General features: G+C 43.0%; 2 protein-coding genes and 1 non-coding gene across 4 annotated transcripts; all 3 read left to right on the top strand.

Moving 5' to 3' along the window:
• The first annotated feature begins 18862 nt into the window (after nt 1-18862).
• On the top strand, nt 18863-19009 carry LOC143438688 (small nucleolar RNA SNORA48). The gene has a single exon (XR_013107390.1). It is a non-coding gene; the product is annotated as a small nucleolar RNA SNORA48 (small nucleolar RNA).
• Nucleotides 19010-20605: 1596 nt separating this feature from the next.
• Nucleotides 20606-22721, top strand: Rrs1 (regulator of ribosome synthesis 1). The gene has a single exon (XM_076924410.1). The coding sequence runs from the start codon at nt 20710-20712 to the stop codon at nt 21805-21807; it is 1098 nt and encodes a 365-aa protein (XP_076780525.1). The 5' UTR covers nt 20606-20709; the 3' UTR covers nt 21808-22721.
• Nucleotides 22722-23187: 466 nt separating this feature from the next.
• On the top strand, nt 23188-52462 carry Adhfe1 (alcohol dehydrogenase iron containing 1). 2 transcript variants are annotated; one of them, XM_076924407.1, is made up of 14 exons: nt 23188-23341; nt 25115-25152; nt 27358-27404; nt 28502-28555; nt 28912-29066; nt 29204-29400; nt 31079-31156; nt 32474-32579; nt 33620-33772; nt 35610-35708; nt 38914-38992; nt 41999-42095; nt 44695-44852; nt 51946-52462. In XM_076924407.1, the coding sequence occupies exons 1-14, from the start codon at nt 23283-23285 to the stop codon at nt 52027-52029; spliced, it is 1404 nt and encodes a 467-aa protein (XP_076780522.1). In that variant the 5' UTR covers nt 23188-23282; the 3' UTR covers nt 52030-52462. The 2 variants fall into 2 exon arrangements, with proteins under 2 accessions (XP_076780522.1, XP_076780523.1); XM_076924408.1 differs by lacking the exon at nt 25115-25152 and having other exon boundaries at nt 23232-23341.
• Nucleotides 52463-72089: the final 19627 nt, after the last annotated feature.

The following is a 72089-nucleotide window of genomic DNA, read 5'->3' as shown; positions in this document are numbered from 1 at the left end:
ACATTTTTTTTATTTTAATGTTTGTTATTTTTGTTCCTCACCTTTGCTCCTGAAGAGACGGGATCTTTATCATTGCTCTAAGGCACAACTCCCGGAAGAGGAAGCAGTACACTGGTCTCTAGCCCCGCCTCCTGTAAAGTATAGCCTCTGACTTCTCTAGGCCTCAGTCTATGACGGTTGCTGCAATTTACTTCTTCAAGTCAATGTTTTGTTCTTTCCTTCCACTGATAGTTCCCATAGTTTCTCTGCTTTTTAATTAATTTACTTTCTTCCTGTTAAGCACAGTACAACCTGCTATTTATTTATATGTCTTTTATCCCATTTGTTTTCAATCATTTTCTCAGTCTTATTGGAAAAGGATACACAATAGCGTTAAATACTAATCACTATAAAGCAATTACAGTTAAAGTTAAAGGCATTTTTTTTAGTTTCCATTTACTTCACAGAAAGAGAATGAAGACAATAGAAATAACACAATTGGTCAGCCTGTTAGCACACACCTTTAATCCCAGGACTTGGGAGGCAGAGGCAAGCAGATGTTTCAGACCAGCCAGAGCTACACAGAGAAACCAGGACTCAGAAAACAAAGACAGACAGACAGACAGACAGACAGACAGACTGAGATAAACAGAGAGATTCTTCTAAAAAAAAAAAAAAGAAAGAAAAAAGAAAAGGAAAGAAAACCAATTTAAAACCATACAATAGGATATAAGCCTAATGCAAAATGTAGAGTGAAGTGGAGTTTACAAAACCTTTGACTTGATGGTCACATATTTACAGGGTGTCTTGAGACCTAGGACAAATGTATGGGTTAAAAGATTGCTAGAAATCTTCTATACGGGCTCTGTCATAACATTAGTAATAAATTTCTATGTAGTGATCCGTGTTTCAGCAGTTTTCATGCCATGTGGTTGGAAGCTGAGAACTCGGCAGTTACAGACGTGGTAGTTATTGATTGACACCACGTGATTATGGCTTAGCACAAAGTGAGTCAGCATTTTAAGGCTGGCGTTTTCATAGAACAAAGTGTGTTGATTAGTTAGACAATATAAAATTTCAATCTCTGTTTATGTTCAGCGTGCTGCTAGATTTAAAAACGATTGAGGTAAATAATGAGAAAACAAGTAGTCCAAATTTGTTCATCTTCTCTGTGTGGTAGAGCAGTCAGTACAAAACAATATAATGACATCAAACACACCTGCCAACATAGAGTACAATTTTAACATGGAGGAAATGACTGATTTTACAGAAAAAAACTAAGATATAAAGAACCATTTTAGCTATACAGTTTGGAATAATTTCAATAGCATGTAGTGTTGTGGCTACAACTGTTTTTGCAAAAAGTTCTTTATATTTATAAAATATAAGTTGTAAGATGAAAATAGAAATAGAAATCTACTTAGTCTTCCAAGCAGAGAGTTTCAAACAAACCAAACACATTTGTCAAGTACATAAGTGTGTAACTTTTCCCACTTGTTTTCAAATACAACTATTTAACATCAGAAAAAAGAAAGTTCCCAAGCTAAGTTCTTATTTAAAAAAAAAAAGTATTTCTATGTCTGACAGATGGAACATATCCATGGATATGAGGATAAGTGGTCACTGTTGCAATATGCGTATTTATATGACCTTTTTTTATCATGTAAGGAATAGTTATTCAACTTAAAGGGCCAGTCATATTAAACAGTTATAGTGAAGTCAGTACAAAATCTTTATAAGGTAATACTGTGAAATTCAGTCATGTTGTACAAAATCATAAAGCATATCCAGTGATATACAGACATATCCATTTTCATAAAGATGGAAGTAATGCTCCATTTTTAAAACTTTTATTGATTCTTTATGGATTTCACATCATGCACCCCAGTTCCATGTGGGTAATTAGCTGGAATGCTGAGGGGTCCTCCAGGGGGAAGTTAGGCACGGCTGCTGTGGCTCCACGGTTCCTCACAGCACAGCCCCAATGACATGAGAAAGTCCACGGGTTTTTACTGGCTTTAATGTCATGGCGGATGGTAGATAAATCTGGATGCACCCCCGTAAAACCCAGGGGAGACCTGAGTTAAATAGGGAGGGAAAGAGGGGGGAGGGGCTGGGGAAGAATGCTTAATTGGCTCCACCCTCTGGCTTTCAGGTATCTCATTAGTATGTAAATCTCTCTAGGGCCTGAGGCCTGTTCCTCAAGACTGATGGCCATAGACCTCTCTGTGGGAGGGGCTGTGGAGAGGGCTGAAGCTGAATGAAAAGAACCAGCGCCTGGGAGCAGAGTCGAACTTCTGCCGTCCAAAAATGGTCCGGGGTTCCAAGCTCATGCTTGACCAAGCACCCAGCTGCTTCTCACAGCCCACTGCCCCACCACCCCACAGTTCCACTCATCTCCCCACCCTCCAAAGCTGCCCTCCACCACTGCAACCTCCCCCTAAAAAAAAAAAAAAAAAAAAAAAAAAAAGTTCACAGTGGAAGCTGTGGTATGTCACAGTGTGTCACACAGTAAATTCTTTTGTCCAAACATGTTTAGTTGCAAATGTTCACTGAAGTAAGTCACTGGCCTCTGGATTCTGCTCCACTATCAATACTGGATCCTCACCAAGTTTGCTCTTGGACATCCCGTTGCTGCCCACAATTAAAGAGGTCCTGAAACTTTAGTTCTACAGGACCTGTCTCTTCATGTGCTCCTGCAGTTAGTAGATGGGTAGATGCTGAATGAGCCAACTCAAAGGATCTGGGCCTGGGTGGGAGCTCCCAGCTCACCTGCAGCCTCCTCACCAGGACCAAGTCTCTGCCTTTGGCCAGGCAAGGGACTGAGCAGCTCTCCCTCAGTCATGGCACGAGGACAGCGCTCCAGTGGTATGTCTATCAAGGGGCAGGGCAGGGAGACAGGGAGTGGGAGATGAGGGGGTTGATGCTCTACTTTTGATTTTTATAATACACAGCACTTTACTACAGAAAACATGTATATAATGTAACAAATGTACATGTTAATTTAAAATATATAATCTGAGTAGCTCAGAGACTCCTAATTCAATCTATTCGATTAACACAAAATGTTAAAGGATGTCAGCTTCCTCAGTGAAGAGTGAAGTGTGTTGTATCATTCCAGCAGTGGTCTTACTGAAATCCACTGTAAAGTCAGCTCAAATATTAGAACATTTTTAGATAACATCAAACCAATGGCAGAATAAAATTTAGAATTTTAATATTCTATTAATAAATCCTTGTTTCTACCAAAGCCAAATGTGGTTAGAAAAAGCAAAACACTGGGAAAAGCACATTTCATTTGTGGTTAGTGTGAAAGTTCAGCAGAAGAGTTTGTTGTGATCCCCTGCGGGTTGTTAATGTTGGGAGAGCCTGGGAAGATAGATATTGGCTCATGTTACAGTTTCACTTGTCCAGTAAAGAGTTAAGAGATGGGCGATTGCCATGGCTGCTCATCAAAATGAATAGATTGAAACCAAACTGTGCAGTAAAAAAGGCTGATGGTGCCTCTTACTCCAATTATGAAGATAAAATAATTTAAGCACTAATCCTTCAACGTGATGGGACCCAGGAACACTATCTCTTTGTGGTTTTTCCACTGACTTTTACCTTTAAAACCAGAGAACATGTCAGGCACTGACATGTCAGCTATTCACAACACTACAGACTCAGCAATAACCACATGGACATATTCTGGGAAATGACACTGAGCAGAAACAAGAAGGGCTCATTCCTGGTCAGAGAATGTCTCAACATAAAGTGGGAATTAATGGGTACATAATGGAAAGGTGGACAGTGTGCTGAAGCTGATGAGTCAGCACAGATTAAGAGGCAGATAAACCCTGTGCAGTGAGGAGCAAGTAATAGGACCATACAAACTTCTTGGCATCAGGGTGACCAAAACCCATAGTCAATCACAGATTTTTAAGCTTAGCTGGAAATAAATCAGAAAAGAGAGGAATTAGAGCTAAGGAAACAGTAACAAATCAATTACCTATTTAATTTTAATTATTTTATTTCTCAGTATATAAATTAAATATGACTTATCAGTTGACATTATTTGAGTCTGACTTAAAATTATTGGCCACCATTTCCTATAGCCAGACAGGTACCCCAGTGGAGTGATAGAGACATCAACCCACCTACAAAACTTTCAACCTAAAATTTATCCTGTCTACAAGAAATGCAGGTATGAGGGATGAAGCAGAGACTGAGAGAATGGCCAACCAATAGTCATCCCAACTTGAGACCCACCACATGGGTAAGCACCAATCCCTAACACTATTAATGATACTCTACTATGCTTGCAGACAGGAGCAAGTTGTCCTCTGGGAGGCTCCACCCAGCAGCTGACTCAGACAGATGCACACATCCAAATGGTGGATAGAGCTTGGGGACTCATGGAAGAATAGGAAGAAGGACTGCAGGTCCCAAAGAGGATAGGAACTGCACAGGAAATTCAACAAAGTCAACTAACCTGGACCTTTGGGGCTCTCGGAATCTGAATCACCAACCAAAGAACATACACAGGCTGGACCTAGGCCTCCCTGCTCATATGTAGCTTGGTCTTCATGTTGGTCCCAAACAACTGGAATGGGGGCTATCCTAAAAGCTGTTGCCTGTACCTGGGGTGTGTTATAGTAGTTGGGCTGCCTTCTCTGGACTCAGTGAGAGAGGAAACACCTAGCCTCACAGAGACTTGAAGTGCCAAGGTGGTGGGGATACCCAGGGGGCTCCCACTTGCTCAGAGGAGAAGGGGATGGGGGATGGGGGAAGGATTGTGGGACAGATGACCGGGAGAGGGGCGGTGAGTGGTATGTAAAATGAATAAGTAAAAAAATAAAATCTAAAAAAAAATGATTGGCCATGTTGGAAATGAGAGTGTGTGTCGGTGGACACACAGAAGAGGTCTGTAGATGTAGAGAAAATGTAAGGCCCCCGCGAAGGGAGGACTTCACCCAAGCCTCGGGAATTCACGGCTATCCATTAACTCACAAGACACCGAACTTGATGCAATCAGCAAGAGGTATATTTCAATCAACATATTGAGGTCAAGACCTGTAGCCCACACAGGGGCAATGGGGTCTGACCCTGGGGCTTTGGAGACAGAGAGAATTTAAAGCCAAAAACCACAACCCAGGGGGAGTGACGGAGGGCTATTGGAAAGCACCTGTGGAAAGTCCCAGCCCATTATTCAGTTTGTGACAGGGTACAAGGAACAGTCATGAGGAACATTTTGTATGGGCTATTCTCTAAGAGCCTATTCATAACCAACCATCTATCTTGTGGTCAGCCAAGTTCCTGAAACACAGAGCTCACAACCAAGTTGACCTGCACTCTTAGTTCTGCCCAGCCTGCTAGGAGATTTTGAAAATTTTTAACCCTTTCAAAAGCACAGCTGGCAAGACAGCATATACCTGAAATACTACTCCTCAGAAGACAGCCAGGTGACCCTGTCCTAAACAAAGATAAGGGAATGAAACTGGAAAAGAAACGAAAGAAAAAGAGTGAAAGGCCAGGCGGTGGTGGCGCATGCCTTTAATCCCAGCACTTGGGAGGCAGAGGCAGGTGGATTTCTGAGTTCAAGGCCAGCCTGATCTACAGAGTGAGTTCCAGGACAGCCAGGGCTACACAGAGAAACCCTGTCTCGAAAAAGAAAAAAGAAAAAAAAAAAGAGTGAAAGGGAAGAGTTAACAAACAAAAATAAAGGAGAAGAGAGGAAAAGAGATGAAGACTGTGAAGACCATTAGAAGATGGACAGAAAGCTGGGATAGTGCCTGGGATAAGCAGGGCATGACTGAGCTTTATCTAGCTGGGAGTCTGGGTGCTGAGGGCATTTCAGGAAGAATAGATCATTTTACCAGAGCAGGACATGAGATTCAAGGGAATAAGGCCAGTATGAGAACAAGCTTATGAGAGGGTTTTCCAAGGCAACTGAAACTGTTGCAGGATATTTAATCACACTGTGAACTCCCAGATTGTGTTATTTACAGGGGAAAAAATCTTTTTAGTTGTGTGGCTCAGCCTTAGTACACACCTTTCATCCAAGAGTTTCTGCTTTAATATTGTAAACAGAATTAAATAAAGTCAACAATAGGTCAAGAGTAGAGGCAGGGCAGGCAACCAGTTAACAGGAAGTGAGCATAGGATCGTTAAGAAATAGCCACAGAGAATCAGTGGGAGTGAGGAGAATGGCTAGAGAGACACACAGGAAGTGGAAGGGAGGGACATTAGGTTTGAAGGAGGTTTTGAGACAGTGTGGGAAAAGGAGAGATGGCTTCTGGGACATCAGCTGAGGAAGAAGGTCAGCTGGGTGCGTTCTCTGCCTTTCTGAGCTAGCAGGCTTTCACCCCAACATCCAGCTCTGAGTCTTTATTGATAAAATTGAACAATTGAGATTTTATTAGAGAGGAAGATGGAGGGGGGGAGGGAGAGGGGGAGGGGGAGGGAAAGGGATAGGAAGAGGGAGAGGGAGAGAGGGAGGGGGAGGGGAGGGGAAGGGGAGGGGGAGAGGGAGAAGGAGAAGAAAGCAAGAGGGAGAGAAGGAGAAGAAGACAAAAGAGAACAGAGAGGACATGACAAGAGAGGACCGGAAGGGAAGACACGCTGTAGAGCTGAAGATGAGAGGGGATTGGGTCTGGGAGCAGAGGGAGAGGTGAACATCCTATCACCCCTCCTGTCAGCCTACCTGGTTCCCTGGAAGGAGTGGTCTGTAGGTTAGCAGGAAGCACCTGCTGGAGTTGGGGGCTGGGACAGAGCAACTGTGAGATGGTAGGTTAGGAGAAAGTCTGTGGGATCCACAGGAGATGTGAGCAGCAGGGGAAAATGAAGGCTGCAGCAAATACTCTTTTTGCAGAGCTGGGGATAAGGCTAGATTTGGAAGAGAGGAGGAAGTGGGGAAGGTCTTCAGTTGGTGTCTTTAGTTAGGATTTCTATTGCTATGAAGAAACATCATGACAAAGTAACTTGAGGAAGAAAGGGTTTGTTTGGGTTACAATTCTGTATTGTTGGTCACCACTGAAGGAACTCTGGATAGGAAATCAAACAGGGCAGGAACCTGGACTCAAAAGCAGATGTAAAGACCATGGTGGGATACTGCTTACAGGTTTGCTCTCTCTCAATGGCTTGTTCAGTCTTTCTTATAAAGCTACCTGCTGAGGGCCCCTCCCAGTGGGTTGGGCCCTCCTATATCAATCACATAATCCACTAATAACTCACTAAGAAATTGTCCAACAGGCCTGCCTATAGCCCAGTCTTATTGAGGCCTTTTCTCAATTGAGGCTCCCTCCTTTCCAATGACCCTAGATTGTGTCAAGTTGACCTAAAACTAGCCTGCACGGTTGGCTTACCTGTTTCCCTGGTCTGTTCAACTGCTGTGTTCTCAGGGAATGCTTTGGAGACCAGAATATTCAGATGAGTTGAGCAAAGGAGACTTGCAGGAGATCTTCCTGTTCCATTGGGCATGGGGTCAGAGAAGCAAAGAAGACCTCAGTGGGTATTCCACTATCGAGCTGGAGATGAGACTCGGGGGCTGGATCTACAGAAACAGATGTGAAGATCTGCAGTCAGTGTACCTGATTCCTGGGCAGGAGTCTTCTTATGACTTTTTCAGATACCCTGAGTGTTATTTTATCCTCATCCATCCTTCTTTATTTATCTACGTTGACCCTACATAATTGGAGCCTCCCATTTTTTTCTTCATACTACTTTGTTTAATGTTTGCATTTTTACAACACGGCTACTGATGGTATGTCATTGGAGTACCTCTCTTGTCCCAGTGCAAGGACAAGATTTCTCTTTAATGCTTGTTATCTCTTTAAAAATTACAGCTGTTTTTCTCAGCATACACCTTGAATACAATTTTAAATATGTTCCCTTAAGTATCCAGTGGCAGGCTTTTTGTTATTCTAACTGCAGATCGAGTAGGGACAGTATGCAGTAGCTGTAACATAGCCTAATGCTGTTCTGTGTTGAACTTTGCCCAACCAAATCCATTAGTTAATTACACTAGAACTCTGCTTCACTCAAGTTCTAAGGATCCCACTGTATGCAGGCAGATTCTATTCCAGGATGTAACATGAATGGCATGTAGTCCAATTTCTGATTCAATCCTTATTCTCCTCTGGAAATTTACAAGCTGGACTTCTACTCTCTTCATCTCTGTTGACATCTGGGCTTCCAAACTCCCACAAGAATGCCCCCTTAAGCTCTGATTACAACATTCTAAGGCCTTTTCAGACGAAAGTTTCCAACAGTTTTATACTCCCACAAACCAGTTCCAAGGGCCCAAGCACTAAATGGATAGATTTCTTTTAGCTTTGATCTCACTGTTTTTTGTTTTGTTTTGTTTTGTTTTGTTTTGTTTTGTTTTGTTTTGTTTTGAGACAGGCTGTCCTGGAATTCACTCTGTAGGCCAGGCTGTCCTGGAACTCACTCTGTAGATCAGGCCAGCCTTAAATAAACTCTTTTGATTGTCTATTGTTTTCTCATTACTATGAATAAACAAATACTTACCTGAAGAAAATTAAGAGAGGAATTGTGTATTTTGGTTAACGTTTAAGGGGGTTGCAGTTTATGAGGTAAGGAGGCAGCAGGAGGAAGGACTGGCTACTCATATAATACGCAGCCAGCATGCAGAGCACAGACAGAAGCTGGGCTTCAGCATCAAACCTCCTGCATTGTTCCTCCATTCATCTAGACTATACCTACTGAAAGTTCTGCAACATTTCCAAAAGCGCCATGAGCTGGGGACAGGTTTTCAAACACGTGAAACATAGAGATATTTCATACTCAGACCACAGCAGATATATCATCAATGAAGCTGCTGTGAACATTTTTATGTATGCATTTTAAAGTAATTATTTATTTCTTTTAGACATAAACCTGGGGGCTAAAATTCTCGATTACTGAGTAGGCCACGTTGACCTTTAGTGGAAGAGTTTTCTAAAACAGCAGAAGCAATTTACACATTACTGAGTATGTCTGAAAATCCTGTATGTCTGTCAACTCTTGGTGCTGACAATAGTGTTAGCTTTAATAATTCTGGTTGGTGTGATTTATTCCTTCATAAGATTATTACCACTGGAACACCATTTCTTATACTTATTGGTCATTCAAATATCTCCTTTGATAAACTGCCCATTCAAATATTTCCTTCATTAAAGTGTTTTACCTTCTTTTTAGTTTTGAAGTATAGTTTAGGAGAGAGGGAGAGGAAGAGGGAGGGGGAGAGGGAGGCGGAGGGGGAGGCGGAGGTGGAGAGGGAGACGGAGAGAGAGACAGAGAGAGAGATGAGACAGAGAGAGATGAGACAGAGAGAGAGAGAGAGAGAGAGAGAGATTAAGATAGGAGAAGGAAGAAGAATAAACCTGTGAAGGATTCTTGGGGAGCTAACCTGGGTGTTGTTAAATTTTTCAAGAGAGGAAGTACCCTCTTAAGCTGAGAATTGTCCTAAAAATAGAAATAATTCAGTCCTTTGTTTTTCAGAACTTATCATTCAACAATATTGATGCTTTGAAATTCTATGCAGCAATTAAAATGACAACATTCCCAAACCCTCACCCCTCGGCCGAAAGCCATCTTCAGAGACCAGTGACGCCCTCACTTCTTTATATTTACTCCCATTGCTATATATTTTAGGAGAGTCCGGGGAAGACATTCACATTCAGAATGAATTTCATTTTATTTTTTTCTTTTTTCATTTTTATTTTTTTAACTCTTCTCCCATATATTATCTCCCAACTGCAGTTTCCCCTCCCTCCACGTCTCTCAGTGTCCACCCCCATCTCCCCCTCCAGATCCACTCCTCTTCAGAAAAGAGCTCGCCTTCCAGGGACCTCACCAAACAAAGCATAAGACGTTATGATAAGATTAGGCACAAATTATTATCAGGGCTAGGAGAGGCAACCCAGAGGGAAACAGCGTCTACTCACAGCAATAACACAGTGACTAGACAATAACTAAGTTGTTGTTGGTTTGTTTGGGTTTTGTTTTTTGGTTTTTTTTTTTTTTTTAATGTCTCTGGGCTATCCATCTAGCCTCCAGCTCCTGGTCATTCAGGCAATGTTAGGCATGGGTGTTCCCTTTTGTGATGTGGACCTCAAATTAGACCAGTTAGGCTGGATGCTATCACAAGTTCTGCACCTCCACTGCCACGCACATCTTGCAGCTAGAATAGATTGTAGGTCAAAGGTTTTGTGGCTTGGTTGGTCTTCCAGTGCCACCACTAGAAGTGACCTGGTTACAGACAATGGCCTTTCCAGGCTCCACATCCTTTATTACAAAGAATCCTTGCTAACTACTTGTCCAGACATGGCTGTTGCTGCTTTATTCACAGTAGCTGGGTAATGGGAGTAACCTACTTGTTCATCAACTAATGAAAGAATAATTAAAGTGTGGTACATAGACATTATGGAATATTATTCAGCTGTAAATAAAAATGAAACCATGAACTTGGTAGGCAACTGTGTATAACTATAAAATATCATATTGAATGAGTTAACACGGAACCACACTATAAATGTTGCATGTTCTCTCATCTAGGGTTCCTAGCTCCAAATCTTCACATTAAGTTTACAACCTGAACAAAGACATAAACCAGTGAAGTAGAAAAGAACCAATGTGAGACGGTACTAGAGAAGGGAATAGTGGGGTAAGAACTTCCTGAACAGAACATCAATAGCTCAGGCACTAAGACCAACAGTTAATTTTCTGGGACCTCAGAAAGCTGGAAAGATTCCAGTGGTTGTTTTATTTATTTACATTTCAAATGCTATCCCCTTTCCAGTTTCCCCTCCACAAGTCCCCATCCCCTCCCCCTCTCCCCCTGCCTCTATGAGGGTGCTCCCCCACCTGCCCACCCACTCCTGCCTCAGGGCCCTAGCATTCCCCTACCCTGGGTCATCAAGCCTCCACAGAACCAAGGGGCTCCCCTCCCAGTGATGCCTGATAAGGAATCCTCTGCTACATATCCAGCTGGAGCCATGGATACCCCCATGTGTACTCTTTGATTGGTAGTTTAATTCCTGGGAGCTTTGGGGGGGTCTGGTTGGTTAATATTGTTGTAGTTCCTATGGGGTTGCAAACCCCTTCAGCTCCTTCAGTCCTTTCTCTAACTCCTCCATTGGGGTCCCCATGCTCAGTCCGATGGTTGGCTATGTGCATCCACATCTGTATTGGTCAGGCTCTGGCAGAGCCTCTCAGGAGACAGCTATACCAGGCTCCTGTCAGCAAGTGCTTCTTGGCATCAGCAAGTATCTGGGTTTGGTGTCTGCAGATGGGCTGGATCTCTAGGTCGAGCAGTCTCTGGATGGCCTTTCCTTCAGTCTTTGTCCCTGCATTTCCTTTTGAAGGAGGAATTCTGTATTAATATTTTTGAGGTTGGTGGGTAACCCCATTCCTCAATCAGGAGTCGTGCCTATCCACTGAATATGGTCTCTACAGGTTCTCTCTCCCCTTGTTGAGTATGATATTCAGCATCATGAACTGAACAAGTTCTATATTCTTGGACCTTCTATTGGTAGACAGCTGTTGTTGCACTAATTGAACCACAGCCTTTAAGCCACTCCAATAAATCCCCCTCTTTGAATTTTGCCTTTTCAATTAGACTAATAGCCTCTGCACTACAGTCATCTCGTCTCTCTGTGACACCTGGTGTTCCACTGCATTACACATTCACTAAGTATTTATTGAGTCATGATTAAATCAAACTAGAAAGGGGGGGGGGGTGTTTGGAAAATAGTCTATTACATGTCCACTTTCAAGGCAGCAAAAGCAAAAGATGTTGTCACAAAGGCTCACTAAAACAGCTGCAGTGTGTAGTTTACATCTATGGCTAACCTGGGATCTATAATCTAAGAAAAATATAATGTACAAAAATGTTTTTAACATTTATTTACTCAGAAAAACCTGAGAAACTGAGATGTGAAAGGTATTGATAATGTCTGCTAAATTGTCTGTTATTAAATATATTGTCAAGGGACTAAATCCTTTCTTGCATAGTGTAAGAAATGGCTTTTAACAAGATGCTGAGAGAAGAAAAATAAGGGAAAGGACATTGATAAAGTACCCTTTGTTAAAACAGCCACTGCCATCTCCCTTACTAAAAGGCAACAAGAATTAACAATCCCTAAGTATTTCACATCATCTAATTTTTAATTGAAGGATGCACTGGCATCTCATTTTCACAGCACTCATATGGAACAGTTTACTAAGCTGCCCCCAAAGAAACTGTTTTCATATAAGCTTAGAAAATTATCCCTCCACAAGAGCGTTCCCAACAAATCAATTATGATACAGAAATAATCTAATCTGCCTAACCCTGACACACAAGGAGAGTAGGAATGAGCTCCATGCCCCCCAACCTTTCCTTCCTCTTGCTGTCTCTAGAAACAAGCATTCCAACCCACATCTTCTGGAGGCCACACAAGAAAGGATGCAGCCAGATGTGACTGGTTCACCTCTCTCCAGGTCCAGCCATCTCTATCCCCTTCATGTCTATTACATCTTTTCTACTAACTGTTATCCCTCCACATGGCCAAGGCTCAATCCTTCCTCCCCTAAACTACTGCACCCATCTCCTAAGTCTCCTCTGCTTCAATGCCCCCAGGGTGTACTACCACCAATCTATAGGCATGATTTTTTCACTCTGCCAGCCCATCAATGCCTATAGTTTCTGGAAGACAGGAATGCTGTATTGTGCAACTTGCATCCTTACAACTCAGCACAATTTCTGCCACACCGTTGAATACAAAAGGTGCCATGAAATCTGTTTGCAATCTGGCCCAACCTGCTCTATGTAATCTCATTTCCCACTGTCCCTCCAAATGAGCCTACAGCTCTGAACTCTTCTGTGTTCCAAATATATGATACATTTCTACACTTCTGATCTGTGATGAACTACCTTGTGTTTAAAATATTCTTTGTCCAGGGCTGGAAAGATGGCTCAGTGGTGAAGAACACTTGCTATTTTTACAGAGGACCCTAGTTTGTTCCCAGCTACCATACTCCGGTTCCAGTAGAACGTGTGCGTACACACACACACACACACACACACACACACACATACACACACACATTCACATAATTTAAAATGAAATAAAAAGTTAAATATATATTCTTGATCCATTTTTATTCTGCCCTCTCCTCCCCCAGTTACAGATGTCTTCTGAATCTCAGCTATTTGTGTTCAATCATAGTTATCTGATGAATGAATGAATGAGTGAATGAGTGAGTGAGTGAAAATGTGCCTCCAGTTCTCTGCTCTATTCCTACATCACCTTAGCCAGACTTCCCTATCAGCATAACTCCAGGCTCATTTCTTCATGCTGACACTTATGTTACATGAAAACCTAATATTACCTGGTGCACACCTTTAGCCCTAGCACTAAGTAGAGAGGCAGGAGGATCTCTGTGAGTTCTACATAGCAAGTCCCAGAACAGCATGAAGAGACCCTGTCTCAAAAAAAAAAAAAAAAAAAAACCAAGATAGGTAGCCAGAATGCTGGTCCCATGTCTAATCCTCTTACAGCCTCTCCTCATTTTCTCATCTTCTAAACTACAGAAATGAGAAAATACAGCACGCATTCAGGAACAGAGGCAAAAGTCATGAAACACCTGTGCATGAAGCAGAGAGGTGTGAAATGAATTACGAGTTTTCATGTATTGTGCTTCACTGTGTCACGTAACAAATAAAAAGCTCATAAGAAAGAGGAGAGGGGGAAAGGAGAGAGGGAGAGGTCACTGTTAAGATAGAGGCAACCCTGCTTAGACCTAAGACACTTGTTCCCAAGGAAACGGCACAGCTCTTAATGGAGGCACTCACCAGCCACAGCAAGACCAGGTTTCTCTGCCCAAGCCTAAGACTGCTGAGGTCTTCTGAGAGAGGACCAGAGGATGGATACTGACCTCCTCAAAGGGCAGGCTGGACCTCCTCGGCACTGAGGGCAGGCTACTCACAGAGAACCCAAATGCAGACCTCCTAGATCCAGCCCTCTAGCTGACATGAGCAGGCACAGAAAACATAGACTACTACTACACTGATGACGCCTATCTAGCAAATTTAACAATCTGAAAAAAACTTTAATAAAAATATAATGACAATTTGGAGGTAGATTTATTTAAAGAAAAGAAATGTTTTAGCACATAAAAAAAAAAATTTAAAAAAAAGCTTTACTTCTGGACTGAACTTTAAAACACCACATCCTAGCACTTGGAGGCAGAAGCAAGTGCATCTATGAGTTTGAGCCCAGTCTGGTTTACAACGCAAGTTCCAGGACAGCCAGGGCTGTTACACAAAGAAACCCTGTATCAAAAAGAAATTTAAAACAACAAACAAATCATCGAAAAACACTCCATCTAAAAAACCCAAGTAGTTAACCACAACAAATGAGCTGAACAGAATCCTTAAGATCAAACAGAGAGACCGCTACCACAGAGGAGACCCAAACAAAAGGGGCATTCACAGGAAAGAGGTAAAGGAAAGAGGTAAGGAAGCAGCTCTGAGGAACACATGTACAAACAGAAGTAAGGTTTGCCAGAAAGAAGAAAAGATAAGATGCCACAATAAAAGTACATTTTCTTCTTTCCTACGCTAAAAGTTGCAGGAAGTCAGGTTGGATTAATGAAAACTTTAGGCACTTTCTGTTGAAATGTTTGAGCTTCAAAGATAGGGAGAGGGGAAAAAAAAAAAAAAAAAAACCCAGAAACTTTTAAAAGTGGATCAGTTATCTTAAAGGGAAATTAAGAGCTGAGGCAGTGCTCAGTCAGTAAAGAGCTTACTACCCAAGAAGGAAGTCTAACCTATGACCCTAGCATGCACATAGTGGTTCTAACATGGAGTCAGGAGTCCTAGGACACTCTGGCCAGTCAGCCTAGCCAAGCAGCAAGTTTCAAATCCAGTGAGAGATGTACTTGAGAATTTCTGGAAAGAAGCTGCCTCTGAAAAGACAGAGTGATCAGAACTATAGTGGTGGATACTTATAACTCAGGCTAGCTTGTACCCCTAGCCTTTCCCCGCCAACTTCTGTGTCAGAACTGATCTATGACTCTATTAAAACGCTTATAAGTAAGTTCATAGTGATATATTTTATAGAATTAAATGGAAAAAATGGAGCATATTTCTCAAGAACAGGAATGGAAACAAAAGACAAAACAAATACAGTCTTCAAAGAATGAAAACTGTTAACATTTAACTGACCTGATTGAAGTGCATTATCTATAATGATAATTATGTCTAATTTGGGTCACTTTGCTTTGTTTCATTTTGAAACAGATTCTCACCTGGTAACCCAGCCTGACCTTGAACTCACATTTGCCTCAGTCCCCAAACACTAGGATAACAGATTATACAACCAGGCTCAGCCTTAATTTGTAATTTTTTTTAAAAGATAAAAGTAAAATGCTGCCGGGCAGTGATGGCGCACGCCTTTAATCCCAGCGCTTGGGAGGCAGAGACAGGCGGATTTCTGAGTCCAAGGCCAGTCTGGTTTACAGAGTGAGTTCCAGGACAGCCAGGGTTACACAGAGAAACCCTGTCTAGAAAAACCAAAAAAAAAAAAAAAAAAAAGAAGAAGAAGAAAAAGAAAAAAAGAAAAACAAAACAAAACAAAAAAAGTGAAATGCTAACAAATAGCAGTTAACAGCTGGAGGATGGGCCGACCGCTCTGCAGAGCACATTAAGGTATTAACCTTATACTTCACTAAATGGAATAAATAGTTTTTAAAAACTTGAAAAGATATCTAACTTCAAACAACTAGAATAAATAAATAATAGAAAATAAATTCTCATTCCAAATAAATATGGAGGAAGATAGGAAATAAGAACCAGAAAAAAGTGTTAACGACAGTTAAATTCACACACATCCTAAATCCAGGGTCTACTAATGACTAAACTATCCAGGTAAAGACAGAGACTGTTGGCACTGGAGAGATGGCTCAGCGGTTAAGAGCATTGACCGTTCTTCCAGAGGTCCTGAGTTCAATTCCCAGCAACCACAGGGTGACTCCCAACCAGCTGTGATGGGATCTTGTGCCCTCTTCTGGTGTGTCTGAAGAGAGCCACAAGGTACTCACATACATAAAATAAATAAATCTTAAAAAAAAAAAAAAAAAAGAAAAGAGACTGTCAAAACCCAGCTACTTCAGTGACTGGGAAGCACTACCTGAGTGGTCCATTTGTCTATGGAGCCTGCAAAGTCATCTGTAGGTGTTCCGCAAGATGCAGCAAGATCTTTATAAGAAGAATGGTTAGAAAAACAGAAATGCTTTTTTTCTTTCTGCAAATTGATGAGAGAGAGAGAGAGAGAGAGAGAGAGAGAGAGAGAGAGAGATTCTTATAGAGAGTTTTACCTCTGTTGGTTATCTCAGAGTTTCTGTAACTGAGAAGAGACATCATGCCCACAGCAACTGTTATAAAGGAAAGCAATTAATTGGGGCTGGCTTACAGGTTCAGAGGTTCAGTCTGTTATCATCAAGGCAGGAACATAGCAGCACACAGTCAGACTGCTGGAAAAAAATCTGAGAATTCTACATCCAGATCATCAGGTAGCAGGGAGAGAATGACACTGAGCCTGGCTAGAGCTTCTGAAACCTCAAAGCCCAACCCCAGTGACCCACTTCCACCAATAGGACCACATCTACCCCAAGAAGACAATATCTCCTAATAGTACCACTCCCTGGTGGTCAAGAATTCGAATCTATGAGCTTATGGGGCCCATTCCTACTCAAACTACCACATTCCACTTTCTGATCCCCATAGGCTTATAGCTATATCATAATGCATCTAGCCCAACTTCAAAAGTTCCCATAGTCTACAACAGCCCCAAGTCTGTTTGTTTAAAAGTCCAAACTCAAAGTCTCTTCTGGGAATGAGATCACACACTCCCAACACACAATGGCACAGGATGCACATTACCATTCCAAAAGGGAGAAGAGGGGAGCACAGTGAGGAAACCCTGGATCAAAGCAAAACCAAACACCAGCATCTCTTTGTCTGATGTGAAAGCACTCTACAGACTTCTAACTCCTTCCAGCTTTGTTGACTTAACACACTTTCTTCCTTAGGCTGATACCATATCCTGTTAGCAGCTCTCCTTGGCAGGTATAATATGACTCTGGCATCTCTAACATTTTGGGGTCTCCAAGGCAACCCAGGCTTCACTTTCAGAGCCTCTCTAGCCTCCATGTACAGATACCCTGGCCTCAGTCGCTTTCCTTAGTCATGAAGGGAGATTCCGTAACCCCTATCTTGTATCCTTGACTCTAAAGCCAGAACCATGTGGTGAAGCTGCCAAGTTCTGCTGCTTGCTGGGACCTCCTCAATTCAAATACGTTTTCACCATCTTTCTGGTTTGGATGGTTTCCTTTACTGCCTAAGCTTGGCTGTCCTGGAACTCACTCTGTAAACATGCTGGACTGGAATTTAGATATCCGCCAGCCTATGCTTCTAAGTGCTGTGATTAAAGGTATGCACCATCACAATTGGCCCTAAGCTTTTCTTTAATTCCTTTCACAGGCTGGAAGCTCAGCTAGGTAAGGTCTTGCTCTGAGGGCACTAGTCCTTATCACCACGCTTTTCTTTGCTCTGTTTATACTTCTTGGTACTTCCTTTCTACTCAAACTGTACATTGTATGTTTACCATTGCTCAGCTTGCTCCTTTTCTTTATAGATCTGCATAAGACTGGTCACTAATATCCATGTGACACAGTCAACACTAGGCTATTTTGAAATCTCCTCTGGCAATACAATTAATCCAAAACTCTTCAATTTAGCCTCAGGCAGACTTCAGACAAGGGAAAAAGCAGCCACATACTTAGACAAAATGTCACAAAAACAGTCTCTAGGCCACTTCTTCTCCTCTGAAGCCACTTGAGTCAGACCTCCACAGTTCCAATCCCTCTCAGCACCATCGTCTTTCCATGCTCCTACCAGTGTGTCCCATTGTGCCCTACTTAAAACAGTCAACTGCTTTCCAAATCCAAAGTCCACATTCCTCCAAGCAAAGGCATAGTTGGGACAATTGCAGTAATACTCCAGTCTCTGGTACCACACTGGTGTGTGTGTGTGTGTGTGTGTGTGTGTGTGTGTGTGTATTTACTCTGGGAAGCCTTGTTTCCCATCCTTTAGTTTCCATCCTGTGTGTCAATCCATCTGGGGATCCAATGACCCTTTGACAGGGGTCCCCTTTAACCATCAGAAAGCACAGGTATTTGCATTATGAATTACAACAGTAACAAAATGACTGTTATGGTGTATCAACAAAAATACTTGTTTGGGGAGTCACCACAACATATTAAATGTATTAAAGGGTCGCAGCATTAGGAAGGTAGAGAACCACTGCTTTAGAGCACGCTGAGTTTAATTTTCAACGTGTTAAAATAAATGTGCTTTCTAGATATAAAGATCTCTATTGCTGATTTGAAGGCAGGGAAAACTTTGCTCTTTTAATGAACAGTTCCTTTAGCTGATGGTGCGTTCATTGTCGGACAGTGATGTCACTAAAAAGCTTTAAGTTGTCAGAAATTAATTGCAAATGTCAGGTCAGTGCTCTCAGATGAATGGCTCCTCTCTTGGAGTTGTTGATTTCAGAGCAGAATGTTACAATAATAAATTAACATGATCTAAGACAAAATCTAGTTGCTTGCCATAAACACACACAAAGACATAGAAATTTTAGTTTAAAAGATTAATTTCAGGAAAATACAGGAAAGTGTAAAAGAAGAAATTATAAATGCACAAAGCATAAATGTTGTAGCAGAGAACACATAACTCTAAATGCATACAAACATGCATATACATGTACATACACACACATACACATTCAAAGTCTGAAACTGGTGAGATTAAATTGAACATATAAAAGATTTAATTTTTAAAAAAGCAAGAGTTCCCTCCTGGCAATGGTCAAAGAGACACCTTGTTAGTAATGTTGTCTTATATCAGTCAGGGAGGGACAGAGCAGATGGCAGTCCTTTGTTCATCCGAGCTTGATGTCCAGCTTGGTGGCCAACGCTATTTTATGCCTGGGACACATAAAAAAACAAAGCAAATCCAGGCAGCATGGTACAGGAGGAGGAAGGCAGAAAGCTGCATTCAGCCATACCACATGCTGTAAAGGGGAAAGATACCCACAGACCTGCCCTCCACCCAACAACAGGGCCATAGACACACAGAGCCCTGAGCCGAGACTACCCCCATATGGTGGAGTGAGAGAAGACAGACATGCCATCCACAGACCTGTTCTCCAGTGCACAGCACAAGAGAGCCATAGACACTCACTTGCAAAAGGATGTCATTCAGGGTCCCACCAGTCGTGCAGCAGGAGCCACCACAATGTATGAGTATGTCCCGGTCAGACATTATGGAGGGAGATGGAACTGAAGACTCTAGGGTGGAGAGGAGTAACCTGTTGAGAGTGGCCAGCCCTGCCACCTGGGGCCATGGTGAGGTCCCAGCCCAAGCAGCTGTTGAGGGTCATTTTCTGTGTCTGTGTCTGTGTCGATATCCATGGATCACATTACCACTAGAGATAGATATGGAGATATCACTGGTTGGGGCAGCCAAGAGGGACCATGTGGATGTCCAAAGGCTGGGTATGATGTTGTATGTCTGAAACGATACTGCTTGGGAAAGAGGTAGGAGAATCAAGAAGTCAAGGTCTCTTCCGATGTTTAGGGAGTTCAAGCTCAGCCTCAAGTTCATGTGATCCAGACTTAAAAATAATAATAATAAAAAAAAACAGTAAAAGTCTATTTATGTGATTAAAAAACAAATGGGTGACATTAAATGAATATGTGACCATTCTAACACCAGACAAAAAATGCACATACTAAGTTTGACTATAAATCCGTGAAAACAGTACTATTTTTATTGAGTCCTTCCTTTGTTTCATACTTAGGGTATGATAGAAGTAACAAGTACAATACAGTTTTAACTCCCCACGTCATCATGAATACTGAATAAAAACTATTTGGTTTTCACTGAATCTTATCCTTTCTTCAAGCATATTAGCACATTTACCTTTAAAACGCTCCTGGATACGGAGTACTATTAGAGGCTCCATCTTCCACGATTCTTCAGGCCTACATAAATATCCCGGGATCAAACAGTGGCATAGCCAGAATTGGCGACCTGGCCTCGAACAGCCGAACTGCCAGCCCTACTGAGTCGCAAAACAATCTTCCAGACCTGCCTTTAAGTGTATCCGTGGGATCAGTCTCCGCTCACACCTAGGGCACGGAGAACGGGCTATAACTCCGGGGAAATAATTTGTCTCGCCCCAAACACTTCTGTAATAGATTTACCCACAGACACTGTGATGTACACACTCCATCCGGAAGCTAAGAAGCCAGCAAGTTCCAAGAGTTTGAGCAGCCCGCGCCTTACAGCGACCGCCCCCCCCCTGCCCCGCAGCATGCTGGGAAACGTAGTCCCAACCAGGCTGTGCGCTTATTACTCTTCATACAGCCAACCCTCAGCGCCAGTCGGGTCAACATCCGGTTAGGAGACCAAGTCCCGCCTCTAAGCCCAACTGCTCTCCAATGCCGCCCTCTGCCGGTCTTTCCCTCGCCGCCCAGTTGGAGAGCCGGTTCCAGGTACCCCGGAAGTGATCTTTTTTTCTTCCGGATTACGAGTCCGGACGTCCGCACGTGGTTGCCGGCTTTGGGGGTATCGCTGTAGTAGCGACACATTCCGCTGTTGCCCCGAAGTGAAGGAACCGAGGTGCAGCGAGAGCCATGGAGGGCCAGAGCGTGGAGGAGCTGCTGGCCAAGGCGGAGCAGGAGGAGGCGGAGAAGCTGCAGCGCATCACGGTGCACAAGGAGCTAGAGCTGGAGTTCGACCTGGGCAACTTGCTGGCTTCGGACCGCAACCCCCCGACGGTGCTGCGCCAGGCGGGGCCCTCGCCGGAGGCCGAGCTGCGGGCCCTGGCGCGGGACAACACGCAGCTTCTCATCAACCAGCTGTGGCAGCTGCCCACCGAGCGCGTGGAGGAGGCGGTGGTAGCGCGCTTGCCGGAGCCCGCCACACGCCTGCCCCGCGAGAAGCCGCTGCCCCGGCCACGGCCGCTCACCCGCTGGCAGCAGTTCGCGCGCCTTAAGGGCATCCGTCCCAAAAAGAAGACCAACCTCGTGTGGGACGAGGTGAGTGGCCAGTGGCGGCGCCGTTGGGGCTACAAGCGCGCACGGGATGACACTAAGGAATGGCTGATCGAGGTGCCCGGGAGCGCCGACCCCATGGAAGACCAGTTCGCCAAGAGGATTCAGGCCAAGAAAGAACGCGTGGCCAAGAACGAGCTGAACCGTCTGCGGAACCTGGCCCGCGCGCACAAGATGCAGATGCCCAGCTCAGCCGGCCTGCACCCTACGGGACACCAGAGTAAAGAGGAGCTGGGCCGCGCCATGCAAGTGGCCAAGGTCTCCACCGCTTCGGTGGGACGCTTCCAGGAGCGCCTCCCCAAGGAGAAAGCGCCCCGGGGCTCCGGCAAGAAGAGGAAGTTTCAGCCCCTCTTTGGGGACTTCGCAGCCGAGAAAAAGAACCAGTTGGAGCTACTTCGAATCATGAACAGTAAGAAACCTCAGCTGGACGTGACGAGGGCCACCAACAAGCAGATGAGGGAAGAGGACCAAGAGGAGGCTGCGAAGAGGAGGAAGATGAGCCAGAAAGGCAAGAGAAAAGGGGGCCGGCCAGGACCTTCCGGCAAGAGAAAGGGCGGCCTTGCGGGTCAGGGAGAGAAAAGGAAAGGAGGCTTGGGAGGCAAGAAGCATTCCAGGCCGCCTGCGTCAGGGGGCAAGAAGACAGGAGTGCCGCGCCAAGGTGGGAAGAGGAGGAAGTAGTGTTCTCCCCTCTGGACCTGCTCTGAAAAGCTAGGACTGTATTGAAAGTTAAGTTGTGCGTCCTGCAGGCTGGCTCAGGAGGTGGCTGCTGTCCTCAGTGAGATTGACATTGAAGTGACAGGTTTGCCTCCCCGCGAGTCAGTGCTGGACTACGAACTAATGGAGACGCTGACTGGAAGTTGGTGTATTTTGGAACATGAGAATTATAGAAATGACATGGTCAGAACCAGGTGTAAGTTAAGGCCTGCCTTTTTTATCTTGACTTTGGATACTGGGTAAGAGTTGATCAGATTTCTGAGTTATAGTAGATTGGTTTCAACATTTTTGCATTATTTTTGTAACAAAGCTTATATATTTATCAAAGCAAAGGAGGATGGGGGAAAATTACGTCCACCTGTGATTTACAAGTATTGTAAAGGTATGCTTTAACCTGATGTTGCTTTTAACTTTTACTGTCGGTAGGGGTTGTATGTGAAGCCAGTAACCTGGGTACCAGTACGGAGTGTGCTTGAGAAAAACAAAGTAGTTACAATGGTTATAAAAAGACCCCTTGTATTAGGAAAACTTTGCCACTAACTATTAATATTAAAAGTATAGTGCTTTTTGATGTTGGTTCAGGTGGTACATTTGGCCAGTGAATTGCTTTAAGTGATAAATTGGAACCACACTAAGTAATGGTAATTAACCTTTTTACTCCAGAAAATCGTTGTCATTTTGTTTGTAACCAATGGCTTTTGTTTAATTGGCTTGAGTTTAGCAAGTGCTGGTCTGGAATTCAGTATGGAGCCAAGGCTGAGGTTAGAGAGGAGCAGCCACACCCAGCAGGAGACTTCATGTTTATTTCTGTCCTGGATGTTTTTCCCTGTTTCATTGTCTTAATTTTGGTCTTAATAAACTTATCTTTGCATAATTAATATTTGCATTGTTTTTGTAAATTATTAATAGCAATTCTAGAATTGAGGGAGGGGTGTTTTCTGTACAATAAGTTGCTCTGTCAGTTGCTAGCAGTTGGGATTGGGCTGGAGGATTGTTAATGACTTTGGGTAAAGTTCTAACTAGGTTCATAGAACTTGGCCATCTTTACTGAACTCTTCCATGGGGAACCCTGACTGTTTATAGTTCTAAGCATCCATGAGAACGTTATCAAAACCAAGCTGTTGACGGCTAAAAGTAACCTCCAACCGGGTTCCCAACTGCTAGCAACAGGACTTAACTTTCAAAGATTTGCTTTGGGAGTTTTGATTAGTCGGTTTGGGGCTTTTATTTATTTGTTTTCTCCTTAAGTTTACGCAAAACCCTGTGGTGGTTTTGCCAGCCATTGAGAGAATTTCAGAGTTGCTTGAAAAAATGAGCTAAGCCTGGGTCAGGTGACAGTACAGAGTGCGTTGGAGGCAGAAGTTTTCCTCCTGGAGTCGAGCCGCGACCGGATTGGCTGGCGGTGGGGGTGGAGTAGCCGACGAACAAGGAGACCTGCCATGGCCGCAGCTGCACGCGCTCGAGTCATACACTTGCTGAGGCACCTGCAAAGCACAGCGTGAGTACAGGCTGCCCAAGCGTGCCTCAGCACTTGGCAACCCCTGCGTGCACCCAGCTGGGCAAGCAATCTTAATCTTGATACTTAGAGAGTTGAGAAAAGCAGACGCCACAGTATGCACTGGGCTGTGCAGGGCCTGATACCATAGTAGGACGGGATGGTGCAGTGTGGCCCAGCTACCATTAAGGAGATAATCTTAGACAAGCTAGCCTGCTCCCACATGAGACAAGTAGTGTAGACTTCGGTGATTTTGCTGCGACATCGAAGTAACTCGTGTATGGGTCTATGTGCAGAAACTGTTCTTCTGAGGATACAACAGCGAGAGGCTGAAGAGCAGGGCTGCTTAAGGATCCAGTAAGGGGATAGGCACTGTCGCAGGTCTCAGCAGATAGATGGGTTGTAAACGGAAAAGACCACAAGGAGTTACCCTCCCTGACCTGGTTCCTTCCAGAAAGGCTGAGTGCATGAGTAGGTAAATGTGAGAGGTCAGCCAGGGAAAGGAGAGGGACTGGGGAGGGAGCTGTAGTTCCAGGACCCAGCACAGAGTCTGGGCCTGCCTTTGGAGACAGTAAGGACTGAGAATGAACGGAACACAGTTGATGCCGTACCGGGTGGTATACACTGCGCATGAACTGTTGGGGAGCAGTAAATGTACAGCAAAGGGAGACCCAAAGGATGAGCAAGGTGACTCAGACATGAATCACTTATAGGATAAGGATAGAGAAGAGGGAGCTGAGAAATCAACCCTGGTGGACATTCAGACCACAAGGCAGGGCCCGGCAGGAACCTTAACTAAAGACTAGAAATGAGTTAGCTTTAGAATTTACAGTCACATGAATGGGTGGGAAGAGGCAGCCGTATTCCCGGCACTGACTTCAGATGTCTTTCCTCCCTTTGCTTCTGTTGTCTTTAGAAGTTTAATGCAGGGCATTAAGAAAGAAAAATCTAACTGCAAGCAGGGCCTGGGCCTTGCCTGCGCTCCTGGTGGAAGTAGCCGGCCACTAGGTGGCAACCTTGCTTTATGTTTTTTTCCTTGATCTCAGGCAGTTCTAAGATCCTGAGAGCCACTGACTACCACCACCTTTTCCTTCCCTGGGGGTTTTAATTCGTTTTGAATTTTGGCGCGGTCGGGAGGAGGTTTTGCAGTCAAGTTTGTCATAGCACATCCCGCTATGGCAAGGTTCTCTGAACCATAAAGAGAAACAAATGAAGAGAAGAAAACTGAAGCCGGAGGGAGGGATTTCCCAAAAATAGCCGATGCGGCAGGGAAAGGAGAGAAGTTGGGGTGTTGGGGGGGGGAGATAGGTGACAGGATTCCGGAAGGAGATTGTGGTAAGTGTCCCTTCTGTAGAGAGGGCCAGCTCAGAGCCTGAGGCCGAAGTCAGTAGAAGGGATGGTAGGGGGCATGAGTAGGACCTGGAAGGCCAGTGGTCTGAAGATAAACTTGAAGATGTGGGAGACTTGTGTAGAATATTCTCAGGGGTTCAAGCTGAGTAGAAAAGCTACTGGTGGAGTCAAAGCTCCTGACCTGTGAGGACTAGAGCCTCAATCCAGAGCCCCATCAGTGTGTACCCTCAGGGTGCTCCTCATAGCTGCCTGCAGGCCTTGTCTCAGTGGGCTTGAATAAATAAAGGAGCAGCTGGGTGCTGACCGGCAGTGGTGGGCTGGGTTTTGTCTGTTGCTTTCTCTTCCACACTCTGAGCTGCCATCCAGTCTAGTCTCCAGGCTTCTCACTTTCCTGTTTCTGTTGATCTTTCCCTTTTTCCTTCCTAGATGCCAGTGCCCAACTCACTCTCATACTTACTCCCAAGGTAACACATTTTGAATTTTTACATCAGCTTCAGTTTTGCTTTGTACCATTGGCATGTGGGTAAAGTGTGGAAAGGGGAAATCGAGGCATGCTTGAGGCAGGCTGATGAAAACGATGCCTCTCCCTGGGACACTGGTACGACATGGCTCCATCTGTGACAGGTCGGCTGAGTGCACAATATTTAATGCTATTATATCCTTTCAATTTTCCTTTTTCATAATTTTTTTTTATTTTGTGTACATTGGTGTTCTGCCTGCATCTGTGTCTATGAGTGTGTCAGATCCCTGGAACTGGAAATACAGGCAGTTGTGAGCTGCCATGTAGGTGCTGGGAATTGAACCCAGATCCTCTGGGATCTGGAGAATAGCAAGTGCTCTTAACCGCTGAGCCATCTTCTCAGCCCCAACATATTTTCCAAAACTGAAAACACACATGATATTTTAAGAATGTTTAGGCCAGCAGTGGTGACACACGCCTTTAATCCCAGCGCTTGGGAGGCGGATTTCTGAGTTCGAGGCCAGCCTGGTCTACAGAGTGAGTTCCAGGACAGCCAGGGCTACACAGAGAAACCCTGTCTCAGGGGGGAAAAAAAAAAAAAAGAAAGAAAGAATGTTTAGGTTGTTCAGGAACAAGTCTATTTGGGGTATAAAAAACTCTAAAAGCTAAAGGTGATCGCTAGAAGAAAAAAAAACTTTTCTGTATCCATTTTTAAAATATTCTATTTCTTTATAATTAAAAATAATAACAAAAGTCTTCAGCTCCCACCATCTTGATCCTTGCCAGACCCCATGGTCCATAAAGTTCAATGTAGCTTCAGCATGTTCTAAGATGTCACATGATTGACACAAAAACTGATTTTCTTCTTGGAAAGAGGTAAGCTATAAACAGAGGCAGGAAAGGAAAGGTCAACCAATGTGTGCTCCCAAGCCGGGGGCTGAGGAGGAGGAGTCAAGGGGTCTGAGGAAGGGGTTCACCCTGAGGGCGGATGGTGTCTCTAGCCACCAGCCATGAGGTGGACCCAGCCAATTTTGTTTTCACCCATTGTTTTTTGTTGTTGTTGTTTTTGTTTTTGTTTTTGTTTTTTTTTTTTTTTTTTTTGGCTTTTTTCAACTTGGGGATGACATTGAGAAAGATAACTCCAGCTTCCTGTTTGACCTAAGCTTTAGTAGCAGAAGTAGCAGCAAGAGGAGCAAGAGAGTCTACAGAGCCTTAGAGGAATAGAGAAATGTGGACTTTGATAAGATGCTTTTACCTTCAGATGACATGTTGTTGTTGTTGTTGTCATTATTATATTATTGTTGTCTAGTTCTGGTCTCTTTTTCTTTAATAGCAAAAAAAAAAAAAAAAGTGCATATTATTCTGTTGACTTTCCTTTATCTTGTGGCTGACCAGAACTGGTTATAGAGAAGTAGATTAAAAAGAAGATGGGGGTAGGGGGCCGGGCTAGAGAAATAGCTTAGTGGTTAAGAGCACTAACTGTTCTTTCAAAGGACCTAGATTCAAAGGACCTCACAACTGTCTGTGATCTGACACCCTCACAGACATACATGCAGGCTGCACACATTGGTACATAAAATAAAAACAAATGAATTTTTTTTTTTTTTTTTTTGGTTTTTCGAGACAGGGTTTCTCTGTATAGCCTCGGCTGTCCTGGAACTCACTCTGTAGACCAGGCTGGCCTCAAACTCAGAAATCTGCCTGCCTCTGCCTCCCAAGTGCTGGGATTAAAGGCGTGCGCCACCACCGCCCGGCGAAATTTTTTTTAAAAGAAAGATAAGGGCCCAGGGAGATGGTTCACCAGGTAAGGGCACTTAACTGTGCAAGCTGGGTGACCCTGGTGACCTGAGTTGGATCCCAGAATTTGCATGAAGGTGGACCAACTCCATAGGGTTGTCCTCTGACCTCCATATCATGCTGTGGCTCACAGGTCACCAGGCACACACAACAATAAGAACTTTTAAATATTAAATCCACTGATGGCCCCCTATTGCCTGATATAACAACAGAAAGAAAAAACGTCAGGTTTTAGTACTTTTTGTAAATATTGACCTATATGTGGTTTACAACTGTAAAATGGCAAAAACGTATACTTTGGGGTAAGATTTCAAGGAAGATGTTGATGTTCATTTGTTGGGTTTTATTTTCAAAAACAGTATTTATGTTTATTTCGTGATACTTGATCTGATGGTACTCTCTGTGCTTCTAGCCCCTGGACTCTCACCTTCGGGAAAAACAACAGATTACGCCTTTGAGGTAGATTTCATCGATTCATTCCTTCTTTTATGAGTGACATGGAAAAAAAACCTACATATTTTCGGAAGCATTAGTGCTCCATTTGAAACCTGTTGTTTGCTAATGATCCCGCCTCATTTTGCTCTGTGCAGCAGTGTGCATTGTGAAGATAGGGGAAGATAGTCAGAAAACAATAATGTTTAAAACAACATCTTTTATATAGCTATCAAAATATGACCAACTCCCAGCTGTACATACTCCCAAGTTATATGTGCCATATATCCAAGTCCCTGAAAATATCTAACAAAAAAAGTCATATTGTGAAGCCAGAGTAAATGGCCAACGAATCCTGGTGCAATTTGCCATACTAATTACGTAATCACTCGTAATTACCTGCTTAGCTCATCGCCCCTCCTCATTTATAAATTAGGTCACCAGGAGCCTTCTGCTAGCCCAAGCCCCTCTGAAGGTACAGCCCCCACGCAGCCCCACATGACAGCTGACAGGGGACCCTGTTGGGAATTGCTTAAATCCTCATTTAAGGAGTTATTAACCATTTTAGGAAGGAAGAAGGTAAAGAAAGAACATCATGAATCAAACACACCATGATGGCTTTGGTGTGTCCTTTAATTGAAAATGGCCGATCCGAGTTCTGTTGTAAGCCGGAAGACCATGCGTCTGTGTTTTAGTTACTTGTGTCATCTGAGTCCGGCACAAGGCCGGCAGCAGAGCACCCTCTGTGGTCTTGGGGGACAGGACACTAGAAGGATGTGTATCGATGGACATAGGATTGGATAAATGAAGGGGCAAAGCTGCAGATGAGACACATGGGTTGGAAAGGAAAAAAATGTGTCTAATTTGGTGTGGGAATTAGGGAAAGCAGACACGTAGAGCTGAAGGAGCAAGTGAGAATTAGTGTCTTTGGGAAGACAAATACAAAATTTCGATATGACTGGAGCCAGGGTTTGCTTAAAGGAGAGGAGAGGCCAGAAGATGAGACACGTGGAAGGCCAGGCCACAGAGCATGCTATTTATTCTCTAAACTATGAGGAGTCGTCTCAGGGTTTTAGAAATACATTGACCAACTCTAATACACATAAATATTTTTCTTATTTCAGATGGCTGTCTCAAATATTAGATATGGAGCAGGAGTTACAAAGGAAGTGGGCATGGCAAGTGTTTGAAATGTCTGCAGCTTCTACATGTTATCTTACAAACACACGTGTTAAGGGACCAATAATCAAGTCCTTTGTTCTTTTTGTTTAATGTTTATTTATTTAATGTATAAGTGCTCTATCTGCATGTATACCTATGATCCAGAAGAGGGCATCAGATCCTGTTATAGATGGTTGTGAGCCATCATGTGGTTGCTGGGAATTGAACTCAGGACCTCTGGAAAAGCAGCCAGTGCTCGTAACCACTGATCCATCTCTTCAGCCCCAAGTCCTTTGTTCTTAAAGAGCATGTTAAACTTGCCTAAAGGTGCCGCTGTGTTCAAGCCTAACTTATGAATTAATTTTTATTATAGGATCTACAGAACATGGGAGCTAAGAATGTTTGCTTGATGACAGACAAGAACCTCTCCCAGCTCCCTCCTGTACAAATAGTTATGGATTCCCTATCGAAGAATGGCATCAGTTTTCAGGTTTATGATGACGTGAGGGTGGAACCTACAGATAGAAGGTAACGCTATATGCTTCTTAGTTACTTAAGCAGAAGCCAACAAAAATGGCTGCCAGACCTTGTTTAACAGCATGACTGTGGTTTTTGGTTTTTTTTAATATAGCATAATGCAACCTTTGTTTTTTTGTTCTCTTAAGCTTCATGGATGCAATTGAATTTGCCAAAAAGGGAGCCTTTGATGCCTATGTTGCTGTGGGTGGGGGCTCCACCATGGACACCTGTAAAGCCGCTAATCTGTATGCATCCAGCCCTCGTTCTGAGTTCCTTGATTATGTCAATGCCCCCATTGGGAAGGGGAAGCCAGTGACTGTGCCTCTTAAACCTCTGATCGCAGGTAAACACTGCTCATTTGCTTTACTTTACAACTAACAGAAAAGGCCATAGGTGCCATGCCAGCTATTAATGTCAAAGTCAACATTTCCAAAACCTCTGATATGTTTATTTTATATCAGTGCACGTTTAGAGACAAAAAACAGTAACAGACAACAGTTACTTCATTTAAAAAGTCTGACCTTCATCACTGCACAGACAGACAGTTTGGGTCAGTTAGAGGAAGCTTGGGATGTTAGGCCATTCCTTCACTGTGCGGAGGAGGCAGGGGTTCTCACTGACATTTGTTAGGTCCCCTGTTGGCAGCCTTGTCTCCAGACCTGTCTGCTTTGTCTCATTTCCCAGCCACTGTGGAGTTTGCAGAGAGCATTTGTTGTGTTCTCTCAGTGACTCAATCCTTTCTTCCATATAATGGCCCTTCAGCTGACCTGGAGTTTTCCGTCTTCCCCGGAACACGTGGCCAGCATAGACATGTTATGGATGACACCTGCTCCACAGCTGCCCAGTGCACAAATCCATATCAAAAAATAGCTTGAATGTCCCACAGAGGCATTTGAGGCTAGCCTTTCCTGCCCTCTCATATCTATGGCTGTTAGCACACTACTCACTAAGGTTCTGTTGTTAAAATACAGTACCTAGGAATAAGGAAACAGCTTCATGTCATCCCTGCCGCCCCCCCCCCCTTCTGCTCTATTGGAAACGCCCACGGTAGAGACTTGAGGGAGTCCATGGCGATGAGCTACTCTGACATAATTGGAGTCTGGCACACGGAACCCGCTGGTGAAACTGTGTCAGCACCACACAGAGAAGCGATTAGTAAAGTTTAGAAACTTGACACAGCTACAAAACCACAGGGCCCAGCAGAAACAGCTCGCTCCTATGCCTGTTGCCAAGCGGGGATAAAGATGTCTTTTAGAGACAGGATGTGCAAGCGTTCCTACCGGAGGTGCTAAGCAACTTGATCTCTGGCTCTAGAGCCAAGCTTCCCAGAGCTCGTCACCATTAATATGGCAGACTTTCCACACTGGTATGATTAGCATACATATTAACACTGACATAGACGTCAATTACAACAGAGTTCATATATTCAGCACAGATTAGTGTTAGTGCAGACACAGACAACATAAGTATAAAATCTGTTTGCGGGCAGCATATGAGTTAAATGTGCATGCATGTTAACCATGCATACATGTTAATTTATCATACATTTAATTTAAATTCGTAAAATGCATTTTACATATACAGATAGCAGGCATATTAAATACTCATGCATGTTAACCATGCATATTAATGCAGCCATGTTAATGCAGCATGTGTATTATGTTAATACAGATATAGAAGCCAGGTAAATGTTAAATAAACTAGTAGAACTCATGTTAATATAGACAGATATGATATATTCTAAGCATGTATGTGCATTCAAACATCATAATGTATATTAAACACAAACACTAGCACAGATACAGATAGCATACATGCATTCTAATATAGCCACAGACATAGCATGCTGATGGGAACATTCAGAAGTGTGTCAACTCAAGCATGGACATCACATGAGTCCTTAACATATATGTTACACAGATAACAGTTGTCAGACTTGTTCCCCGATTCTGAGATGGAATTAAGTATCTCCACGGACATCTGTTCAGATTCCTTCTAATATTAATATCATTTTGTTCAAGTTCCAACAACCTCAGGGACGGGAAGTGAGACTACCGGAGTTGCCATTTTTGACTATGAACGTTTGAAGGTAAAAACTGGTAAGAATTTTATTGCTAACTCTTTTGAAATTCTCTCTCACTCCCTTCTACCTCACTCCCTAGGCCTCGGTGCTGTTATTTAGCAATCAGGAAGGTAAGGGGCTCAAGCTCACATCTTCCCTCCCCAGGTGCATATGAAGTAGGCTGCTAAGTTTCCTGCTGACAGTTACCTGAAAAGCCTATTGAAATGCTGTGAACCTCTTTTTCATATTCATTTTTATTTATGAGCATTATAAATGTATTCCATAGCTGCGGGATGCCCTTGGAGGCCAGAAGAAGCTGTCAGATCCTGTGAGCCCCTTGACTTGGGGCTAGAAACAGAACTTGGGTTCTTTGAACAACCAATAATGCTCTTACCCACAGAGCCTTCTTCCCAGCCCCCAGTGCCATGGACCTTACTTAACAGGCCACTCTCCTGCCCATGGCAGTGGCTCCCTCTCTTTGACATCTTTAACATTTTAAAGCAATCTTATCAAAAGATGCTTGTATACAAATAAATGCATAGTTTTCAAAGAGTCTGTTTGATAGGTTTCAACAAATACACATGGCAAATCAAGACCCTAGACACGCCATATCTCCACAAAGCTGCCTCAGGTTCCATCCCCAGATCACTTCTGTTCTGCTTTCTGTCTTCTTGGGCATTTGGGCCAACCTTCTCCCTGACTGTGGTAGAAATAAGTTTGGTTCAGGATAATGTTTCCAGCCTTTGTTGACGTTCAACTACACATTCAGAGTCACTTATTTATTTTTGTTAAATTATATGGTTAATAACAGCAATAACAAGCAACTCCTAAATTCAGCCTTATGGTGTTTAAATGGCTTATATACATATTATCTTATCTTTATAGCTCCTGAGACAGATGTTATTATAGTGTGTATGTACATGTATGCATGTGTGTGTGTGTGTGTGTGTGTGTGTGTGTGTGTGTAGGGCCTAACTTAGTGGTTAAGTGACTTGTAACATAGCAAGGTATAGAACAATGGCCAGTGGTCTGCTAGCAAATATTATTTTGGAATTGAATAAGAAATAAGCCCTGGTTTGTAGCTCTTGTCAGTTTCTGTGTGGTCAACACTGCCAGCTGGGCCAGTCACTCCTCTATGCAGCTGACGGAGCCACATGAGCTGGCTGTGGATGGGGAAACAGCCCAGCACACCACTGAAGCCCAGGTTCTGGTCCCAAGTCACCTTCCACTGCGTCTTGTGTCACTACATGAAAATGAACATTTTCTCATACTTTTGTTTTTAAATGTATTGTCCTAAGGTTAAATTTTTAGTGGTGCCCACACCTTTTAATGTATTAAAACTCTTCTGTTTTAGGCATTGCTTCACGAGCCATCAAACCCACCCTAGGACTGGTTGACCCCCTGCACACTCTCCACATGCCTTGCCAGGTGGTTGCCAACAGTGGCTTCGATGTCCTTTGGTAAGTACCAATGCCTCCTGGAGGGGCTTTTCAAAACTGGTCTGTGAACAGTATTTTGCCACTGGATTGCCTGTATACAGTCCTTCACTGATTGACACTATGGAACACCGCTCCTCTTGGCTGTCATTGTTCCTCGCTGGGTGAAAATGTGAAGGTGGGAAATGTTGCTGATAGGATGTAGTCTTGTTAGAGCCCACAAGCCTGTCTCTGGACGGAATACCCTAGACAACACTGTGGCGGTGGAATCACAGAGAAAGGATCAGTTTAAGATGACATGAAGCATCTCCGGACTGCACCACCTGCCTCTACAGCCACACAAACTAGGGAAGGCTCAGGGCTGCACCCAGGGGAGAGATCAGTCCAAGGGCGAGTGTCTCCAGGATGCACTCCGAGCACCTCCCATGCATCGCCTCTCTGCAGCACTGTGCAGCGTGACACTCAGAGATTGGGTGTCCGTCCAGTGCTTAGTGACTTGAACAGGCTCACATGGGCTCCTGTGGTTTCAGCTGTGACGTGTGTATTTACTGCAGACCTGTTCCTGAGCCAGGCCATTAGTGCCAGTCTCCTTTAAAGACCACACAGGTTCTTTTCACTTTCAGCAAGTCTCAAAACACCACAGTTCATCCACTGGTACAAGCATATTTTGTCACTTTTTGTGAGGCCAGACAGGGTGGTCCATTTAGGGGAGCATGATCCACAGGCAGGTAAGCAGCAGGCTCAGGGACAGCCCCCACCCCAGGTGTTGGAGGACCCAGATGAAGTCTAAGTTGCTCATCTCTTACATATGTGCCAGGGGCCTAGATCCAGCCCATGCTCACGCTTTGGTTGGTGATTGATTCTCTGGGACCCCCTTCCCACAGGTCCAGGTTAGCTGACTCTGTTGGTCTTCCTGTGGAGTCCCTGTCCTCTTCAGGTCCCGCAACCCTTCCTTATAAGGATAAATTTTCGTTGTAAAAATAGTGATAAGAATAGTTAGAAGAATAGGCTTTGCAAGGGATGGAGAGAAGCTCATTCTGTGCATCGTAAACATTTCCCTTCAGCCACGCCCTGGAGTCGTACACTGCCATTCCCTACAGCATGCGGAGCCCCTGCCCTTCCAATCCCATCCAGCGACCAGCGTACCAGGGTAGCAACCCAATCAGCGACATCTGGGCAGTCCGTGCACTGAGGATTGTTGCCAAATATCTGAAGAGGTATGTCAGCCTGAGGACAGAGAGATGGGACATGCTCTCAGGTGAAACCTGACCTGCCTAATGCCGAAAGGGCTGCTGACCAGATCAGTCACCTGTGACCTCTGAAGGGATCCGAAGACAGGCAGAACACTGGATCACCTTGGTTCAAAAAGGCAACAGTTTCAGAAGCCAACTGAAGACCCTAATGCATAAAGGATACAGATAACATTAAAAAAAAAAAAAAAGGTTTTTCTCACCAAAGCCCCCAAATTAGCCAGACATGGTGGTGAACACCTGTAATTCCAGAACTTGAGAATCTGATACAGAAGGATTGCCATGCGTTTGAGGGCCAGTCTGTTCTACATAGTTGGTACTAGACCAGCCAGGGCTGCAAAGCAAGACTCTTTCCAAAACAATAGCTCCAGCAATAAAGCTGGCATGAGGGGGATGTCTGAGACTGGGCAGAAATGAGAACCACACCAATAGATGCTGGCTGGGTCATCTGTACCCTAAAAGCACACAGAAGCCACTCAGTGAGAAAACTCACGTGAATTAAAGTCACGGAAAAAATGTAGATACTCAGAAGACAGAATATGGAAAAAGGTTCCTGGGAGGCTTTGAAAGATTCAGGAACGCAAACACAAACTAAGTGTAGCAATGCACGGAGAGTTCTGACTATCATGGAGGCTGAGGCACAGCGCGGGAATTTGAGATCAGCCTGGGCAGTGTAACAAGACCTCAAACCTGAAAACAAAAAAAAAAAAAAAAATTTAATTAACTATTTTATTTTTGTATATTTATTTTTGGTATTTTGAGACAGGGTTTCTCTGTGTAAGCCCTGACTGTCCTGGAACTTACTTTGTAGACCAGGCTGGCCTTGAACTAACAGAAATCAGCTTCCCTCTGCCTCCCAAGTTTGGAGGTTAAAGTGTGCACCATCGCTGTCCAGCATAAGTTTCTTTTTCTTTTTTTAACCTCTCGATAGATAGATAGATAGATAGATAGATAGATAGATAGATAGATAGATAGAGATAGATATTATCTATTTATTTGAGGGGTTTGAGACAGGGTTTCTTTTTTTTCCCTTTTTTTTCAATTGATTATTTATTTCTTTTTATTTTATCTGCATTGGTATTTTGCCTCCATGTATGTCTATGTAAGGGCGTCAGATCCCCTGAAACTGAAGTTACAGACAGTTGTAAGCTACAATAGGGGTGCTGGGAATTGAACCTAGTTCCTCTGGAAGAGCAGCCAGGGCTCTCAGCCACTTAGCCATCTCTGTAGCTAAATATTTTAGTTGACTAATCAACTTTAAATTTTCTTAAAGAATACAAATATGTAAGTACACATATTTGCAGCCATTATTTATTAGAGATCGAATAGGAACAGCTCTCAAAACAGCAAAAACATACAGTTCAGTTTGGATCAGTGTCACAGAGAGGAAGAGAACCTGGCTGGCTTAGCCTGCAGTGACAGGGCTCTGGGTGCACACTGAGAATGTGTTCACCCTGACTCCATTCACAACGTGTCAGGGTCATTGACAAATGAAGACTGAGCAAGTCCCAGGTCATCTCCCCAGAGCAGTACTCAGTGCAAGGTCAGGGCCTTGCTTCCCTGGCATCTTCCTACCAGTTAAGCAGCTGACAGAGTATTTATAATGCCCTCGGTAAAGCCATTGATAAGAAAAATATGTTTGCCTTCCGTTTTCATTGAGAAGACAAGGGGTTGTTTGAGTAACCTGACTAATTTTTCTTCCTACTGAGGGACGTTCCCCAGTCTTGCTTTTCCCTTAGGCAGTTCTTAATTCAGAAGGAAATGCCAGTGTTGGTGTGTTGCTCCACACTTACCTAATCCACAGGGCTGTCAGAAACCCTGATGATCTGGAAGCAAGGTCTAACATGCACTTGGCAAGCGCCTTCGCTGGCATCGGCTTTGGAAATGCTGGTGTTCATCTGTGGTAAGTGAGCATGCCGTTCGTTTCCGTGACTCAAGCTCCCGCTTCTAAGTTTTCACATATATAACTCAGGACAAGTGGGAAATTTAAGATATGCTATACAAAAAAGACATCTAAGATTCCCCAAACACTTTCTTAATTTGACTTAGTTTATTGGGTCATGGATTTCTTATAATAACTTTTACAATGCAGTTTAGATAATATACAGTCTGCTCATGTAAGACATATGTAATATAATGGTTTTTACTCTGTGCACAAAGTCCTGTTACCATTAGTTTTAGAACATTTTATTACCCCCTGTTTAAAAGAAAAATACAGTACCCTACGTCCTCAGCCGCCGCTCACCAGTGCCCACACTGCCCTGCATGCTTACAAACCACTGAGCAACTTCACAGCTCTTTGGAATTCTCTATGTCGGGTGTGTCACAGATATGATGTAGACATGAAGTCACATGATCCTCTGTGCCTGCCATGCTTTATTTAGATACTGTTAGAACCTTCAGTTCCCTCATGCAGGAACACCTCAGATCTTTTCATTGCCAAATAATATTCTATTATATGAAGATAGCACGTTTGATTTGACCATTGATCAGTTGGTGGCTATAAATAATTTGTGGCTATAAATAATTTGTGGCTATAAATAATTTGTGGCTATAAATAATGTTCTGTACATGTATTTGTCAGCACATTTTTATTTCTCTTTCTTGATACAAATGAATGGAATATCTGAATCTATGATAATTTTGTATTATTATTAATAATTTTTTCATAAACTACCACTCTTCTTTAGTGTTTATACCACTTTTTTCATTCACGCCAGCACTGGATGAGAGTTTCCATTTCTCTGTGTCTTGCTCTGTATTGTGATTTGTAAAATCTCAAGTGCAGGATCTTTCCTTGGTCTCTCATATACAACAGAGAAAGGAGCTATCAGAATCTTTGTTTATATCCCCAAATTAATCTTTGACCAAAACATTATTGTATAGTGCCTTAAAATAAATTTTTAAAAAATTTAAAAAAAAAAACCAGAATGTTGAGAATTAAGAGTACAGCTATGTTAAGGTGAAAGGCAGAAGCAAGCATCATGTTATGTGGCGTGGGAGGGTGAACGTATTATGCCAAAAGCAAGTAAACAAAACGTACTAGATAGAGCCTGGAAATGTTCATCTCCCTTGGCCCAGTATTTCACTTTGAGGAATCTAGCCTAAGTAATATTCATGGTATCTGCAATCGGTTTCCTTATTTAAAAAAAAAAAAAATGTTCACTTAAGTGTAATTTATAATTGAAAATTTTGGATGTATATTTGATTTCCAATAGTTAATACTCAACTGTAGTACTTAAAGAATAAAATAAAGTCGTGCTTAAGGCAGATTAATATAGAAAGATGTTTGCAACACCAGACACAGTAGCTCACACCTGTAATCCCAACACTTGTGAGGTGGAGGCGGGAGGATCAGGAATTTAAGGTCATCCTGAATTACATAGATAGGTTGAGATCATCCTGGCCTGCATGAGACTCAGTCTTAAAACAAACAAAGATTCGTCTACAAAAGCAGTGTACAGGGACAGGGGAGATGGCTCCGCAGTTAGAGATCACCAGCTACTCTTTCAAATGACCCAGGTTCAATTCTCAGCACCCATGTGGTATCTACTGCCTCTGTAACTCAAGTTCCAGGTGCTCAAACGCCCTCTTCTGGCCTCCCTGGGTACTGCAGGCATGGGACACATACATGCAGGCAAAACACACACAAACACATAAAATTAAAAAGGAAAAAGAAATCTTGAAACTATGTTCAATACGATGATAAATATATGCATAAAATGGCCAGAAGAAAAGAGACTATGAATAATTTTTATTTTGTACAAAGAACATAGACAACTATTAAAAAGAATTGAAATTTTGGGGCTGGAGAGTTAGCTCAGTACTTAAGAGCACTGGCTACTCTTCCAAAGGTCCTGAGTTCAATTCCCTGCAACCACATGATGGTTCACAGCCACCTGTAATGGGATCTATATACATGTATGCAGACAGAGCGCTCATGCATGAATAAATTTTAAAACTTAAAAAAATGAAAATTTAAGTATTACTATAGAGTTGCCTTTGAAAGCTACATGAACCCTAACACTTCTTGAAAGCATATTAATAATTTTCTGATTCCAAGAGAGAATTCTAAAGAGAATGTACTTCCAAAAGGTACATTCTAAAATACCCAATAACTCAGGGAAGCAGTAGCTTCCAATTTATCTCATGCAAGATGTCTGAAAACTTTGGGATAAATATTTATGTAATTCATCAAAATACTTCCTTTCATGAGATCTTTTGCTGAATAAGTTTGCACTCTTCCAATAGTCTATATTATAAGAATGAGACCATTTTGCTTACATTAAGTACTTCATTTTTACAATATTAATTGTGAATATTATATATTAACTTGTTACAATACTCTGAACCATCTATTAAACTAGAATGTTTTCCTATGTGTTCACTAAAAGTTCAAGAGGATATAAAGTGTCTATTTTCTGATAAAAGCAAAGCCCACTGTCTGCTGGAGAATGTTTCAAGGGGTAGGATGTTTCTGTGCAATCCTGAGGACCTGAGTTTGGATCCAGCACTCACATAAAAATCTGAAGTTGGGTGTGGATGGCCACAACTATCTACAGCCCCAGCACTGTGAGGTGCAGAGTCACTGGGTCTTGATGCTGCCAGCCTAGTTCTAGAGGAAATCCTGTCTTGAGGAAATAAAGCAAAGAAAGAACAGTAGAGTGGGACACTCAACATCGTCTCCTGCCCTGTGATTGCACACAGATTTGCAAAGGTAAAAAGCAAGCAAATAAAAGTCAATTAAATAGGACTGATTAACCTAGCTTCTTAGGGTAGACTAGTCCTTTATAATTCAGCACTGTTAATATACAACATTTGAAACAATCTGCCGCTTATTTGCAGAATGGATCACTAATAGGCCCAGCTTGCATATTATCCAATGCATACAACTCTTTGATCACTGGAGTCTGATCATTTCAGAGGTTTTGTCAGTGAATCCAGTAAACTTGGAGTGTGTCACAGTACATTCCCTGCATCCAAGAAGCACATCGTGTAGAACCCTGCGAGTAACAGTCCAGAGACATGGGAGCACTCCTGCAACAATGTCCATGTTACTGGATTCTAGCATCTGTGTGTCAACAAAAGGCTTTTTTCTTCTTTTCCAGCCATGGCATGTCTTACCCAATTTCAGGCTTAGTGAAGGCATATAAAGCCAAGGAATATAATGTGGATCATCCTCTGGTGGTAAAGACATTTAATAATAAGTAACTCAACTGTCTCTTAGAATTGTCCCGATCTCTGTAAGTATATTTGTCAGCGGGCATGGGAATGGAACCCTGACAAGAACTCTGCCATCAAGCTGCACCCCAGCCCACACAGCAAGCTCTTGACTACCCACAGGACTAGTCATGTCAGAGTGAGAGCCCTTGACTACCCACAGGACTAGTCATGTCAGAGTGAGAGCCCTTGACTACCCAAAGGACTAGTCATGTCAGAGTGAGGGCTCTTGACTACCCACAGGACTAGTCATGTCAGAGTGAGAGCTCTTGACTACCCACAGGGCTAGTCATGTCAGAGTGAGAGCCCTTGACTACCCACAGGACTAGTCATGTCAGAGTGAGAGTCCTTGACTACCCACAGGACTAGTCATGTCAGAGTGAGAGCCCTTGACTACCCACAGGACTAGTCATGTCAGGGTGAGAGCCCTTGACTACCCACAGGACTAGTCATGTCAGAGTGAGGGCCCTTGACTACCCACAGAACTAGTCATGTCAGAGTGAGGGCCCTTGACTACCCATAGGACTAGTCATGTCAGAGTGAGAGCCCTTGACTACCCACAGGACTAGTCATGTCAGAGTGAGGGCCTTTGACTACCCACAAGACCAGTCATGTCAGAGTGAGAGTCCTTGACTACCCACAGAACTAGTCATGTCAGAGTGAGAGCCCTTGACTACCCACAGGACTAGTCATGTCAGAGTGAGAGCCTTTGACTACCCACAAGACCAGTCATGTCAGAGTGAGAGTCCTTGACTACCCACAGGACTAGTCATGTCAGAGTGAGGGCCCTTGACTACCCATAGGACTAGTCATGTCAGAGTGAGAGCCCTTGACTACCCACAGGACTAGTCATGTCAGAGTGAGGGCCTTTGACTACCCACAAGACCAGTCATGTCAGAGTGAGAGTCCTTGACTACCCATAGGACTAGTCATGTCAGAGTGAGAGTCCTTGACTACCCACAGGACTAGTCATGTCACAGTGAGAGCCTTTGACTACCCACAAGACCAGTCATGTCAGAGTGAGAGTCCTTGACTACCCACAGGACTAGTCATGTCAGAGTGAGAGCCCTTGACTACCCACAGGACTAGTCATGTCACAGTGAGGGCCCTTGACTACCCATAGGACTAGTCATGTCAGAGTGAGAGCCCTTGACTACCCACAGGACTAGTCATGTCAGAGTGAGGGCCCTTGACTATCCACAGGACTAGTCATGTCAGAGTGAGAGCCCTTGACTACCCACAGGACTAGTCATGTCAGAGTGAGGGCCCTTGACTACCCACAGGACTAGTCATGTCAGAGTGAGGGCCCTTGACTACCCACAGGACTAGTCATGTCAGAGTGAAAGCCTTTGACTACCCACAAGACCAGTCATGTCAGAGTGAGAGCCCTTGACTACCCACAGAACTAGACATGTCAGAGTGAGAGCCCTTGACTACCCACAGGACTGGTCATGTCAGAGTGAGAGCCCTTGACTACCCACAGAACTAGTCATGTCAGAGTGAGAGCCCTTGACTACCCACAGGACTAGTCATGTCAGAGTGAGAGCCTTTGACTACCCACAGAACTAGTCATGTCAGTGAGAGCCCTTGACTACCCATAGGACTAGTCATGTCAGAGTGAGAGTCCTTGACTACCCACAGGACTAGTCATGTCAGAGTGAGAGCCCTTGACTACCCACAGGACTAGTCATGTCAGAGTGAGAGCCTTTGACTACCCACAAGACCAGTCATGTCAGAGTGAGAGTCCTTGACTAACCACAGGACTAGTCATGTCAGAGTGAGAGCCCTTGACTACCCACAGGACTAGTCATGTCAGAGTGAGAGTCCTTGACTACCCACAGGACTAGTCATGTCAGAGTGAGAGCCCTTGACTACCCACAGGACTAGTCATGTCAGAGTGAGAGCTTTTGACTACCCACAAGACCAGTCATGTCAGAGTGAGAGTCCTTGACTACCCATAGGACTAGTCATGTCAGAGTGAGAGCCTTTGACTACCCACAGGACTAGTCATGTCAGAGTGAGAGCCTTTGACTACCCACAAGACCAGTCATGTCAGAGTGAGAGTCCTTGACTACCCACAGGACTAGTCATGTCAGAGTGAGAGCCCTTGACTACCCACAGGACTAGTCATGTCAGAGTGAGGGCCCTTGACTACCCATAGGACTAGTCATGTCAGAGTGAGAGCCCTTGACTACCCACAGGACTAGTCATGTCAGAGTGAGGGCCCTTGACTACCCACAGGACTAGTCATGTCAGAGTGAGAGCCCTTGACTACCCACAGGACTAGTCATGTCAGAGTGAGGGCCCTTGACTACCCACAAGACTAGTCATGTCAGAGTGAGGGCCCTTGACTACCCACAGGACTAGTCATGTCAGAGTGACAGCCTTTGACTACCCACAAGACCAGTCATGTCAGAGTGAGAGCCCTTGACTACCCATAGGACTAGTCATGTCAGAGTGAGAGCCCTTGACTACCCATAGGACTAGTCATGTCAGAGTGAGAGCCCTTGACTACCCACAGGACTAGTCATGTCAGTGAGAGCCCTTGACTGCCCACAGAACTAGTCATGTCAGAGTGAGAGCCCTTGACTACCCACAGGACTAGTCATGTCAGAGTGAGGGCCCTTGACTACCCACAGGACTAGTCATGTCAGAGTGAGAGCCCTTGACTACCCACAGGACTAGTCATGTCAGAGTGAGGGCCCTTGACTACCCACAAGACTAGTCATGTCAGAGTGAGGGCCCTTGACTACCCACAGGACTAGTCATGTCAGAGTGACAGCCTTTGACTACCCACAAGACCAGTCATGTCAGAGTGAGAGCCCTTGACTACCCATAGGACTAGTCATGTCAGAGTGAGAGCCCTTGACTACCCACAGGACTAGTCATGTCAGTGAGAGCCCTTGACTGCCCACAGAACTAGTCATGCCAGAGTGTTGAGGAAGAACAGCTGTTCTGTGCATCTCTCCCCAGCCCCATGGCCTTTCCGTGGTACTCACGTCTCCTGCAGTGTTCACCTTCACAGCCCAGATGTTTCCAGAGCGGCACCTGGAGACAGCAGAAATATTAGGTATGAACCTTTACTCACCGCTCTGTGGCCTTCCAAGGTGGAGTGTTTCCGGGGGACTAGAACAAAGGCTTTCGTTTTGGGGTAGCTCAGTGATGAGATGACAGGGACTTGCCTGGAGGCCCAGACAGCACTTAAATGCCATAATTTTAGCCTTCTAAGGATCCGTCAGGAAATGGAACCTAAAACTGACCCTGTCACGTATTTCTTTTGCTATTTGCTATTTGCTCTGCTCTCACTGCTGGACACACAACTGCTGTCCTCTCTGACTTCTGCTATGCAGAGTCACTGATAGAATGAATCAAGAAAGCAGCAGTGACCTCTCAGTCACAGAGAAGCCAAACAATAAACCAAGACAATTGCAAATGAGCAGCTGCTCGCATACTGTCGGATAAGCAATCTCTCCAATAAGATACACACTGTGCCTTTTAACTCTTACAGAAATAAAATTATATGCTGGATGCCCATAGTGGGGGTTTTAAAAAAATCTTAGTGTTTCTCTGAAACAAGAACTCTTTTATTTTTTTAGGTGACTTGGAGAACTTGATTTGCTTGTGAACGTCTTATCCCCCCTACTTGGGTTTAGGGTGGGAAGAGAAAGGCTGTAACAAAAACTCTTCATTATGTTCTTGTAGCTTGAGCCGTTAGAAAGATTATTCCCAAGGAGGCAGGAATGACCACAGACATCCTCCCACAGGGCTGCTGCCCCTGCCCTCCCTCACACACCAGCTCTTTGTGTGCCCCAGGGCCCCAGGTGCTCTGTGGGGAATGTTAATGTCAGAAGCCCCAGGACTTGGAGCCAAGCCCGGGCTTCAGTTTGCAGTGTGTACTGAGTGAACACATTGGCAGTGATACCAGGGGCCTGTATCCCTTCTCCCTTTAGGGAGGGGAATCGCGGCCATGCTGGGACATAGCTCTGGCCTTTGTAAATATACGAATGGTAAAAATTAGGGAAAGGGGTCCTAAATGGTAGGCTAGATACACTGTAGAAATCTTAGTGAATTTACAGGCCGTGTTCCAGGAAGCACAGACATTACAAGAAGGCAGATCCCCTGTTAAACTGGGAGGAGAACCCAGCGGTTCCTCCTAACTGCTTAGGAATTCCAGTAGTATTCCATATTACTAGTTAAGTATGTTAGTTCACTATGAAATCTTAGCTTTTTCTTAGCTATACCAGTTTATTTTCCTTCATGTCCCCTCTTTTTTGTTATTGTTTCTAAAAATGCTCCATAGGAAAGCCTAGATGTCTGTGCCATGTGTTTGATGGCAACCATCCCAGGATCATAAAACTGTAACCCCATATCCTGTCACGCCCTCACCTAATCTACTCATAGCTGCTGCTGGGCATTGCAGACGGATCTGCCAGGTCTGGTGTACCTTTCATCCTGTGTCTCTCCATCTGGCCTGGATCTGGTTCTGTTTACCTTTTGCTGGAACTAGAGCCTCTCTGACCCTCACAGAAGGAAGAGGCGTAACTCTGACTTACCGTGTGCTGCAGCAAACAGGGGCCTCCCCTCCCTCCTCTCCCTCACAGGCATTTTGTCTTTACCTTGTTCAAGCTGCCTTCATTAGCAGAATGCGAGCCTGTGGGCAGCACAGGTGTTGCACTTAGATGATGGACAGGCTATGTGCTAAGCCCGGGCTAGGAAAGCTGTTATCTTCCCTGGGCATCTGTACACTCCCCTGCCTAAGAGCAGAACTCCATGGCCCTTCCAGACTAACATCTCTGTTACTGTTTGTGCTGTGAATCATTAAGCGTCTGTCCTTACAAATCTCCAAGCCTTGGCAACCTTCTTCACATGATCGTCTTCACAGGAAGCACTGTTCCCTGGGTCTGTGGTCTTTGTTGTGCCCAGCTGCCACTGAGACATTTATTAAGAGGACCATCCCCTGTCCTTTGTCAACATTGTCTAAATTTTTTTAAGGTATAAAAAGGAAACCTTTTCTTCCCTAGTCACATGTAACAGAGCTCTCTGGTGGCCTATGTGTGGTATTTGTAGTTCAACATCCTTGCCTCAAGCTGTCTGCAAAAGCCTTGTGTTTTTCTATGTTGCTGTTAGAAAAGTCATTGAATGCACACACCTCTAGGGGTCAGTAAATGCCAAGTCTTGAAAGCCATATAAGCTACACCCCCTACAAATATGCCATCCCTGCATCCCAACCCCCTACAAATATGCCATCCCTGCATCCCAACCCCCTACAAATATGCCATCCCTGCATCCCAACCCCCTACAAATGTGCCATCCCTGCATCCCAACCCCCTACAAATGTGCCATCCCTGCATCCCAGTGCTAGCATCTTCCCAGCCTTCTATTCAGCACCTCCTTTCTTGGCTCTGTCATTCTGCTCCCCCACCACACAAAAGGTGATCAGGGAGGAATCAGAAGTCCCCAACCAGCTTGTCCCAAAGAGCTGATGGCTACTGAGCCTGTCATCTATGGGCCACTGACGACAGAAACATCTTAGGAAACCCTAGTAGTGCCCTGGACCTCAGTGTTTGGAGGTGTCATTGGGTACAAATTACATGTTCAGCTGATATTGTGACTGAGCTATATTTGGAAGCTGCGTTTCTCTCTTCCTATGGTCTCAACCTTTCTTCTAGGAGCCAACATCCGCACTGCCAGGATCCAAGATGCTGGGCCTGTGTTGGCAGATGCCCTCCGAAAATTCCTATTTGACCTAAATGTTGATGATGGTCTGGCTGCCCTTGGTTATTCCAAGGATGACATCCCTTCATTGGTGAAAGGAACACTGCCCCAGGTAAGATTCACAGCATGGCCTTCATGCTTGCTAAACACAGAGCCAGAGGGGACCAACACCCAGTCTGCTAGTGACCTTGAAGCACCCCTCACAGCCGCTAAAGAACCCACAGTACCAAAGCAGCCTGGCCTCTGTGTCTTTATGTTCGTCCATAAAACTGTGGCAAAAATGAAAGGATCCTTTATGAAAACTTCAAGATGCAAACTGCCAAAGCGACTTGAGCTATGGAAGCCTCACCCTTTCCCACATTGCTGCTGCTTAAGGAGTCCCCCCATAAGACAGTGCGAAGCCATTTCAAAGGGACCACTGATGGTATGTTCCACTATAACAAAGATTCCTACTGTTCTTTTGATTTGAAACTATTGTAAGTTTGCATTTGAATCATTTGGGGGAACGTTGTATATTTCATACACATCTGTGTCCCTCTGTGCCTTATTTTATTTGTTTAAATTTTGCTAAAGAACGTGAAATTACCCCCACTTATAGAGTAGAATCGTTACAGATATAAAACTCCCTTTCCCAAGAACCTCATGAAGATGCAATCTGTTTGGACGTCTCTGGAGCTAGTACACTACACCAGATCATAATGGGCCAAGACCCTGATACTACAATTTACTATAAAGTAGGGTCCTCAGATCCTTGAGCTCTGAGTTAGTGGACAACACCATGGCCACCACAGCCAGTGTTCTCCCCAGTCCTCCTAGTCAATGTTGAAAAGCAGGCAAGCAGTGGTCACCATGGAGCTCTTTTGTCCAATGTTAAGCATTCATGGCACACACACACACACACACACACACACACACACACACACACACGAGAGAGAGAGAGAGAGAGAGAGAGAGAGAGAGAGAGAGAGAGAGAGCACTGAGACAGCAGACAGCTAGAATATCCATTTAAGCAGGACCTCGCTTACCACAAACAGTGGTCCCTTTTCCTCACCCCACTCTAAGAAAGCAAGGGCTCAAGCTAGCTCCTCCTTCCCCACACCATCACTGTATAGACTGGTGAGAATTTCACCATTCACAGATGGTGGTATAGTTTGAGCTCACAGCTTCCTATGTCCACAGAAGCATATGGGAATAGCAGTGAACCAAGTGCTCTGAGGTAACGGGGTAAAGTGGAAAGCAATGACCCATGGGATGGGAGAGCAGCCTTCATGTTATCATTAACTATAAACTTAGGATCGGTAATGGGTAGACATTCCAACTGCTAAGAAAATCATCAGCTGGTTGCTTCTTGTACCCAGTTCCATGGCTTCTCGGTATACTAGTGAAATATGGCCCATGAGCCACTAGTTTCCCTGACTTAGATTCAAGCCCAGTAGATCCAGTTTTATCTAGTGGTGTAAATGAGTGAGAAACATATTTGTGTTTTGAGTGCTTTGAGATATAGCATAGGTGCTGAGCCATAATTCTAACGTTCATTACGCCAAAATATAAGGCCTTGTAAAGTCTTACACTTGTAGTGACTTCGTTCAAGCCTCCTGAGGATGCCGGAACCCTGCATTGCCCCTCTGTTCTCTGCCCCACCCAGCACAGGCTAGTGGATATGTTGAGTGAGCTCATGCCTGCAGTTTCTCCTAAAACTTCTGTCCAGGTGGGCAAGTGGCTTGGTGGCGGTAACTGTAGGTCTTTCCTAAGACTGCGTAAAACAAAGACAGCCACAAAAGCCTGGCCACGAACTCCACAGACCTAGTGGCCACGATGATCTCAATGTGGCTTCTAGTTTCATAGCATTTTCTCAGAGATGCTGTCTTTTCTGAAGTGGACTGTGTTTAAGAATATGAATTTTTTTATGCCAATAAGGTGATTCATCAGGTAAAGGTACTTGCTGCTAAACCAAAATGACTTCAGTTCAATTCCTGGGACCCACATGGTACAGAAAACTGACTCTCGGAAATTGTCCTCTGACCACGTCCCTTGTACCATGGTGCACCCATATAAATATATATATACAATAAATAATATTCTAATATCTTAAAAATTAAAAGAATATGAATTTACTGCCAAGAATTAATGGTGCTAGTTAGTTTTTGTAACTTGACCCAAGCTGGAATCACCAGCTGAGGAGCCACCTCCATCAGAGCAGCCTGCGCTTGAATTCTTAAGTCATGTGAGGATGAATGATGTGGGAGACGAGTGGCACTACCCCGGACAGGTGGCCCTTGTTGTATAAGAAAGGAAGCTAAAGAAACCACGGAGGATAAGCCAGTAAGCAGCACTCCACTGTTCTGTGTTTCAGCCTTAACTTCTCTTGATGATAAACTATAACCTGTAAAACAATTTTAAAAAAAAGCACGGTGGTGGTGGTGGTGGTGGTGGTGGCGGCGGCCATGCACACACCTTTAAGCCTTTAATCCTAGCACTCAAGAGGCAGAGGCAGGCAGATCTCTACACAGCAACAGAAACCAAAACAGGACAGAAACTGGTACCCAAGAATGTGATATTTTGGTGATGGACATGACCATATTGGTTTGGGCTTGAAAAAGCCACTCAAGTCCTCAGAGCTTACTAAGCTGTTATGGGAGCTTGGAAGAAAGCAATGTTAAAGCGAGAAACAGATGCAGATGGCAGAGGCCCAGCTTATGGGAAGATTGAGAGTCCTTCAAAGATGACTGGGCCATTTGGTTGATGGCCTTTTATATATATACATATATACATATATATGAATTAGTGATATATTTATGTGTTTTATGTAAGTACACTGTCACTGTCTTCAGACACACCCAGAAGAGAGCATCAGCTTCCATTACGGAGACCAGCAGCATTGAAGTGTCCCTTGGCTTTACTGAGATGATAGATTCTGATTAGCTGGGGCTGAAAAATCAACTGTGATTAATCAAAGACCAACACCACCAAGAGAGTTTCTGGGGAGTATTTCCTGAGGGCCAGCGCACAGAAACTGTGGTCCAGAGGGGACCAAGGCTGCATCTCAAGCTGGTAGCCAAACTTGGTTATGGGAAGAGTCTCCCCCACGGAGCAGTGTGACAGCAAGCCAGTAAACAGCGTTCCTCCATGACTTAGCTCAGCGTTAGACTGTGACCTGGGGAACTGTTACCGTGAAATTAGTCTTTTCATCCCCAAGGTGGCTTTTGGTCAGTGTTTTATCACAGCAACAGAGAGCTCTCACTAGAACAGAAATAACCTGCAGATGAAGAATATGGGGGATTTTTGGTTTGGTTTGGTTTGGTTTGGTTTAGTCTGCTCTGCTCTGCTCTGCTCTGCTCTGCTCTGCTCTGCTCTGCTCTGCTCTGCTCTGCTCTGCTCTGGTCTGGTTTGGTTTGGGGTTTGGCAGCAGTGAACATTTTACAGGAATGCCATCACAACCTCAGAATTTTACACATACAGTAGACCAATCTTTATTCATTAATAGCTACCAGATTTAATGTAATGAGATTAGGATATACTGGTCCCTGCAAACAGCTTTGCCAGAAAGTTAGTTTTCTATAGTTCTTTGATAAAGGCTGTTTTATACTTAGCAGTCAGGGGTTGGTTCTCTCTAGAAGGAACAAGCAGGCCAGTTTCCCTAACCAAACACCACAGCCTATGCTAGTGGTGGATAATGACAGCCCTGAACACAGAGGCTTCCAACTGCAGGGCCCAGCTGCAGAGGGAGTGGGCAAAAACAAACTCATCTTCAGAGCTAGATTTTGGAAACCTCTGGAGAGAACCATTTTACATTTCCAATCAAAACCTTTCATCATGGAAAGAGCTGTCTGCCCAAGTGAGTGCTCCCACGCTTGGTAGACAGACCAGCTGAAATGGTGTTATTTTATGAATGTGCTAAAAGTAGAAGTATTTATTTCAGTGCCCATATTAATCAGTTGTTCTTTGGTCTTCTTGTCTGTAAATAATAGCACATTGCTCAACACATTTCATTCTGAAACCGTTTGGCTTTTATATAGTGTAGGATCAGATACTTTGTCTCCATCTGTGTTTGCCCAATCATTAGGGTTAGAAATGTAAAAAAAAAAAAAAAAAGGTAGGAAAGGCTTGAGCTCAGCTGCTCCTGAAAGTCCAGGATGTCTCTCCAAATATGAACAGATCATGGTCAAAGACTCTGAGCTCATCAGAGGACTCCTATTGTTATAATAAAATGTGGTGAGAAGGCATCAACTTCATCTCTGGTTATAACACACACTTAAATTCAGTTTTTCATTTTGCCACAAACTAGATTATATTAGAATAGTCAGTTAGATAGATAGATAGATAGATAGATAGATAGATAGATAGACAGATAGATAGATAGATTATAAATAAATATATGATATATAATCAGACAAAGTATATAGATAGATAGGATATAGACAGTAAATACATAGACAGATGATAGAGTGATTGATGAATGACTGTTAACAAGACCTGCTAGAATATAAATTTTTGCCCTTGTCACGCCCATATTTATCAGCATTTCCCCCACTTTCTCCAGGATACTATCCATCCTTTTCATTTTTATTTTTAATTGTAGGAAAGTAACATTAATTTGTCATTTTAATAACTTTTATGTGTATAATACAATGCTATCTGACACAGCCACGGCACTGTACAGTAACCGCTACCCACTGTAGGACTTTTCTTAGCATCCCAAAGAGCTAGACCCATCAAACAACAACTGCCCTGTTGTCTTCCTCACAGCCCGTGGTAACTTAAGATCTATTTCCTGTCTCTGAAAGTACCTAGGCTGGGCGCCTCTTGTACGTGCAATCATGCACTGTCAGTGCTTCTGTGGCTGGCCTATTGTATCTTAATGTGTTGACCAGTTTGTGGCATGTGTCAGAATTCTGTTCCTGTTTAAGGATAAGTAATATTTCTTTGTGTGGATAGACCACATTTTGCTTACCCATTTCTTGCATGTCTTAGAAGACACTGAGGTTGTTTGCACCTCTGACTGTTCCAAACACTGGTGCTCGCACCCTTCCTTCAATTTTTTGGAGGATGTATGAATAGAATAGTTAATTCATATGGTAATCATATTATTTATTTGGATTTGTTTGAGACAGGATCTCACTATGTAGCCCAGTTGATGATCCTCACTTTGACTCCTCTGGTGCTGGAATTTCAGCATGTGCCACCAATCTTAGCCCGGTTTTTAACTTTCTAATGCTCCGGTAAACTTTTCCATAGTGCCTGCACCATTTACGTTTCTATTAACAACACAAAGGGCTCCAGCCCTCTTCATCTTCTCCAGTACTTGTTAGTTTCCATTATTTTTATAATGGCCACCCTGTGGGGACGAAGTAGAGGGAACTCCAGTGAGGGTAATCAGGTGGCTTATGTGACATTCCCAACCCAGACATGGCAACTAGACAAGGATGCAGAGATTGGCTAAAATGTAAAAAAGTTGGTAGATCTGGGTATGGTGGTGTGAACCTGTAACCCAGCACTTAGGAAGTGGGACCAGAAGCATCAGTAGAATAAGCCTGTGCTGAACAGTGAGTTTGAAGCCAGTCAGGGCTACACAGACTCAATCAAACTAGTAGGGAACTTGAGCCAGTGGGAGACAGAGGGCTGAGAAACAAAGCCAGATGAGGAATACATCAGATGTCGTAATATTTGGGGGAGGGCGGTGTTCGGGTGGAGGACTAAATTTCATGTATCCCAGGATGGCCCCAAATGTGATATGTAACTGAGGATAGCCTTGAGTTGCTGACCCACCTGCTTCTGTCTCCTGTGCTATGGGAGCTAGCATACCTAGTTTCTGTTGTACTGGAGATGGAAGCCGGGGCTTCTTGTATGCCAGGCAAGTACTCTACCAACTGAGTTACATGGCAGCTCCATGATTTTGTTCTTATCACAAAGGGAAGTTACCCAGAGCTTAGAAATAAACCCAGGTCACTGCTGTGGGGAAAGCAGATCTGGCTGCTGTCAAGAGAATAACCACTAGGGGGAGATAGTGGAGCAAAAATGGAAACAGCTCACTGCAGGACGGGTGTCTCAGAGATCTTGGTGCATCTTGTAGGTGGGTCTGACGGACTGGCTGATAGACTGAACTGGCAGGTCAAGGGAACCTGTACACAAAGATATCCTTAAGATACTTTTTGTCAGAACTATTTGGTGTCATTTCTGAAATGAGGAAAATGGGAGGGCTGGGCAGAGTCAGCAGTCCATCCTGTGTATGTGACCTCTCAGATGCCACCTGTTGCCAATACATTTACTACATGTTAAACACTATGATGAGTCCACAGCAGGGCCTCTCTCCACCTGTGCTCGCCTGCCAATGGGTAGACAGCAAGCACCTGCTTATCACAAGAAACTAGACCAAATGACCCATGGAACCCACAAGATGTCATGTTTCTTCCCTTTCATCCTTGTCCCAGAAGGATCATGGAGCCAGAGGATGTTGACATCACCAACTCTACCCATAAAGATCACTGGAGAAATTAAGCAACCCACTAAACTAGTTTGGAAAAGTAAATATAAAACTTTAGTCAAGGATGGTGGGTGGATCCTTGTTGCATATAGCCTAAACAGTTATATCCCACAGAAAGTCCTTTCGGATGAGTCTGAAGACTAAGCTTGAGGAATGTGTTCCTGAGTCATTTTCTTAGCAGCACTGCAGTGTCCTTACCAGGGACAAAACTCTCTGCACAGGGACGGCTGGCAGAGGCTATTGACTGGCCCGGTTTGATAAGTGTATGGGCTGGTTTGTTTCTGTGCGTACGAGCAGAAAGCCAGAGCTGACAGCTTTCCAAAGCTGTCATGGGAAAAAGTAGGTCTTGATAAACCTGAGTTGGGAGTCAGGCCAAACCACTCAATGGCTTGGGACCTGGGGGTGGAGAGTTTCTTCACACATTTTTTTTTTTTTTTTTTTTTTTTTTGAGCCAGAATCTTTCTATACATCCCAGGCTGGCCTTGAGTTCATGATTACCCTGACCCTGACCCTGACCCTGACCCTGACCCTGACCCTGACCCTGACCCTGACCCTGACCCTGACCCTGACCCTCAAGTGCTGGGTTATAGGAATGTGCCAAGACACCGAGCTATTTCTATAGGATATTTAAACTATCCAGTCATTGCTAATTCACATAACCACGTAGTAGCATTGACAAACTCATCGCCAAGCCCTGGATAACTCCTTTTATTTATTGTTTCAGGAAAGGGTCACGAAGCTTGCGCCCCGTGCCCAGTCAGAAGAGGATTTGTCTGCTTTGTTTGAAGCATCAATGAAACTGTACTGATTAAAGTATTAGTGGAAAGAATTACCATTGTCCCTTGCAACAGAAGTTACAGATAGCCGAAGTTGATCAGGGTTGGCCCTTGTCGTCTTATCTCCACACCTAATTCGCCTGTTATTGGTTTAAATGTGATGTGATTGTATCCTTTGGGGGAACCCCAGGGGTCAGTGTTTCTGCACCAAAACCCATCAAATACGTAAATATGTCTATGTCCAAACACTGAATGTCTAGAAAGTCACCCTGAAGAAATACTAGCATTAGTGTGCGAAAAAAAAAAATAATGCATACTAGGATACACACAAGAATGTTTTCTTACAGTATTTTTGGATAGTAAAAATTAAAATAATCTAAATATTCATTACTAAGTGAATCCTAATATAGTAAATGATAGAATACTGTGGTATTATTAATAAAAATGAAGTAAAAGTCTTGAAAATATGTCTGTTTCATAAAAGATGGTAGCAGGAAACAAATGGCAGAAAAGTTATATAAAGAAGAGTCTGGCTTCACTTTTTAACTGTATGTGAGTGTGTTTATAGAGAGAAAAAGGTGCACATCAAAATATTAAAAGCTACCAGAGAAGTGAAATCAGGGTATGATAGATTGAGGAGTGCATGTGCACGGGGTATCTTCAGTGTGTTTAAGGGGCTGAGTTAGAACCCAGGGTCTTGCGCTCATTAGGCAAATGATCTGCCATTGAGCCACATTCTCAGCTCTTGGATTTGAAGGCAGAGTGACACTGTGTATCTTCCGTTTGAGGCTGGCCTTACCTTCTCTACATAACCAAAGCTAGTCTTGAATTTGGGGTTCTTCTGCCTCTGTCTTTCCAGCACTGGGATTATAAATGTGCACCATACCTGGCCTGTTCTCTCATTTTGTATTTTATACATACTGATTTGTCTGGATTTATTAAAGAAAGCACGTTTCTAATCTTAAGGGGGCTGGCAAGGCTGGGAAGGTGGTTTAATAGGTAAAGTGCTTGCCATCCATACATGAAGACTTGAGTTCAGATCCTCCCCTCACATCCATGTAAATGTCCACCACAGCTTCATACATCTGTAAACTTGGCACTGTGGAAGCAGGTAGAGACAAGTAGAACCCCAGGGATTACTGGTCAGCTAGTCCAGATTCATCAAGAAGCTCTGTCTCAGAACATAAGGTAGAAAGTAACAGGAAGACACCTAATGTCTACCTCTGACCTCTACAAATGCACACACAAACACACATGCATATATCATACAACACACACACACACACACACACACACACACGCAGCAGCAGCTCCCTGGCCAGCCTCCTAGCCACTTGATGAGCTTCAGGTTTACTGAGAGATCCTTCCTCAAAAAATAAGGTGGAGACCAAAACAAAGATAGCCAAAGTTAACCTTTGTCATCCAAGTACACGGGCACATATGCACAGTGTGCAGCTTCCCACGTGCACACACAGACACCAAACCCGTAGGAGGGGCTGAGGATATAGCTCAGTAGTAGAGTGCATGCTTAGCACATGACACACACACTCATATGCACAACTGTGTGCATGCACACACAAAGGCAATTATTATAAAACACTTGTTCTTTATACCTAGCACCCAAAGACAAGCATATGATACCAACATTATGCTAGCTAAAGTTGACCGCATCGAGTTAAAAATTCTTCCTGCTTTCTGTAAATAATGTGTGAGTAGAAGCTAATGTGAATGAGGCAGAGACCAGGTCGGTCTGCTAATCCGAGTAACATTCGGTACAATCTGTCTACTAATGCAAGTATATTCGGCATAGCAAAAGATAGGGATTCTCCCATTGCCAACACCACTCTAAAAAATGTCCAAATAAAACTCTTATGATACACTGTCTTCTGTGTCCTTAGACAGTTGGTTCCAGGACTCCATGCAGATACTGAAACTGAGAGTGCCCAATTCCCTCCTACACATAAAATGGTGTAAATGGTGACCCCCCCCCATTTGGTGTTTCTGCACCAAACCCCATCAAATATGTAAATACGCCTATGTCCAAACACTGCATGTCTAGAAACTCTGAAGAAATACTAGCATTAGTGTGCAAAAAAATAAAAAATAATGCATACTAGGATACACACAAGAATGGTTTCTTACAGCCTCCTGCCCTAAGCTACATACTCCCTGCACACAGCGTCATCAATGCACAGCAGACTCGGGTTTGCTCGTTGGAAATTTGTGAAGACTTTTTCTTTAATATTTTAATATTTTCCATTTGGAATTGGTTGACTTGCAGATATGGAGCCCATGAGTAATGTCTTTCTGTACTGCTCCATGGTGTTATTTAGGGACTCTGGGGTGCTGGGTTTTTGTTGCTGTCACCTGAATCTTACTCTATTTAGCCAAGGCCTCTTTAGTGTGAAAATGTATGGATATATTTTATATATTATCTACTCTTGAATGTGAGATTCTTTTCAATTCAAGAAATTTAATGAAAAACAATTTAAGATACAAATTGAATTCTTTATCCTTCAAGTACTTGATGCTTTTTTCCGAACAGTAGCCAGATGTCTAGATGTGACTCACCAGAAATGTCTGGCATTCATCTTGACGATGACTCTGCAAAGGAGAAATGTAAAGGCCATGCATTAAGAAACAGATTTTGGAAGCCTTCTTTTTTCTTTTGCATCTTGCTCTTTATAATTTGAAAGCACGGAAAAGGAAACGTTTTGTAGATTGCCCGCCATTTTAAGTATGAGAGAGGAAGCCAGGCCAGCGTCTGTAAATCAAACACTTTGATGTGAGAGGTAACAAGTGCATTTTTCTCATTTCAAATCCTATTTTTTTCTATTGATTTTCTTTTAAAGCCATTTCTAGAGTTACAGGTTCGTTTACTTGTTTTTCTTGGCAAGCGAGGGAGAATTAATAGAATGACATCCCAAGAGTTTGTATAATGCTCCATTCACGGAGTTGTCACATACGACAACATCTTCACTTAAGTCGCACATCTAACTCATGAGGTAAACACTAATTCATTCTAAGTTAAACCATGTCACCGTGATTTATTGTCACATGCCACAATAAGCAGGTTTTGATCTCTTGTCCCTTCTCGGGGAAGGGCTGTGTTGAGTTGGGCATTGTTTGTATAGCGCTGGACACAGCTGCAGGGTGTTTTTACGTGTTCAATGAAGTAATTCTTCTCTTGTAAAACTCAGACAAGTACAGTATCAAAATAGAAAGCGTGTGCACAAAAACTGCTTTTCTGGCCCCTTTAACCCTGAAGAAAGATTAATGGTTGTTTGGATTGGAAGCTGTACCCTAATGAGGCATGTTACCCCTGGGGAAAGGGGTCTGAGTAGGATAACTGTTAACCTCCAGGTCAACACTACACAGGCTGATTCCTGATGCCTGCAACCCCAACCCAGACAGCTGCCATTAAGTGCCTGGTCCTCTGAGAGCCATTGGCACACAAGGCCATAGCCATACCCACTAAAATGGCCTTGGGGAGCAGGTCTCCTAAGCACAGCCACAGTGAGTGGGTGGGAACTAGTTCTCGAGGCCCCAGATGAATTGATGGCAGCTGCTTTGGGAGGGCCTGGTTTCTTCTGCTATTATTCCTCTGCTTTTCAACTCCACTCACTTTCAGATTAAATGCAATGTCCCTTCAAATAGCAGTGAATGCCTGAGAGTCCCATGTGGCATCAGGAGGCTACACCAAGGACAGCTAACTTCATTCTTTATGGCTTTAAATATTGGATTTTAACTGGGTGGTTTTAACCACTTTCCAAGGTGTAGATTTTTTTTATATACCTTGGAAGTATTTTAATTACACCTACTTAAAATGCTCAAGAGAAAAGAAAACCGGCCTAGAATCCCATTACCCAAACACACAGCTGTAGTCATGTGTTCTTCTCTTTCCATGGCTTTCCCAAGGAGTATCCCAAGGCATACTCCTCATCTCTTTTCTTGGGAGATAAGACATTTTAAGCTTTCCCATGTTTCCATATAATCTCCATGATCATGTCTTTAAGTGGCACACAATAGTACACAGAGTAGAATGTTAGTAATTCATCCAGAAGACGGGCAATTGGGATGACTTCAAGTTTTCAGTGTCGCCAGAGCAGCAGAAAGCACGGACCATGGACGTGTGTATAGAGTTCCCAAGTTTTCAGTTACTTTCTTGTGTTTGCCCACATTGAAGTTTTACATTTTAAGCATGAACCTTTGAAATGTACACAGGACCCCACCTTAGCGTTACTTCCTCTCCTCTTTCTTTATCTTTCTCTTCAGAGCAAACCCTAGCACCCTAATAAATGTGGCCAGGTTCAGTCACACAGATGGACTCACAAAAAAACAACTGGGATTTTCCTTTTGCAGGATGGTCTGCCCAAGGAATCCATGGAGTTTCCAGAACACTCCTTGGATACCAAACATCTTAAGATGCCCAAGTCCTTCATATAAAATTATATAGACATTATTTATAACTCCATATAATTGAAATCACCTGGAAGATGACTTACATTGACACAGTATAAAAAGTTATTTTGTGTTGTTTAGGGAATGTCACAAATAAGAAAAGTCTGTGTATGTCCAACACAGATGTGTGTGTGTGGGGGGGGGGAGACCCTCTTGGGCCAATTTAATTTGACTTCCTGCTCCAGAACACCCATAACTACTCTAAAGTTCAGAAACAAAACCAAAAACCTCTATATCTATTTTCTTCATACCAAGCATTTAAGGAGTCCTCTGCAAAGTAAGGGTTCCATGGACTTCTGACCGTGTCTTTTCTCCAGCAGTGTTATAGTACAGGGCCTATCATGCTAAGGCACCTCCACCCCGTTGGCCGATTTGCAGGCAGCCATCTTGGAACAAGCCACAGCATAGAAAACTTCTCCCTTGCCACCCCTTCTGCCTTCATCTGGCATTCAGTGAGCTGGAGGCAGCGCCAAGCTGAGATGGCAGAAGCAGAGTTCTGGAGATGCAGGGACTAGGGCTACATCTGGTGATGGTCTTCATGCTGGCAGAGACGTGCTGGGGCACAAGACACTACATGGCAAGAGCAGTATAGTATGTGGGTGTCAGGTCCGATCTTCCCCTGAATGTTTCTGATGCATGCTCACTCGAATCTACAGAATGCATGAGATGGAGAGATGACTATATAGCCTGACAGATTAATCTGCATAGGGCAGATTAACTCAAACCAATTTATAAAACTACTTGAAGGGAAAGTGAATCTGTAAATCACAAAAATCATTTATTTATTTATTTATTTATTTATTTATTTATTTATCATTTCATCTTCTTGGACTCTTTGGGAGTGGTTCCCTAGCCAGCAGGCCTGTATTATCAAAGTCATGGGCCGTAGTTTTGCTGGCTGAGAACAATATCCAAATGCTCTTTAAATAATACAGGCTTGTGAGTACAGGAATTGCTGCCCTGTGAGATCTTAGTGAGACAAGGAACCATCTCCAAGACCCCTCCCAAGGATCTAAGTTGCTTCTCTAATCAGAACCTTCTGGAAGCTGCATGTGCACATGCTCCCTTGATGTCTTTGGCAGCAACTGTAGGGCAACCAGTGTGAGCTTTCCACCATGTACTAAACATAAGGGAAAATATTTGTATGACAAACCATTATTCTATTTACTTATTTAGAATCAGAAGCTCATATATCCCATGCTGGCCTCAAACCTGCTGTGCTAGCAAGCACCTGAATTTATGTGTTAGTGGAGACTGAACCTAGGGCTTCCTGCATTCTAGACAAAGACTACCAACTAAACCACATCCCAAGGCCTAAACATTTTTTTTTCTCCCCAGTTACTCTAGCAAGTTTGTAGGGAGATATAGTCACAGATTTGATTCACGATGTCTGGTGAACATCTTGTCCAGTGTTGATTTACCATCTCACTGTCCTTTAGGGTCAAGAATCTCTCAGCATTCACCTTGTGAATTCCTAAAAAGCTAAGCATGCAGGGCCAGTGGTCAACAACAGCCTTAGGAATTAGTTAGAAAACTCTTAGAAACTAATACCGCTTCATGGCTTGAGAAATGAGGACGGCAATTTTAAAAAGAAAAAAAATGGAGGCTCCCAAAAGTAAAATGCCTTGCCAAATTGTGCCCCCAAATCAGCCTTGTCAGACCAGGCCCCAGGATATTAGCTCAGTAATGTTAACTGTAAACCTAATATTGATCATAGACTTGCATTCTTACACATTGGGCATTAACCATACATTATATGTGTTAACTCATTTGCTGACTGAAACAATAAAGAATAACACATAATAAAAAAGTACTTACAATTATCTTTATCTTATGAATGATAAAATTAAGCCTCAGGGAAGTCACATTATTTGACCAAGGTCACACGGCTGGCAAATGTAAAGAAAGAAAGAGATTGCTATACCACGGGCTATCAAGACAAAAGAGATGATGGGACCCTTTCACCCAGAAACAGGAGCGAACGTTTATTTCCACAGAATACCTAAGCTTAGTGCCAGATACTAAACAGACAGTGCTTCTCTCCAGCCTCTTTAACCTCTCTGTCCCACACTCCCAACCTCTCATTTGGCCTCCAACAGCAAGGAAGGTTTTCCATAAGGCAGAGAGTCCTAGAGACATTATGAAGGATGCTGTCCCTCCCTGTCACATCCTTCTTCCCTCCCTTCACCTCCTTTCACTATGCCAGGCTTTACATTCTGCTCTGCTGCCCACCAGGATTTTCTGTGGACTGCATATTTGTATTTTCCCCTGCTCCCAATGCTAAAGCTAGGACTCTAAGTGTTTCAAGATCTTTGGGTAATTATTAAGTTTAATTGAAAGTCATAAGTGTGTGGTCTCCTTAAAATAATAGAAGGAAGCTAAAATCTCACTCTCTACTCATGTACACACAGTAAGAAGTAGGACACCTTCCATTCAGGAATACTTCTCTTACCAGAAATGGTTCAGATAGAAAATGCATGTTGACTTTCCCAGCCTCCGGAGCCATAAGAAATAAATGTCAGGCCCCAGGCTACAGAGATGTGTTATAGTAATCCACACTGGAAAAGACAGCCCCAAAGCAAAAAATATATAAGTTTACATTGAGGCTAACTTACATAATTCTAAACACTTTCCTGCCCCAATCTCTGAAGATCTTACAAGCCATTCCCTTTCCTGTGCCCAGAATGGTCTTCATAAAATACATATTCATCTAAATCTTTCAGTGGAAGATAAAAACATAGCTCAATGGCAGAGCATCTGAGTGGCATATGTGAGTCTCTGGGTTTGATCATCCACACTGCCAACAGCAAAAAGAAGAAAGAAGAGAAAAGGGAGGAAGGAAAGAAGGAAGGAAGGAAGGAAGGAAGGAAGGAAGGAAGGAAGGAAGGAAGGAAGGAGAAAAATCAAATCTCATTGGCTAGCTTTCTCCCTATAGAAATTAAGAAACACTGATTTGAAATGTCCTCTGAGCATCCTCTGTGTGCTTGTCTGTGTACCTGTCTGTCTGTCTGTCTGTCTGTCATTTATTATCTGCTCTACTTCTCCTTCTAATATGTTAACTAGGGTTAAAGAACCTTATCTTTATCAAAGATCTTCATTCTCTTCCATCATAGCCAGCAACCATAGCAGTGAATTGGCAATGTGAATTTGAAGAAGAGAAATAGAATACAATGAAACAGACTATTTTCTCAGACTATGTTATGTTGAGCAAAGTCTCACATCCTGAGTGAGAAAGGCTTCGTGCCCAGATCCTCAGCTGCTGTGATCCTCAGCTGGAAGTAACACCTCTGTCCTGTAACACCGTATTAGAACAAAAGGTAACAAGTGTAGAATTCACATCCTTAGAAACAAGTCTCCATAGTTCACTTCAGATGCTAGGTCAGCCAGGAGGATCCAGAGAACAACCAGACAGGTGTGCAGACAGATGTTGTGTAGAGAGATATGCAGACAAATGTGCAGGAAGATGTGCAGAGAGATGTGCAGAAAGATGTGCAGAGAGCCTGCAAGCTAAGCCAGGGTAAGAACTGCCTAAAGAGTTATTGACATAAAGTCTCACAACAGTCCTGACGAGTGTCCATCTCAGCAACCTTCCTGTTACAAAACTGACCTTTCCTTCTCCTCCTTCTTCTTCTTCCTCCTTCTCTTCTTCCTCCTCTCTCAGAGCCCAGTTTGAGTGTTTATTTATTTATTTAAGCATTTCTATGGTGCTTTATTCTAGCAAATTTTTCTCTAATTCATTTCATTATGAAGGTTCTCAAGTGCATTGAAATATATAGCAAATTTATAGGTTTAGATATATTTACCTTGTTGGTACTTATACAGAGGAAAAGTCATGGGTGGTTCCTGAGACCCAATAGCTAACATAATGGAGGTTTTTTTTTTCCCTCATTGAACCTGACCAATAAGGCATGCTTACTTTCCTTGACAAAACCAGAACATCTTGTCATTCTAACCACAGATAAAGGAAATACAGTAGACCAAGTAATACATAGGTGAATATTAATTAATAACAGTGCATTAGAAATTAAACTTAATTCTGGGTAGACTCTATATGATACTTGACATGTTGATTGTTCCGTTATAAGAAGCCTTCTGGGGGCTGGAGAGATGGCTCAGCCACTGAGAGCATTGATGCCTCACCCAGAGGTCCTGAGTTCAATTCCCAGCAACCATATGGTAGCTTACTGCAATCTATAATGGTATCCAATGCCCTCTTCTTGTGTTTTAAGACAGCAACAGTGAACTCACATACATAAAATAAATAAATCTAGAAGAAGGAGGAGCAGAAGGAGGAGGAGAAGGAGGAGGAAGAGGAGGAGGAAGAGGCAGCAGCAGCAGCAGCCTTCTGTTTGGATATTATCAGTATTTCTTCTGCTCAACGCCCTTGTTCACCACTAGCCATAAAGACCCATGAAAATATCCAGCTATGAATAAACAGGTATCTGAGTAGGAATCTCAAATTTCTTTTGGCTCTACAAGGTCCCGAGACCAGGTCAGATGGCTGTCTTTCATTCTTACCAAGGACAGACAGTTTGCTGAACTTGTAGTATCATTAAGCAAAGGGTTTTATCCGAAATTGGCTTCTGGTGTCTGGAGACTGGCATTTAGCACTTCAGTTCCTGACAGCAGACACACAGAAGAACAGCTAACTTTGTCTTTCCCAGGACCCAGAGCAGCCAAGACTATGCAGAGAAACCCTGTTGAAAAACCAAACCAACCAACCAAAGCAACAACAAAACAAAAACAGTTTGAGTGTTTATGAATTTTAGATGACATAATAAAGCTGTCCGTACACAGTGGAGGCTACCCAGTGTTCATAATTAAAAAGGGCTCTAGAGTACTTAGGTTTAAGAAAATGGAGACTCACTGGGTCTTCTCCTTCAAATCCCTTAATCCTTTGGGTTTAAAATGAGAGACTCAAATTTTTCTCTGGGGTCTTAATTTTTATGTGGCTTCTTATTGCATCTTTTATCTCTTCTAAAACTCTAAATCCCTTTAACATCGCTTCGCTCCTCCACAGCTGAACTGGCAGCAGGCTGATCTTTTTATTGGTGGGTAATGGATTTTGTCTGATTGCTGACATGGGAACAATGAGAGGGTAAACAATTCCATTTGTGACCATGAAATCCCCCATCTGTTGAGTGCATTCATGACTGAAGAGTTCTGGGCAGAGACAGATGAATGAACCTGCCACGCCGATGTTAATGACATCCGTCATACAACTGAACATGTGGCTTCATAAATCAAGAGTTAATGGTAATACTGGCTGCTCATGTCATGAACAAGCCATCCGATTAAATGCCTGAGCATCTACCTCGACATTGGGACTGGTGACCTGACTTATTTCTGATCCCACTAAAAACTCTAGGAAACAGAAAAAGATGATTTTTCTGATAACACATTCAAACATTTGTAGAAGTTGTGCGCACTGGTGGAGCAGTTGCCTGGCATGCACCTGGCTTCACCCTGCAGGATTGCCATAGGCAAAGAAACTTGACTTAAAAGTGGCTTCAAAATAAAATCTAGGTGAGAGAGAAGGTAGCAGTATAAATGAAAACAAAAAAAAATTGATTATCATTAAAACTGAGCGACAGGTCCTGGGCTTCATAATAACATAGTCTCTCTTTGCATATATTTTGAATTAGTATAAGGAAAAATAAAATATATACAAAATGGCGATTACTAAAAAAAATGCTAGCATCTATTGTTTAGTATTGTATAGGGTTTTTGATAAATAGAAAAACTTGCTCACATAACAATTTAAACATTTAATAAGACAAAGAAGTCTTCACTAACAAACAGGAATTTTGCAACACATTTCACTGGCTGCTATTTTCCCAGGACCCACTCACAGCCACTCACCATAGAGGCCACATACACAGCCTTTTCCAGGAAGACAAATCAATGAGCCACCACAGCCAGCATGAGGGCTACAGTGAGTTAAACACCCAGCGCAATGACGAATCGTGGTTGCTGACTTGATACACCTGAGAAGAGGGAAACACCAGGAGGGGTCGCCATCAGACTGGACCCTGGCCATGTCTGTGAAGCATGGTCTTGATTGCTATTGGTGTAGGAGGGTCCAGCCCACTCTAAGTGGTATCATTTCTGGAAAGGCCTGAGCTATATAGAAGAAAGGCAACTACAGAAACCAGGGAAGCAGAAAGGGAATGGGAGAAGAAGCTCTAGAAAGGGAATTAGTAGGCTTCAGGTGCTATGAGGGTGGAAATGGAAAAAAATCAGGGAGTGGGGTCTTTAACTGAGGATCAAGGAGGGACAGCAAATACAGAGGGAGAAGGAAGACGGAGGGATAGATAGCACTAAGGACATTTAAAAGACGGCCATAAAGAATCATATTAATTTTTGTTTCCATGAAATTACATCTAATAAATAAGTGTATGTGTACTCTACACATATGTGTTTATATACTCTAAATGAAGTTGTAGCTCTAAGGTTAATAATGCCCTCCCAACAGCCATAGTATATCCAAGTACCAGACATGAGAAACTTTCTTCCAAGTTCAGGAGAGTCCAAGAGACTCCACCAAAATGCAGATTATTGACATTGCCTTGGTTACCTATGGAATTTGAAGGTAATTCCTTATTGTTGAAGACACCAAATACTTCAGAGATAGGACCTTGGAGGAATTAGCTGGAACTGACTTGTAAGCCTTCTCCATTAGGACTCGCTCTCATACTACTGAAAGGTGCTATACAAGCTTCCAAGGAGAGAAATGATTAATAATCTTACCCAGCTATAATGCTTATGGTGCCTATACCTATGGATGTCTATGACATCTAACAGTGACCAGTACAGTAAGATGTCCCCAAAAGTGTAATAGTGGCATTCGTATCTTGGGGATAACTAACAGCTGTCTAATTAGACTTAAGGCCCACCCACTAGGACAAAACTGCAAACCTAGCCAACTACCCATGGCTGGTGAGGTTGTGGACTCCAGAGGAGACTCTACTACTGCCATTTTCCTAAACCAGAATATATTTTAACTGCATTCTAAATACTTATACACAGAGAAAAGGATAGTTCTCATTCCTCGTCAAAGAGAGCTTCTTTTTGCAGCAGATGGAGACCATCACAAAAAATCCACAGTTGGTCAAAATGCAGAGAACATTTGACCATGAGGAGGGACCCCAACCTCTACTGACACATCTACAACACTTTACAGCTAAGGGTCAGGTAACATCATGGAAGAGGAAGCAGGAAGACTGTAATTGCCAGAGGATGAAGACATCTGCTACACTGAATAGGGAAACTGTGTCCATGGAATCTCAACAACATGGAAGCCTAAACAAAACCTGAGCAAGGACAACATAGAGGTGGAAAATTTCACAAGGCTCCACCCCTAAAAGAAGAGCTGCAGGCAATCAATGGCCGCTGAGAGAGAATAAGCTTTCCCAGGAATGAGCCACCCCACCCCTCAAACTGGTTATCCAATACTAAGTGCATATATAGTTAGAAGCAACACTAAATAAACTTAGCAAGTTGAATTTATATATTTATGTGTATGAACACATAACAATAGTAATTAAAGGAAAAAGAAATAGAGATAATACGTGTAAGTAATAGAAGGTCGTGGAGGTAGAGAAGGGGAAACAGTGAGAGTGAGCAGCAAGATATGATAATCAGTATTGAAGATGATCAAAGGATATTGTAATGTATGCATGAAATGTTGTGGTGGAACCCATTATTGTGTACAATTGACAAATGACAACAGAAACAGAAAACCAACTAGAAAGGAAACACAGGCGAGCAAGCCAGAGGAACAAGCCAGTAAGCCGATTCCTCTGTCATCTCTGCTTCCATTCTTACCTAGAGCTTTTGCTTTGCCTTTCCTTAACAATGGACTACAACCTGCAAGCCAAATAAAAACAAGCCCTCTCCTTCCCAAGCTGCTTTAGTTGGTGTTTTATCAGAGCAACAGAAACCAAAGTAGAACACTTAGCCTGCCTTGAGGATTGATGCCGGCACCAAGAACATCAAGTACAAAATTCAGGAGACACTACGGATCAGCATTGTCCAAGATGGCGGCCAACCGCTACATGAGCTATTGAAATGTGTTGCCCATAGAAAGTACATACCAGATTCCAAAGACAGCATGAAAAATATACAGTGAATCAAAACTAACCTTTTGTTGAAATGTAAAATAATTCAACTATTCATTGATGATTTTTTTTATTGGTTACATGAGTAAATGATATTCTGGTATTTTTAATTAAATGCAAAATAGTTTTTTTACCGCTCTTCCTTCACTGAACGTGTGACTTTTTTCTTTTTTTTTTTTTTTGCTTTACTTTTTTCTTTTATGTGTGGCTTTTTCCTCAATGCTGGGCAGCTAACTTAGTACCTAGCACACACTAGCCAAGCCTTCAAACACTAAACTACACCCTCACCTCAAGAACTCATAGCTTTCTAGTTCATACTCAGCTAGCTTGTTGCACTACTGAGTTAACCCATTATATAGTTGGAATAACTTCTGACAGTGCTAGACATCAACCGAATGCCTGTGCGTCTAGGCAAGTGTTCTGCCACTGAACTACTTCCCAGCCTACTTTGTACACTTTAAAAAAAAACATTATGCATAATATTTTTAGCTTTGAAGACTATGCTCCACATATATTTCTATTTTCATCTTTTCCCTCTTTGATTAAAATATATACATGTGGGGTTTTTTTTAATATATGGAGAACATTCATTCTTCATTCACCAAACTTCCTGTCCTAGAGGCAACCATTTTTAACTTCATAATTAGAAATACATCCCTAGATATCATCCAAAGATCTCCAATTTGATTTCTAAGAATTTACTGTACTGGTAGACCTGAATGTGTGTGTAAGTTAGTACTAGAAATGACTACAGTGATATCTCAACTTCCATTAAATATATTATGATGCACTCAAACCAAAGTCCCTGAAGAGAATAAAATAGAAGCTGGGCATGACTGTGCATGCCTGCTATCTGTCCCATATGCTTTCATCATTTGAGATTGAGAGTTAAAGACCAACCTGGTAAAATAGTAAGACCTTTCATTTAAAATTGTAAAAATAAAAACAAAGTAGATTTACTTGTACTGTATCCATGTAAGAGTCCTTAAGTTGCAAGTATAGAAAAATCCAACACAAACTGATTTAAATATAAAGGAGATACATACTGGATAACATAAAATATTATTAAAGTTAAGCACATGCATCTACATGCACACACCTATATGATAAACCACATACAAATATTAAAGTTCACTCTACCTGTTTCTGTTAGCTATTTATGTGTGCATGCTACAACATTTTAAGTTGGGTGTGTGTTTAGCATCGGATTTCCCCTGCCTGACAGATGTTCTTCCCCCAGATGTTTGCAGTTTCCCTTTTTTTTTTTTTTTTTTTTTTTTTGCTTCAGCTGTGTGTCAAGATCATATTATTTTTGCTTGCTTTATTTTTGGCTTTGATGTTTAGATGGACACCATGCCGCATTGCCCAGAGATTCTTGAACTAGGCTATTAAGCAATCATCCTGTCTAAAGACCACCTGTCTCAGTGCTCTTGGAAGAGTGTGTGTGTGTGTGTGTGTGTGTGTGTGTGTGTGTGTGGTGTCTGTGTGTCTGTCTGTGTATGTCTGTGTTCAGGTGTGTGTGTAGGTATGTATGCCCATGTGCAAGCATGGACATAATGAAATCAGTGAAGGATAACCACTGTCTTTCTTAATTGCTCCCCACCTTTTCCCCTTGAAGCAGAGTCTCTCACTGAACCTAGAATTCATCAATCCTGCTGTACTGGCCAACCAGTGAATTCCCGTGTTCTGCCTCTCTCTGCCTCCAATGTTGAAGCTACAGGTACATGCTGTCATGCCTGGTTTTTATATGGGTGATATGAATGCAAACTCAGTTTCTCGTGCTTGTATGGCATGCACTCTGACCCACTGAGCCATTTCTCCAACCTAAGATCACTTTTATTATATGGTTTTCTCCTGGCTTCTGTTTAAAATTTTTATTTTTCATTCGCATCCTCTCTTTCCTGTTTTTCTCTTTCTCTTTTTCCTTCTATTACTATCTAATAGGCCTCACTTGTTGTTTACCTTATCATTTGTCATACTCGATAGCACATAAAATCCACAAACTTACATCCTATCATCCCCTAGGCCTGATTCATAACACATGCTCAGTGAATATTTGTTGAAAATATGAATGAAAGGAGCATGAATAAATTCATTCAAAATACTATGCTAGGTGAAAGAAGCTAGACACGCCCACTTGTGGGAGTCTAGTTATCTCCAGAGGTGAACTCTTATCGACAGAATGAAGACTCGTGCTTGCTAGAAGCCATGGTTAAAAAGAGTGGTAATAGCATTTTGAGTATGGGATCGCCTTTTCAGGTGATGTATTAGTTACAGTTTTATTGTTCTAACAAAATATTTGACAAAAGCAACTTAAGGAAGGAAGAGGTTATTTTGGCTCACGGTTTGTAAGGACACAGTCCTTCACAGTGGGGAAGGCGTGCAGCAGGAGGATGGTGTGCTGGTCACTGGCTAGTGAAAGCCAGAAGAGGTGAAAGCTGATGCTCCACGGGTGCCCTCATTCTTTTTTTTATTTGGTCTGGACCCTCTCCATGGGAGAGTGCTACCCACATTCAGCACATGTCTTCCCTCCTGAGTTACACTCCTCTGGAATCATCCTCACGCACACTCCAGAATTTTGTCTCCTAGGTGATTCCAAGCCTAGTCAAGTTGACAATGAATATCAACCATCACAGATGATACGATGTCTCAGAATTAGGTAGTGGAGCCTGCAAGCACAATATTGTGATGTACTAATTTCCATTAAATGCATATATCAAAATGGTTGGTTTGTGTTACACGAGTCTTATTTCAATGAAAAGAAAAAATAAAATGCAAAAACCAAAAATGAAAAAAAAAAATCATTCTTCCAGACTGGTGAGGCAGGGTTGTGCAAGATCTGTCTATCACAGAACACCCTGTATACAATGTTAAAATTCTTTTTTTTTTTTTTTTAACCAAACATAGGAATGTTTGGCTATTGCCGAGTAGGAAGCTAGAGCAGGAGGGTCATCTGAGTCCAGGAACTCCAGAGCAGCCTATGCCACATACTTAAGGGCCATCTCAAAATAATAGTAATAATAACAGTAATAACCCATTCTCTTTCAAAGTCAAGAAGAATACAACCCCATAGCAAGTAGAATGCCCACTGTAACTGGCTGACCTAATGTTGCAATTTTGAACATAGCTAGATTCTCCACTAGAAAAAAAAATCATGCCTCTGACTATAAACCTGGTCAGAAGGCCATGAATGGAGAATGCCTAGGCCCAAAAGAAATGCTTCTACTGTCTGTATTGCTAATGTTACCAGACTGCCTTCTAAATATTTGTCTTTGCTCTTATAGACTAGTGCAGGGCTCAGTCGTGATCAAAGAAGCTTCTTTTTGCTCTAGGCAACAGACGTCAATAAAAAGATTCACAGATGGTCAAAATGCTAAGAATACGTGGCTACCGAGTACTCAGCCCTAAACTGGACATTATATCAACTGTTCTCCCGGCTCCTCGGGACTCGGGAATCACTGCAGAAAAGCGGGCAGAAAGAATGTAATGACCTTAGTCAGGGAAGGGAACTGTGAGATGCTGTCCTCTAGCCATGGCATGACCTCACAGCAGATCAAGCCAGTCAACACTCGAGTGTGAGTAGGCGAGGGGCTTATGAGGATCCACCTCCATCTAAGGCTGTTGGGGGAAGGGAAGCTCGTAGATATGTGGCTACTGCTATGGTGCCTATGGCCCAGTGACTAGTCACACACTTGTGCACACTCAGGTATCAATGATTGGACACAGAAGGTTATAAAGTGTATAAAAGAACAGAACAGGGCATGAATGTGGGAAGGAAAATAAAGGAGTTGGAGGGAGGATACATTGTATACTTTTATGAAATTGTTCAAAAATAAATGTTAAAATATTCCTTTAAAATAGCCAGTAAAATTTAACTTTCAGTAAACAATAAATAGCCTTTAGTGTAAATATTCTATGCAATATTTGGAGGGCATACTTACAATTTTTAAAACTCTACTTGCTGTTTTTCTGTAAAGTGAAATTGACCTGAGTATCCTTTGTCTGATGGTGCTACTCTTCAAGGCACCTGCTGTGTGAGCATGTCTTCTTTACGCCCCAAAGAGCATCACTTTGCCTAAAAAGACTAAAACTATCCCTCTGTCTCTCAGAGGAACTGTACAGACAATATCGCACCTGCTAACACTGAATGCATTTCAAGTGTCACAAAATTAGCCGGTAACAACTACATGAAGAAACTTCTGAGGGCCCCACAATATGGTCATAACTCACCTGTCAGGGGCTGTCTCTCTCGGTCTCTCTCTCTCTCTCTCTCTCCCTCTGTCTCCTCTCTGAAATGGTGGGTACGCTTTGCCAGGTTGTTGAGCTCATGTCTAAAGTGTCTGGTCACCAGCGTATCGCTGTGTCAAATGTGATGGGGCCTGGCAGTGCATGAGACAAGTAGATGGCGCTGTTTAGCACAAGCCAGGAAGTTACACACAGGTCTTTCAGCCTGGGAGGTGCTATCTCTGCTCAGCCACAGAATCCACACCTTCTCCTTCTAAAGCCTCATATCCACTGGAACAACTGCAGAACTTTGGAATCACAAAGATGTCCAGGCATCTGGAAATGTACCAAGAGGTACCTGCAGCCACAGGCTGTTGAGTCACAGATCCAAATCTTGGAGGAGGGCTCTGTCAGCAATGCCGCGCTTCCCTCTGGGTACCAGAGGCTCTCAGACTATGAAAGGTAGAGTATTTCCCTGTAGAACTTATTCAAGCAGACCACAGGCCTCCACCCAGATTAGGTGTTTCTGCTGGGCAGGCTGGAGAGAGCTGAGATATTTGCATGTCTAACAAGTTCCCCAGAGATGCTTCTGTTTGGGGAAGATTTGAAAATCACTGTGGCATATCCAGGGCTCTCAACCCTAGCATATTTTAGTAGTCACAGTGTTTTCAAATGTATCCTTTGGTCATAGATAATTGGATTTAGTTTTGCATATGTGTTTTTATATGGTTGGTTTTAAATAGATAGAAGATCTGAGCTCCTCTCTATTTTGGTGCACTTGGGTTACAGACTCTTGTAATGCTGGGTGTGGTGGTGCACACTTTTAGTCAGCATTTGGGAAACAGAAGCAAGTACATTTCTGTGAGCTCGAGGCAAACCTGGTCTACCTAATAAATTCCAGGCTAACAAGATTCTGCCTCAATAAATTAGATAGATAGATAGATAGATAGATAGATAGATAGATAGATAGATAGATAGATCGATCTTTCCTTAGGTGATTTCTGATTTCTGCCCTGATTCTAAAATGTGTCCTGGAGCCAGCATTGCCCTACCTGGATTTGGACCCAGGATCTGCCTTTTAGGAAGTGCTCCAGGTGGTCCAAACAGCTGCTAGAGTCTCAGCCCCGCCCAGGTTTCACCATAAATGCAGTTTCACCAGAGAAAGTTTCTCGTAGCACTTTTGATGGATGTGCTAGATCTTTGGAGCTCTCGGGTTCACGAGAGAAAGGTGGAGACTACACCATGCAAGTCCTCTCATTTCCCAACAGGTAGCAAGCGTTCTGCAGAACATGAGGGAAAGAAAAACTTCTACTGATATGGCTGCCCTTGACTACAAAGATTATATATATATACATATATATATGTATGTATATATACATATATATATATATATATATATATATATATATATATATATATATAAAGTAAGTGAGCATCCCATGTAATCAAGGAAGGAACCCTTGGGGTGATTCCCCAGTTGTTGAAGAAGAGGACACTCCTCAAGCTAGAGCAGATCTAACTATGTGTAGATTTATCCTGGGCAGCAGTTGATGCCACTATTTGTAGGCGTGGTGTGCGCTTACTGTTTCATATCACTTATACCTTTAAAAAAAAAAGGCTTATTTTATATATGTGAGTGCACTGTTACAGTCTTCAAACACACAAGAAGAGGGCATCGGATCTCATTACAGATGGTTGTGAGCCACCAGGTGGTTGCTCGAAATTAAACTCAGGACCTCTAGATGAGCAGTCAGTGCTCTTAACCACGGTGCCATCTCTCCAGCACCACCTTTTGCTTTTCTAAAATGGCTTAGCCATTCACTCCTCCAAGGATTGTACAATATTCAAGCCCAGGAAGATCCTAACTGCCTAATATGATCAAAATTCTGGGTTCTAAGCTCAGAGGCCAAACATGGACATCTATAAAAATGCATACTCAAATATAAACTGTGTAGCAGTTTCCTTTTTACTCAAAGTGTGTATGTGCATATGGATTCTGTGTGAGCCAGTAGACAACCTCAGGCATCATCCTCTGCAATGCCACCTGCTTCCTTCAAGACAAGGTCTCTCTCTTGTTCAGAAATAACCAATTAAGCTAGACTGACAGGCCCAGGAATCCTGTGTGTACCTCCAGGGCTGGTATTGCAAGACTTCAACACCTCCTGCGTTTTATATGAACACCGGAGATCAAACTTGGGACTTCATGGTTAAACAGCTAGCACTGTAACAACTGGGCCGTCTTCCTAGGCCCCTGCAGCAGTGTTTCTAATTTTCAAAAATAGAAATAAATTATGGAAAGGAGGTTGCCTCAATTCTTAGAAGTCGTAGGTATCCTACTCAAAGATTGGGAGTTGTCTGTGTTGACATTTTTGCATGTAATACAACTCAATTTCTGTTTTTAAAAAGTTCGTAATATAGACTTATAAATAAGCATAAAAATCTGCTGATATACCCCCTGATCTATACAAAGAGCACTCTTAGGAAGCGAAACTGTGTTACAGGAAGCAGGTTTTGATTTTTTAGTAGACCCATCTTCAGTGTCTGCATGAGATGTAGCGATCACGTGTTACTTTTATTAGTTAAAAATATTTCAAAAAGTAAAAATGGTTTCTTCAGAACAAGGTTTTCTGAATGTGTTTTCCTATCCCATCCCATTTAGCTACAGATTTTGGGCTCATTAATTAGCTATAACACAATATAATCTAGTTGATTAAGTTTGCCTTCTCCTAGATTAAACCTAATTCAATCTCCATCCCTTGGAATTAGATCTAGTTTAATTCTGCTCCCTCCAAGAGTTCTTATTATTTTTGTAAGATTAATTTTATTTGTGTATGTCTATACACGAATATATGCCTGCAGATGTACATGCAGATGCCCTCACAAGTCAAAAGAAAGCATCAGATGCCCTGGAGCTAGAATCACAGGCAGCTGGGAAGCACCTGATGTGTGTTAGAAGCTGCACTGTAGTCCTCTGCAAAAGTAGCAAACACTCCCAGTCGCTAACCACTGAGCCTTCTCTCCAGACTCTCATTCTTGGTTGCTGTTAGTGATGGGGTCCTCAAGTCTTCAGCTGTTTGCTTCAGTGCCTGTGCTCTAACAGTGCTGCTTATTAAGCAATAGTTTATTAAAACCTCAGATTTCTTATTAATAAATTGCTACTAAATCAGATCCACTGTTTTTTGTTTGTTTGTTTTTTGGGAAGTTGTTTTGTTTTGTTTTGTTTTACAAATCATGGCTCCGGTGCTTGTTTCCTCTTGCTAAATTTTATCTCATACATTCCAGTCAGC

Source organism: Arvicanthis niloticus, chromosome 25 (assembly GCF_011762505.2).
Source record: "Arvicanthis niloticus isolate mArvNil1 chromosome 25, mArvNil1.pat.X, whole genome shotgun sequence".
Taxonomy (NCBI): domain Eukaryota; kingdom Metazoa; phylum Chordata; class Mammalia; order Rodentia; family Muridae; genus Arvicanthis; species Arvicanthis niloticus.
This window is presented reverse-complemented; position numbering and strand designations above follow the sequence as displayed.

Coding starts and splice junctions, on each gene's coding strand:
- Rrs1 (XM_076924410.1), top strand. CDS start 20,710: ATGGAGGGCCAGAGCGTGGAGGAGCTGCTGGCCAAGGCGGAGCAGGAG.
- Adhfe1 (XM_076924407.1), top strand. CDS start 23,283: ATGGCCGCAGCTGCACGCGCTCGAGTCATACACTTGCTGAGGCACCTG. Junction 31,157..32,473: donor ACGTTTGAAGGTAAAAACTG/GTAAGAATTTTA, acceptor CTTCTGTTTTAG/GCATTGCTTCACGAGCCATC. Junction 44,853..51,945: donor TGAAAGGAACACTGCCCCAG/GTAAGATTCACA, acceptor TTATTGTTTCAG/GAAAGGGTCACGAAGCTTGC.